The sequence below is a fragment of the Benincasa hispida genome, chromosome 7 (assembly GCF_027475165.1).
Source record: "Benincasa hispida cultivar pf3 chromosome 7, pf3_genome.v1.1, whole genome shotgun sequence".
Lineage (NCBI taxonomy): Eukaryota > Viridiplantae > Streptophyta > Magnoliopsida > Cucurbitales > Cucurbitaceae > Benincasa > Benincasa hispida.
In genome coordinates this window covers 35,241,271-35,313,359 of record NC_143484.1, presented here as the reverse complement: position 1 = coordinate 35,313,359, position 72,089 = coordinate 35,241,271, and the positions used below count along the sequence as shown (strand labels likewise).

The following is a 72,089-nucleotide window of genomic DNA, read 5'->3' as shown; positions in this document are numbered from 1 at the left end:
AATGAAATATTAAAAAAAAAAAAAAAAACAAAAAACAAAATAAAATTGTACTCCTTAGGAATAGAATCCAAGAACTTAAGAAGAAGCTTCAGCACGTCTCACTACCAACCAGTTAAGCTAACATTTTGTATTATAATAGGAACGAAATTTAAAAAACTATTTTCGGTAGTTCCTCAAATTTGATCCCATTTTTTTTAAAAAAATTCAAATTTTAGAAACAATAAATGTAAAAAATTATCGAATATATCAGTTCTTAAAAAAAATGAGAAATAAAAATAGGAAACAAGAAATGGAAATGTGATCAAATGGGTCCTAAACCATTGTTGTTTTCGTAAGAGTGCGAGTGGCTTCTAAAAAATCATTTCTCAAAAAGCATCTTTATTAAGTCATGCAAAGTACTTAACCAATGTTTCTATTAAATTGTCGATTGGTTCGATTGACAAATTACATTTTTTTTTCTTGGTCAGCTAGTCGACATTGGTTCAATTTATTTCGATCATTATTATTCGATTTTTCAGATTGTTTTGTTCACTCCTAAATATAGAGATTATTTCTTTTTATAAGAAAGAATGAAATTTACAAGTTTTTTTTTTTTCTTGAATCATCTCAAATTTGAGAATTCAGAAATTAATTTTCATCGATAAAGAGGTAGTACTTTTACCTTAAAATCTAAATCTTTGTCCTTTTTTTAAAAAAAAATTAAATTTTAGTCGAGGAACTGTATTGTTGGGTTTGCATAAATTTGGTTCAATCTTTCATCTTTATATATTCCTTTCTAAATTTTAGATATGAATCCGTAATTTGGTTTTCTATCTACGTTTTTTTTTTGTGCCTCCAGAGATCGAAAATAAAAGACGGTCATGTTCAACGAAGTTATAGAGAATATTTGAAATGATGTTAAAAAAATAATAATAATCAATCTATTTAATAAAAAATGGAAATGTGAAAAAAATTGAAATTACTCTCTCTTCATATACTATTATCCAAGAAATTGAGGAACCATCTTCTCTTCATAAATTGAAGTAGTATAATATCATCGAATTTTCTGAGATTGGATCAGCGATGAAAGGAAAAATGATAAATATTATGCTATTATGTCACTCTTGTACTAATTTTATTTCACAAACTTTATTCCAATTGTATCATATCTGCATTATAATTTGATCCGTCCTTCTAATTTTATATTTTTATTTCTTTCTTTACTTTGGATTTCATGTCAATTATTAAAAATTTAAACTCAATTAGAAGTATAATCAGTAAAAAAATTTATGTCCCTCTAAAAATTATGTCTCAAACATTTTCAACCACATCCTACATTGAAAATTAACTTGAAACGGTAAATATATTGTTTTAAACACTATTTTTTAAATTCATTTCTCAACACATATACTAACTATACTAAATAAATATTCAATCAAAATTTAAATCTCACCATACAAAAATTGTCATAAAAATTTTAAGCCACATGCATTGCATGTTTATTTCATCTAATATATAAAGATCTTAAAGGAAAATGAAATTTATTGTCTTATTTGACAATTATTTGATTTTTTTAGCTAAAATGAATATGTTCTAAAGCTTGTACTATCTACTCGATTTTCAATTTTCTCACTTGCATATTGTCAATAAAAAAGGATGGCAATTTAATTTTTTATTTTTTATTTTAAACATTATTGTTTTCTTACCATTTATGTATAATCGTTTTCACTTTAAACATTTGAAATCCTAATCAAATTCCAAACAATCAAACAAGTTTTAAAAAATTTCACTTTGATTTTGAAAATATTATCAAAAAGTAGATATTAAAAACAAAGTGTTGTTAAGTAAGCCAAATCCTTTTTAAAATGTGATGGTAGATTTTAGTTTTTTTTAAAAAAAGAACAAAAATTGGCTATAAATTTAAATGTTTCTTAAAAATCTATAAAAATAATAAAAAAAAAAAACAGTGAGAAAACAAAATGCAATTTTCAAACACAAAAAACTAAAAAGCAAATAGTTATAGAAAAGGAAAAAAAAAAAAAAAAAAAACCCAAGACACTTTAATTTGAAGATCGAAGACCAAAGCACCCTAAAATAACTGTAGACTTTGAAAACCGTTTTTCTTTTAAGATTTGAAGACTTTAGAACAATTGGTTATATATATATTTGAAATGCACAATAATTAAGAACTATGAGTGTTTCGTCAAAAATATCAATAAACCATGGGTTAGTCCAAAAATATTAACAAGTCAAGTGTTGTTTCAATAGGATCAACAAGTCAAAATTGTTCCAACAAAGATTTTTTTTTAAAAAAAAGTCAAAGGATTTTTTGGAACGGCTACCTGGCGAAAAGAGCGGAAGTTCAGAAATTAGCAGCAGCGAACAAAACTTGCAAAACAGAAACTTGTAAAAGGCTGAGTTGTGGATCACGCTCTCCTTAAGACGTTTTGTGGCCTTGCCCTCTGTGCAAGTAGTTCAGAAAAAATGTCATGTTGTCTTCAAGATAAAATGGCCCAGATTAAATCTGTCTCGATCGAAACTGCATCGAAAATCGATCAGAAATGCTCACATCCTTCTAGATTGTGCTCAAAAAATATAGGAAAAAAACATGCGATTGAGAAAGAAAACACAGAAGAACTGCGATTATTTTCAAAATATGTATTTTCGAAGAACTGAAATACAATTTATGAAAAAACCTTGAAGCAAAACGGAGTAACATGCATGTGTTAACAGGCAAACAAAAGGATGATTGCTAAACGGAAAAAAACGGATGATTTGCCTATAGGAATTTAAAAACTTAATTAAAGGAAAGCGTTTTTTATAATGGTAAAAAATTATTATCCCTCACACCACGCCCGATCGGGAGACAACAACATACCGTGTGGAAAAACCATCAAAACCTCATTTACCTACCTCCTCACCCCAAACTCATAAGAAAAGGTAGGGGTATATAAGGAGACATCTTCTGTTATCCCAACCAATATGGGATTCTACACTTTTCTTTTTCTTTCATTTAAAAAATAAGAAATTTTCACCAACAATCCTCCACTTGAAAATTTTAAAAATACAAAAAACATTTTTCATCGAGCAATATTAGTCTGTACAATGCTGTGCATAAACAAATGTGTCTTAGGACTTGAACCTTTACATAATGAAGATAATTTAGAATATACTAGAGTAACTCTTGGTTTTGAACTCTATCTCTAATAACATTATTAGGGAGTAGTTCGAAAGTCTGTGCTTTAAGGCTTAGTACGTGTATCCCAGTTTAGTGAACGTTCTAGAGAATTTGCCTAAAATTCTATAGGAAGTAGCCCCCACTTCCACATTCACATATGTGAATCTATCAAAAGTACTCCTGTAGCCAAGTACTCCACTTGACATCAAGTATAGATCTCATTAAGAACTGAGTTCAACCTTTCATACACTTCAAGATATCATGCTAAGACTTTGGGTCATAGGAAATGAAGTTTGTATTATTTTTAGCATGATTCACTTCATATCACTTGTGATCAGTTATTTCCCTTCGAACCCGTTTCTTGGTATCTTCAGTTGTAGGTTGGGCTTTCCTCACAAGTGATTCATCTTTCTATAGGCATGAGTCCCATTCTTTCTAAGATTTTAAAAATTTTCTCTCTGGCTAGTCCTTTCGTCAAATGATCTACCAAGTTTTCATCAATCTAATCTGATCCACTCTAATTACAAAGTAGTGAAGAACTCTCTAATGGTACTGTGCTTACGACGTAATTGTCGTCTCTTTCCATTATAATAACGTTCTAAACTTTTGTGATTGCTGCAATATTATCGCAATGGATGAATATGGCTAATATCGATTTTTTCCATAAGAGGATCTCTGAAAGCAGACTTTTAAGTCAATCTGCTTCTTCATTAGTTGTTATTAGAGTTGTCATTTCTGACTCCATCGTTGACTGGACTACAATAGTTTGTTTCTTAGACTTCTAAGAGACAACTCCACCTGCTATATTAAAAATATAGCCACATGTGGCCTTTGAGTCATCCGAGAGGGAGTTTCAATCTGCCGATGTGTCCTTCTAGGTCAACGAAAAACTTTTGATAATGTGATCCTGTGTTTTGGGATTTCTTCAAGTACCTTAAAACCCTTTCTACAGCATTCCAGTTCTCTATACTGGGTTTGTTTGTAAACTTACATAGTAATCCTACAACATAAACCATTTCAGGCCTAGTGCAGTCAGTAACATATATGATACTGCCTATGATACTCACATACTCAGATTGATTGACACCATCACTGTTGTTCTTAAACAACTTAATACTAGGATCATAAGGAGTAGATGCTAGTTTACATTTAAAATAATTGTATTTCTTTATATTTTTTCTATATAATGAGATTGATCCAAAGAAATTTCCTTTTCAGACTTAGTCACTTTTATGCCTAATATTATATTTGCTTTTCATAAGTCTTTCATATCAACGTTTGCATTCAACATGGATTTCACATCATTTAAAACATACAAGTTTGATCCAAAAATTAACAAATCATCTGCATACAAATATATGATAGTGCATAAATTATTTTCAAACATATAGTTGTTGGGTTTTATGCCCTAAAACTCATAGATAGTAAGTGTTATTAATTGATCGTCATTAATAAAGAGTTATGGATGTTAATTCAATAAATGTTATTGTTTGTATTGTTCGTCTATTTTGTCTTAATTGTAGGAGTATATCAACATGCAATGGAAGCAACAAGAATCAATAAGCATTCTAATTCATTAATTTTAGCTACAAATAAAGCATGTTCATATAATAATAAGAGGGTTTCAAGTCATACCTTTGTAAAACCTCTTAAATCTCGAATTCTGCTACAAATCTTCTCCAAATCTTCTTGTGAACCACCTCAAGGCCTTCCCTATTATTCTCTTGGAGTTTTAGATTGAGTTGTGAGACTCAAAATAAGCTTGAATGAAGGAAATTTGGAGAAGCAACTTGAAGAACTCATTCTTCAACCTCTCAAGTTTTTCAGTAAAGGCATTAGTTTGCATGCCCGATTTCCACTTCAATCTTCTCTATTTATTGCAGGACAATCATGCAATGAAGGTTGTTGCATGAGGAGCACCTCATGCTTGGAAGATTGAATCAAGAAGAAGTCGTCTTTAAGTGATTTTCTTGGTGAAGGTGAGTGGAGAAATCCAACTTTTCTCATTTTGTGTTTTTCCAATTTTGACCAATTTCAAATTGATTTCCAAAATCAATTTTAATTTCAAAATTGAAAACATTTTATTAATCTTACAAAATTAATTTCATAAATTAATTTTCTAATAAAATTAATAATAAATAATTAATTAAACAATTTAATTAATTCTGATTAATTTAATATCAAATGTTAAATTAAATTTATACAGATTCCACCTTCATGAATCCTTATTCATGAATTTAATATTTAAATCATATTTAAATATTAATTAAATTCTCCAATTTCGTTTAATTCTAAAATTAAACGCGTAATTATGTCACATATAATTATTAATTCTCTTAATTCTAATTTGAACGTTTCAAATTAACTTATCACGCTACTCTAAGGCTAATCCATTTACGAGCTAGTAGGGGGATCTCGTAGACCTACAGATCATGGGCTCCAATGATCCAAAATTAATTGGCTAAACTATCTACACTAAATTAACCCCTATTCGTTAACTAATGGGTCACTCCACTAAAACCTATAGTTGTACTCCCCTCATTGTAGATATATTATGTCCATTCGATATAACCATGATTAGTAAGTTAACTCTTTATAGGTTGTTCGTAATAATGGTTGGATCAAATGTCTGTTTTACCTCCGAGATTATCTCTTGTTTCTTAAGTTCCTACTGATACTCTAATGAACAATTGGTTTATGATCTAATCACTAAACCAGATCCCTCTCGGGCCAGTGAGAGAGTGAGATCCCTTGTTCAAGACCTGAATTTAGTATTTAAAAGAATAACCTTTCTCTTATCCCTAAATCAGGTAGGCTTGAATTCCGTCTTGAACCCTATGTCCCCAGCTATCTACCCGGTCTTACCTCAGAAATGAGAGGCTTATTGAGCCGATTCTCTTGAGCCAACCCTCAGCCATGCAAATCTAAGGATAATCCCGAATAGGCAGGAGTTCATAATTAGCTCAGGATTAAGATCGAGTTACTTGGTCATTTAAGCGAAATAGTCAGTCTTAAACAATAAACAACGCTATAAAGTAAAAGTGAATTATTTCTTGGTCCGATCTTATGCAAAGCCATTGCATAGGATGCCCCCCATTCCTCATGTCAATACATGAAAGAATCTGAATCACTTCATTTGTAGTATCATTACAACAAGAATCTAAATCACTTCATTTGTAGTATCATTACAATAACTTGTAACAGCTACAGAGTAGGCCACATCCAATATTGTTACCAGAATAAGGTACTACCCAACCTTAATCATATACTATAGACCATGTTGGCTATTTACTCGAATTTGATCCATATCTATGTCTCTACATAAAGTTCAAGTATTTATATAATAGCTATCGATTTTAGTTTATTAGATTTAGACCTTATGAATGCAATTAATGGATTCAATACCTTTATCGAAGAAATGTTGAATAATATCTTTATTGATAATAGAATATGTTTAATTTTTACAAATTACAAGTTTTAGAACATAAAACCCAATATTAATAACCCTAAATCCAATAAACTAACATCTAACGTTGCCTTACGAGTCTTGGTCTGTATGTGAAGACATATAGGAATCAATGTTCAAGATACAACCTAAAGGGTCTATGGTATTGGGATATGGATGAGTACCTTATCTTGGTAATACTATGGATATGACCCATTTTGTCTTTGATACAAATGTAATGATCTAACACGTTTGTGTAATTGACATACGAGTGGGAGTATCTTATGCAATGAGTTTGCATAAGACTGGACCACGAAATAGTAACCATTAGATGTAACACCGTTAACTAGTTAGGTTTCTATTTCAATAAGATGACCTAGGCAACTTAGTTTTATTCCTGAGTATATTATGAACTTCTGCTCACGAGAAATTGTTCTTTTATTTGTATGGATGATGGTGGCCAGTTTGTTGACCCGATATGCCTACCATTTTGGGGACAAGATCGAGTGGAGAGCTGGAAACATAATAATACAAGATGGAGTCCACTCATTCCCATCTTAAGGGTAAGTATATGAGTGTTCCCTTAAATAATGTCTCCGAGAATTGAACAAAGGATCCTACCCTCTCATTGGTCGAAGAGGGGTTTCTGTTTATTGCTTGGACCATAAACAAGTTGTTCATTAGAGGAGCACTGGTACTTAAGGAGTTAGAGGTAACTCAAGAGTAAGACAGTAATTTGACCCAGTTGGAGTTATGAACACTTGTGAAAGACTAACTTGCTATTATTAGTCTATATTCGTGGATACATAAATATATATGTAGTGAGAAGAGTGCAGTTATGGGTCTTTAATAGAGTGTATCCACAGTTAATGAATATTGATTAACTTGGTTTATGAGGTTAGCCAATTAATTTCATATTGTTGGAGCTTGTGATCTACATGTTCATCAGGTTCTCTTGTTAGCTCACTAGAGGATATTTAAGAGGTATGATTTGAATTGTTCAAATTAATTTGAAGAAACCATATATTAATGTGATTAATATATAATTGATTTTGGATATGATCTATAATTCAAATTAAATTAGAAAATAATATTTGAATAAGATTCAATTAATTAATTCAGGTGAATTATATTCACAAAGAACTAATTAATAGAGAATTATTGCACATATATATAGATGTTTATGATAATTAAATATACATACATTAAATTAGATTTAATGTATAAATAGTTATTTAATTAATGTGCAAATTAAATTAAATAAGTGTTATTTTGAGCTAATTAAATAAGTGCTATTTAATTAATTGGGCTAATTAATTAAATAAGTGTTATTTAATTAGTTAATTGTGGAAAAGGAAACTAGGAAAAGGATTAGAAAAAGTACTTGACCCTTCTCCATATAAAGATCTCCCTATGGTCTCTTTGGAACTAACAGACACTGACAATACACAACATAGAAGTGTTATTTGTGCAAAAAATTTTCCTAAGCCACAAAGAAAATCCTCTCTACTTTTCAAAAGCCTTTTCTCTTCTTCCTCTCACAATAGTTGGATGCCACTCCTCCCTCTATTGGAATCCTAGAGAATAGCGAGGTTACTCTCATGGTAGTGTTCGAGATTATTCAAGACATCATTCGTGTTCAAGATCATTGGAGGAGCCATTCGTTGGAACTTCAACAGGATTCTTTTTGAAGCTTGGGAATTTACAAAGGTAAGAATGATTTTAATCTTTTCCCAAAGCATTCTAATTTACATGTTTATATCCTATTTTAGTATAATAAATTTATTTATGTAAAAATTGAATTGCGAGATGCAAGGCGTCTCACACAAACACTTTCGCTGCGGGATTCAATCCCTTCAATAGTAGATGCATTTTTCACTTTCATTAACTTTGAATCTTTTAGATAATCCTTTCATTAACTTTGGATCTTTTAGATATGATTAGATTATCAAACTTTCCATGTCATTGCTTAGGAGCTTGTTTTAAGCTATAAAGAGATTTATCTAACATGCATACCTTGTTCTTTTGACCATAGACTATGAAGCCTTTAGGTTGTTCCATGTAAATTTCTTCTTCAAGTTCACCATTCAGGAATGCAGTCTTTACATCCATCTGATGTACTACAAGGTTGTTTAGGGCAGTAAGTGAAAACGACACACGGATTGAGGTGATTCTAATTACAAGGACGAAGGTGTCAAAGAAGTCTATGTTTTCTCTTTATCTGAAACCCTTAGCTACAAGTCTGGCTTTGTACTTATCAATTGTTCCATTAGGGTTGAATTTCTTCCTCAAGATTCATTGGCATCCTATTATCTTGCAACCAGGGATAGGTCTACCAAGCGTCAAGTCCTATTTAACTCAAGAGAGTCTATTTCATCATTTGTTGCTCCTTGCCATAAATTGGTATCTACTGAGTGAAGGAACCGTGAGATCCGTAACGGAAGCAAGATCGTTCCCAATTTTAAATATTTCACATAATCAAAATTACCAGAACAAGAATTTTGCATCAATACAATATTTATAGCATGCTTATTAGAAATGAGGGAGAAGGGAATAAGAATAAACTTACCCTTGAATCCAATAATTTGTATGTAATTGTTCCCAATTGATCACAAACAGTTCAAAATCTTGATCTTCCAAAAACCGCAGCAAGACACCACTACAAGTCGAACCTTTTGTATTTTCTTTCAAGGGTTGAGAATTTGAAGAGGTGTGGGCTCTGAAATCTTTTGGTTAGAGGGAAAGAGATTTTAGAGAGAGGAATTTTTTCTTAGGAGTGTGTATTATAGGGAAAACAACAAAGTGTATATCCTATGTAAATCTTCTGTGAAAAAGATAAAGTTTTCGTGGAAAAGAAACTGCTTCACTCACGTCTTCCACTAGAGAGAAAAAAATTCCCTCCTAAAATTAATTTTTAAAAAAATAATTTATTTTAATAAATTTAATATATATATATATATACACACAAAATAATACATGGTATCTAATATAAATCACATTTATACTAAATATAATTATATGAATCTCATCCATATAATTAATATATTAATCATATTTAAATACTTAATTCCTCTCAAAATAAACTTTATATTATAATGTATCAAATATATTATATTAATTAAATTAAATATAATTAATTTAAATTAATTATATCATATATAATAAATCCTCTCAATTAATTTGAACAATTTAAATTAATCCAAAATTAATTCTCAATAATGTCTATTGAGCTACAGAGGGAACTTATGGACCTGTAGATTGAAGCTCCAATGGTACTTGAATAATTAATTATACCCTTTTAATTAAATTATTCAACATTCATTAATGGTCTGTCACTCCACTAAAGACTGACAGTTGCATTCTTCACACTACAGATATATTTTTGTGTCAATTGGATATAACTAGCCAACAGTGTGATGACCCTTCACAAATTGCTCGTAAGTACAGCTGGACCAAAATTTGCTTTACCTCTATAGTTACATCTAGCTCCTTAAGTACCACTGATCCCTTTAATGAACAATAAGTCATAGTCCAACTATGACCAAACCTCTCTCAGGCCAAGAGAGGGTGTGGCACCATATTGTTCAAGTCTCGGAATCAGCTCTTAAGGGAGCAATTTATCTACTTACCTCGACATTAGAAAAAGAGTGAATTTCGTCTTGTGTAACTGTGTTCCCAAATCTCCGATTAGAAGAATCCCCAAAATGGTAGGTTTATGGAGTCAGCGATCTGGCCACTCTCACCCACACAAATCAAAGGACTACCTTCATATGTAGAAGTTCACAATTCATTCAGAATTCAGGTCATGTCACCTATGATCATCTTGGTGAAATATAAGTCTCTATTATTAATGACATTATATAAAGAGACTATTCATTTTGTGGTCCAATCTTATACAAACCCTTTTGTATAGAACTCCCCCGCTCACATGTCTCTATATGGATTATCAGGATCAGATTATTTGTAGCACTTTACAATAATTGTAACATCTACAAAGTGGGTCGTATTCGTAGTGTCACCAGGATAAGGTATGCAACATTATCCATATACTATAGACCATTTAAGTTATCACTTAAACATGATCCATCTATATGTCTCTACATACATGTTTAAGCTATAGAAGATAACCTTGGATATTAGTTTATTAGTTTTATGGGTTAATGATGTGTGGTTAATGCGATGAAATAATGGTGTATAATGCGATGATGATGTATGTATTGTGCATGCAAGTTTTCTTAGCAAGATTCAAGTATAAACCCTACTAAGTTGCCTGGTAAGCCCAAAGTCGAACATAGGGACTATGGAAACAATATGCGATGGTAATTTCAGATCTCTTTGTGGTGACAAATAAAACAATGTGTTGGTTGGTATGTTGTTTAAGTATAAAGTCTATGCGGCGGAATTGAGAAAAGAGTCAATAACAACGAAAGTACAATGAGTATGCGGGAGAACGGGTTGAGAAGGTATTTAACTAGCGCTTCCTGAGATTGCATTCAAGCTATGCGATCACACTACATACATACAATCAGCAATTCATCTTCCAATGCAAATGTTATAGTTCCTAGTTTTAGAACGCATGCGATGTATGCGATGATGTCTATAGGACTTATTCCTGAGTCTCTATTTCTTGCCTATGCGATGATGAATGATGCACACAGGTACAAGGTGACCACATACCATCATATCCTATCTCTAGGGTGCATGCGATGCGTTAATAGCAAACAGAACTTATTCCTAAGTTTCTATCTCTTGATTATGCAGTTCTAATCTGACTCTCTCGAGCCTAGATTCTAATCTGACTTTTCCAAGCCTAGATTCTATCCTTAGATCACCCTCGTGAGCATCTCTAAAGGACGAATGATGCATACATAATACAAGATGATCGCATAAAATAAAGATCTCAGGTTATGCTAACTAAGTGCTTCTCAACCCATTCGACAGTTTAGTTACTCATGCGTAATATAAAGAGAGTGGACAGATATAGAGATGAAATTTCCATTTTATAAATAAGATCAGAATACAAAATGACAATGGAAAATAAGGATAGAGAGCCGGGTAGCAATATCTTGCTTCCCAAGGGTTTTACACTAAGTTTTTTCTATTCTGCCCAAAAGATGTTCTTGCTTCCGCAAGAGTCGGCCCTCTCTCTGTTCTCAACGCTCCCCAACACTCTTCCGATTTAACCATGATGATCTTTCGGCGTCTTCTCTCTTCACTCGCCTCCGCCTTCTAAGTATAAGAAAACTATGAACAAAGGCTAACTATATTCTGTATGGTGAACCCTCTATATGGCTCAACTGGAATGGAACCGAACTTCCCTTCCTTAATGAAGGTGGCCTTCGGTATTTATAGAGCTTCAGGGTGAAGAGCTTTTTCTCTCGAATAATTGCACTGATGGGTCATTAATTCTCTGTTTGATGCGTCGAATAATTGTCATCGAAAAGTCGAGTGTACTTGTTACAGTATGTCGTTAACGGCTTATCAACTAAATTCATATCGACCGTCATCAACTTTCTATTCCATCGTGATTTATTAAGCTTTCATCTTGATGCGTCGGCTCTATGCAGCCACTTTCTTGAGCATATTTTCGCGAATGCATATGATCGCATGGCCTTGCGGTCGCAATCTCTTAATGCGATTGGACTCTAAATTCTTTGGATCACAATTTTGCCTTGCGCCAACGCATTTTTCTGCACAAAATACATAAGTTAGCTGCTTTAATGCGATGGACGCATGCGATCGCAATATTCTAAACTTAATGCTTTTGGACGCGATTTTATATATTTTTACCGTCGCAATCCTTCATTGTTTTATATCTTTATGCTGTAATAACGTGCATTTATGCCCGTTATCAGTTAACACTACTAAATGTTGAATAAAATATATCATATTTTATTAAATAAATAAATTATTTGTACATTACAATTACAAACTACAGGACCCATGAGATTTAGGGCATCAACCCCAACATTAAGGACATGGTATCTTTTAGGTTCTTAGGATCTTCTTCTATATTGAAAGTTTCAAAATCATCCCCCAAATCCTTGACGGTACGAGTTCTTTTGCTTCTTCTGAGCTCTAGGTCTGCTTCCTCATTCAAAGTTTGATTTCTAATTAATTGTAGATTACTAGAACTCGAGCTCCCACTATTCCTTGATTTAAAGGAAAATCTATCCTCAAAGAAGTCGACATCATTTGATTCTGTAATTACTTGTTTTATTAGATCATAGAACCTATAGGTTGTACTATTTACTGCATATCCTATAAAGATACATTCATAGGTTCTACTAGTAAGTTTCCTTCTTTTAGGATATGGTATTCCTATATAGGCTAGACACCCCCATGTTTTGAAATATGACAAGTTTGGTTTCTTATTCTTAAGGACTTCATGGAGTGAAGTTGTGTTTTTAGACTTTCGTATTCTATTAAGTACATAACACACAGTTAGGATAATTTCACTCCACCAATAAAATGCAGCTCCTGAATCAAGTAAAATAGAAACTATTAGTTCAGATAGAGCTCTATTTTCCTTTTAATTTTTCCATTCATTTCAAGAGAATAAGGTGCAATTTTTTCGTGAATTATTCCATATGAGTTATAGAATTTGCTAAATTCATCTGAGTCATATTTAGTTCCTCTATCACTATGAAGTCTCTTAACGTTTCTGTTAAATTGGTTTTCTATTTAAGTCATAAAAAATTTGAACTTGTTAACAGTATGATAGCTCACCAAAAGACCTATTTATTCCCGCTTAAAACCTGTTAGTTACTAGGTATTTAATGTTTTATTTAGTGTTTTAGTAGATAAAATAGCAAAGGAGACTATCGGGACCATTTGGATGCATTTAGGGCAAAAAATGGAGTAAAAAACAGCAAAAGAGGCAAAATGACCAAATAACCCCTAGAGGGAGCGCCGCTGCATTAACTAGGCGCTAAGCGTGGCGCTGGAGGGTAGTAGCACGCGTTGGCGAGAGCGTGGCAGTACTAACCTAAAATTCCACGGCGCTACGAATTTTGACGGAGAAGTGCAAGGTGTGCGCACGGATTATGAATCATAAGGGGCAGCGACACTGGGTGTGACTCTCAACAGCAGAAGGCTAGAGCATAGCTGCACTCTGCTGAAGCGTTGCTACGCTACCCCAATTTTTTTCTATAAATGTACCCTTTTATTTAGGATTTTAGGGCCGCAAAAAGATGGAGAAAAAGGGGAGATTGTCAACCAGCCTTATTTTCATGGTTCTTGCATTTTGTTTTAGTTTAGATTTTATTATTTTTTGGGTTGTTTTCCATGGATGAGATCGATTCATCTCTTCTCCTTTGTCTATGAAGTTGTTAAGTTTAGTTTCTTGGTTATAAATCTTGGGATGTAAATATATGTAATAACTTTGAGGATTGTTTTGTATGCATCCTTTAATGTGTTTTTATTCTTCAATGTATGCATATTGGTTTGACTGACGATTGTTCCTTTGAATATATTTCGATTGCTAAAGAAATTTAGGTTTTCACGATGTATTTCTCTTCGTCTAGCCTATGCCATTGAGTAGCAAAAATTGAGTTTTGCTTGTAGGATTTTTAAGTTTAGTCTTTGATCCTAAATTGTTCGATTCGATTTAATTCAAAGAAACCAAGTTAATCAAGTTGGTTATCCAATTATAGAAATCTAGGACTTAAAGCAAGTGTTAAATGGTTCTTCTCGATCACTATCGAATTTGGTTGAATTAATTGCACTTAGTTAATAAGGGCTTCAGTAGAAGTTTTAATTTAATTTAAGTCGCTTGTATGATTTAGTCTTAATTACTTGTCTGCCTTTGTAGATGTTCGTTAGGGTTAATCAAACAAATGTTATGTTAAGTATAATCAATATGAGTTAATAAAAACAATCCGGTGATGGGAAATTATAAAGGAATTCATTTACTCCCAAGAGCTAGAATATCTAATCCTTGATACATTTATCTACTTATTTTACTTTCCTGCATATTTATTCTCATTCCCATCAAACCTTCCATTTATTGCTCTAGTTAGAAAATTGACTTCACGCTTCCTTGTGGATCAACTGGGACTTACTACTATTGCTACATCTTTGTAGTGATAGGAGTCGATATTATAAATTTTCTTTGATTAGTAGAGGTTTGCAAGCGACAGTAAATCTTCTCAGTCAAAGCGTCTTTGTAGTGATATGAGTAGTTCGGTATTCTAAATTTTCTTTGATTAGTAGAGGTCTGCAGGCGTCAATAAACCTTCTCAGTCAAAGCATCACTTTTATTTTTTTAGCAGATATACAAATGTGAAGTTAGAGCAATCACCAATAAAAGTAATAAAGTATCTTTTACTATTTCTAGTCAAGACACCATCAAATTCACATAAGTATGAATGAATCAAATCTAAAGACTTAGATTTCCCAAGTACAGATGTATGCTAAGTCTTAGTTATTTTAGCATGACTACAATATTCGCATTTATCAAAGTCATTCATGGATAATTTAGAAATCATTTCCAACCTATTCATGTTACTAATTATTCGTTTATCAACACGACAAAACCTAACATGCCAAACATTAAAAGAACACAACATATAAGCAGAAGATTGAGCTTTATTCATATCAAAGTTTAGTTTGAACATCCCATCAATTGCATATCATTCCCTATGGAGACATAATTTTTAGTGAAGGTATATAAGTCAGCCCTAAGCTTTGAGTAAAGCCTAAGCTAACACTTGTAATTCTAAACAATAAAGGAAAAAAAAACTCAAGGACTTGTTAGTTAGGTCAAAGTATAAAATGTCGATATCAATGGAAATTTTAATGTCTCAATTTTATAGAAATGTCAATAAAAAAAAATTCAATGTAATGTTGACCTTGATAGATATTTATGGAAAATTATAAAAACAAAAAATTCAAAAAAATATTTAAATTAATAAATAAATATTTTTACACTTCTTAAACAAGCTAAAAATTATTGCTTATATTGGCCTTTTATATTTCAGGAATGTTTTCTCTAATGATATATGAAAATATTGATTCACCTTTCTTTTCAAAATATCGATAAAGATTTAATATTATTATAATTATGACGAAATCATAAATATATTTTGGCGCGATAATCATAGAGTAAACTTTCAATTAACCCAAATATGTAAAGAAAAAAACAATAAATTTCATTTACAACAGAAAACAGAAAACAATATTCCAGAAATGGAGGGAAAAAAACGTTATAGAAACAGAAAGAAAATATCTCTACGAATTAATGCTCGTAATGGACCCGGGTCAGCTGGCCAACTGTTTTTTTCTTTCTTCTTACTATTCGCGCCAACAAAGCCCATTGATGCTACCTCGTTTTTTTTTTTCTTTTCATTTTCGCTCTCTTTTCCTCCATTTTTCTACTCTAAAAATTTCTTCTCCGGGCCCCATAAACAGCCGGAATCTCGAGCTTTCCCACTGGAAACGCCTCGATTTCTTTATTTCAACACGATTCCCATCTTTATTCGCTAATCAGCATTTTAATATTCAAGTTTTGAGCTATAAAGGGTCGCTTTGAAATCGCTTCAATGATGTATCTCTTGAATTGTACCAAAGGTCTGCAGATGATGGCGGCCGAAGACAAGAAGAGGGTGGTGGTAGTAGGCGGAGGAATTGGCGGCGCTTTTGTTGCTCATTCTCTTCAATTTGTCGCCGATGTCGTGCTAATCGATAAGTAAGCTTCTCCTACTTTTGTTTGACGTTGCTATATATATATATACATTCTGATCTTTAGATTAAATCATATGAGTTGTAATTGAAAACTGAAAAGTTTAGGAACTGTTTAACCGTTTTGTTGGAGGGGATCCGCGTTAAGGAATGTCATTAGTGATTCGTGACATTAGTTTATGTTAGAGTTAAAATTGAGCAATTGTGACAGTAATTCATTGAATGAAATTTTCTTTCGTTACACAGATTGTTATAATACCAGATTACTAATGGTTTTCCTTGACAATTTGAACTGGAGAAAGCGTAATTTAATTAGATTGTTGAAAGTAATATGACGATTTGGTGATTATGTTCATAGATTGATGGATTTGTGAAATAGGGGAGTGATTCATGGAAGAATATAAGAAAAATTGGAGTTATTATAATAGCTTGGTGGACTTGTAGCAGTTTTGGGAGCCTCCAGCAGAGAATTGCGAGGGCTGATGAACCTTGCCTCTGCATTGAGTTAGAGGCAAACCAAATAAACTTATGTTAGAGATCATAAAATCAGATAATGTAAGGGTGAATGTTGTGAACACCTATTTCAGGCTTACTTAATTATGAGCAAGAGAATATTTGGATGATTGAGGTGAATGCTTAAGCTATTTATAGGCAATAAAAAGTAGCTGATCCGAGGCCTGCAAGAGCTTATCTCATTTGTAAGAGGATGATGTACTATGAAATTATTGTAGAAATATATTTTGACAATGAAGAAGATACGTAATTACTGAATTTTTTATTACATTTTTTCTGAGTTCAAGTATGGATGAGGTAAGTTTACAAATATCTTATATGTTGTGTAGCATGTTAGATAATCTAGATATTGTAATGCCAAGCGGTATTCAAGCTGTCGTTACCTGGCATCCCGTTTGATTGTTTGATTGTTATTTGGATAAGAGTAAATTGCTAAATTTAAATTATAAACAATCATAAACAAAAAGAAAGAAAAAGAAGGACAATTCATTTCTAATTAATGGGCTTATTTTCATGAATCAGGCTAGATTTTGTTAATTTTCTTAGAAGTTTTCTATAATAGCGTTGGATAAATATACTTATCCTTTTTTAACCAACAATATGCCAAGTGTTTTAACCAACAATATGCCAAGTGTTCTTATCCTTCATTTTCTAATATTTAATTTCATCCCATTCTTGGCTAAAGGAACAACTTGAGTTATGCCCTTTTTCTTTTGCTGCAGAAATTATTTTTCAGAATGGTCATAATCATAATAAATTATTTAATTGGATTCAGGAAGGAGTATTTCGAGATCTCATGGGCAGGCTTGAGGTCAATGGTGGAGCCATCATTTGCTGAAAGATCCGTGATTAATCATACAGATTACCTTCCCAATGCAAGAATTATTGCATCTTCAGCCACAAATATTACAGACAAGGAAGTTTTCGTGTCAGATGGCTCGTCAGTTCCTTATGATTATCTTGTTGTTGCCACCGGTCACGAGGAAACCATTCCAAAAAGTAGAACTGAAAGGCTCAGTCAATACCAAGCAGGTGAGTAAAGTTGATTCAATGAATTTTTTATGTTTGTTATTGAAGGAACTGGCCATGCTAATATTTCAGTTGTAGGATCTGCATGGACTTGCAATTTTCTTTTTCTCTGGAGAAATTCCATATCTGATGCGCAACTTTCACCACAAAATTTCGTTTATATGTAATCTCATAAAGTAGCAGAGAGATGAGGCATTCTTGATTGATAAAAAACTGGTTCCTTCCTAAGTCCCAAGGGATTTGTACAAAAGCTAGATAGAAGCCCTCTTGTTTTGCAGCTTCAACTTTTGGAGTTGCCAGGTTCTAATTTTGCGTATGTCTTTATCCAATTTTAGTAAGCGTTGGGATAAAGATAAAATTAGAAAGAGAATAATGGTCTCTGATATTTGGCTCGAGCTCCTAGGTTGAGAACTTATAACTTAAAGTTGTCTCTTGGACTAAGTTTCGGGTGGCGAAGTCTTTCAAGAACTGGGCCATAAGCATAATCCTGAATACTCTAGTTACTATAAAAAAGGATATGCAGTAGCTGAAACTGAAAGTCGGCATAAGTTTCTGTTTAGCTGTTTCCGGATATGCTAGGGGCATCAATCCTTACTGAAAGTCATGTGGGGGAAGCCCAACTACCTTATCTTACCATCACATCAATTTTCTTCATTCAAACATATTGGTTGGATTAACTAGCTAACTTGCTCTTTTTGGTTACAGAATGTGAAAAGATAAAATCTGCCAATACGATTTTAATAATTGGAGGAGGTCCTACTGGTGTAGAACTCGCTGCTGAAATTGCGGTTGATTTTCCAGAGAAAAATTTGAAATTAATTCACCGGGGGTCGAGATTAATGGAATTTGTTGGGCCTAAAGCTTCTCAAAAGGCATTGGATTGGTTAACATCAAAGAAAGTTGAAGTAATCCTAGAACAATCTATTTCAATGGAATCTTTAACAGATGGAGTATATCAAACTTCGGGTGGCGAGACTATTGCAGCCGATTGCCACTTTATGTGCATAGGAAAACCAATTGGATCTCAGTGGCTGAAAGGGAACATCTTGAAAAATAGCTTGGACGTCCTTGGAAGACTGATGGTTGACAAGCACATGAGGGTCAGGGGTTTTAAGAATGTCTTCGCAGTGGGAGATATCACAGACCTTAAGGCAAGTCTTTTATTTGAAAGATTGGACGTTTTCTTAATTAGCCATAATTGCATCTAGTTAATTTATATAAAATAGATAATATTTATCCTAGTTTATTGAACAAATACCTTTAAAAAAAGTGGCAAAGAGTAGAAGAGTTAGTTGTAATCTTATAAATGACTCCCCATCCTTCATGACACTCAATGATACATGTATATTTGAACGCACATGTCATATCATTTGATACATGCATATTTGAACGCACATGTCACGTCGTTGGATTGTGACACTTCTATTGTGTTAGGATTTGTTAGGATACCTCCTAACCAGAACTCTCAAGAACAATAAAGAACACTAAATGATAGAAATATATATTGCAATATCACTAAAAAAAACTACAATGTATTATAGCCTTTCTAGAGAGGTACTCGAAATGGAAATTCCTACCAAAATGATCCACCCTTGCTTCCAATCCACTCCCTCTATTTATAACTAAAAGCCCTAACAAACTTGTTAGCTATATACTAATATGTCCCTTCTAATAACTATACTAATTATCCTAATATTTCCCTCACTAGGGGTTTTACGTATTGCTTCTGGATTTTATCACTAAGTTAATTTCAAAGATAATCCTAATTCTTTTTTTAGGTCAATGACAGGATAATCATCCTTTGTTGTCCTTTGTAATTCAGCTTGTGCTTAAATGTCCTTACAAGAGAAAGAAGTAGAAGTAGCCTCCAATGATTTGAACTAAGAGCAGATCATTTCTATAAGAGAGTTCAAGAGAAACTAGTAAAAATTGATAAAAAGGTCAAAAGTAGAGAAGAGCTGTAAAAATGTGAACATAGGCACCCCAACTCGGTGTCGACTTGGATGCGTTTATTAACATACTTACATATCTCTGTTCAGATACACAAGCATCATCTCTGCATAATATTGTGAGTTTGGATTCATTGAACAGGAAATCAAGCAAGGTTATTTAGCAGAAAGACATGCACATGTAACATCCAAGAACCTGAAACTGATACTAACGGGTGCAAATGAGAGCAGGTTGGCTACATACAAACCCGGTTCTCAGCTTGCAATCGTTTCGCTCGGAAGGAAAGAGGGAATTGCGCAACTTCCTTTCATTACAATTAGTGGATGCATCCCTGGGTTGATTAAATCTGGAGACTTGTTTGTGGGAAAGACGAGAAAGGAACTTGGATTAGCACCTTGATGTTTCATCGAGCACGCCCTCAAGCTGAACCATCCAGTCTTTGCTGTACTTGGCTGCCATTTTTGTCTTAGTTTCTTCCTTGGCCTGGTTCTACAAAACCAGCTGATGTATATATGGTCACCAGAGTTGCTGCATAATATTGCACATTCTCTGATCTTTTCAATGTGAGTGGCCATTGTTCATCATTGTATTGTATCCTTCTCATAAAAATGGCTTCCAAAACATTCTCTGATGTGTGATTTGAGATGTCTTAGAAGATTATGAAAGGGGAATTCTTTGAAGTTATATCTTATTACAGATCAGAATAGTAACATGTGTAGTGAGTTTGAGAGAAGCATTGTGTTTGTGAAACTATATATATGTAATATTCATTTTAATTTTTTCAGATTTTCAATTTTGTTCCTCTTGTATCAACCTTTTTTTTCCCAATTAAAGTGCTTATTGTCTCAAAATGGCAAATTTTATTGACAAAACGAGAATATGATGTGAAAATAATTTAGTAGAAAGTATCTGTGTTTTAATTCAATAAAAGCTAAATGTGTTTATTTACCAAATGGTGGATAATGTTCCCTTTGATCTTTAATTCTTTTTACTATATCAGTAAAGTTTTAAAATAATTTCAAGGACAAATTGTAAAAATCACCCTTAAAATATGGTGGTAATTGTGAAATATCTAAAATTTGTTAATGAATATTTTATTATTAATGCATGTGTAACTTACATATAGATGTGTTACCACTAAGAGATTTGTGATTCAAAATCTCCCCACTCCTATTTTACTAAAGAAACACAAGTAGATATGTTATTCAGTGCATAAAGCTCGATTTGTCAATCATCAAAATCTAATCCACCTAAATACACAATCCATTTTTTCGTGGCATGTCCAATGTGGTATACCCACATGTCTATACATATTGATTAAGTAATAATTTAATGATAAAAAAAAACTATTAAGAGAGTGTTTGTGACACTAATATGAGTTGAGTTTTTAACTCAAATCAATGTTAAGTTTTTTGTACGAATGACTCATTCACAAGCGCATTTATGATTGATGACTCACCCTTCACAAATGCACTGATTCTAACCTTCTGCTTACGTCATAGCGCACTACCACATTTTATAATGTATCACATTAAGGATGACAAAGTTTATCACAACCCTAATGCGATGCATCCCTACCGCGATAAAATCTTTATGTTATGTTTTCACTATTTTTCTCGCTTTTGTAGCATTTTTTATTGAGAAAAGGGAGATCGCGATAGAGACAATCATCGCGTTAGGGCTACACATGACCATCCCTAATGCGATACATTATAAAATGCACAAGTTTGTTGTATTTTTCCATTTTTCTCACAATTTTTTGTGGATTTTTTTGGGGTTACGGTACGCTATGATGTAGGCGAAATATTTGAATTCATACATCTTTGACTGACGGGTCATTAATCATAAAGGACTCTAGGAATAGGTCATCCGTGTTATAAAACAAGAGAATATGAACAAAGTAGGGAGAAGAGAAAGTAAAGAATGAATGTATTTTTTATTCAATTATGTTTTCAAAGTCTTCCAAGTCGTCTTCTGAAGAAATTTGATGAATAATGATGTCGTCTATTTTTTATGTTTTATCATCTTCAAATAAGACCACTATTGGTTTGCCTCATAAAGTATCAAGATTTCAGCATGATTTAAAGTAGTTGTTGTTATGATCTGTTTCATAGGCTGCCATAAAATATAAAATTCTTCTCTATATATTAAGTAACCTATTGAAGATCTAGGTCATATGTGTTAGATAATAACCTGCATCTTCACAAACAACTAGGTCACAATTAGATTTATTAGGATAAAATGAATCCATGTAAGCTAATTCTGAAATAGAAACACAACATATATTTAACTCTACTCCAATATTTTTCTTTTGAGGAATATTATGTGACGCCCCAAAGATTTATACATATATTTATTTTTTAAAAAAATAGAGAGTTAATAGTTAACTAAGGAAAAGAGAAGGGGAATTAGGGTTATAAATGAGGGTTTAGGGAACCTCGATTTGTATGCAAGGAAAAAAATTTCCTTTTTTCTTTTTCTTTTCTTCTTCCTCCTTCCAGTCCTCACGAAGCTCCCCTTCACCGAACTTTTCCGCCTCCTCACGCCTTAGCCCAGCTCACCTCAGCTTCGTTCGTCGTCCGCCGCTTGACCGTAGGTCTTGGTCATTCTAGCCGCGCAAAGTTGCCTTCGCTTCCAGTCGCGCCGCTTGACCGCTGCTCCCAAGAATGTTGCCTTCAGTTCTTCCAACATCTCGGTCATTCAAGCTGTACAAAGTTGCCTTCGGTTCTGCCAAGAACGTGGTTTTGGTGAGATTTAAGTTTTTTTGGTTTTTAGTTAATGGGTTTTGAATGGCTACCGATTTTTTGGTCTGATTTAAGTTTATTCAAAGTGCGTTGTTGCTCAATTCAGGATTTCAAGACATTTTTTTTTGGTACTGTCCAGCAACATCAAGGTTTGCTTGGGGACCTTTTGGTAAGTTATATTGGTTGTTCTAATTTAAATCTCGTTTCCCCAGTTGTTTGGTGAATGTTGGTGTTTATTGGATTTTAGAGTTTAGTTTTGAAACATTTCAGCTTGGCTTAGGACTATTTTGGATTCTGTCCTTGGAGCTCAGTGTAGTTCTTGTTACGTCGGCATTCTTTTTGGTGAGTGGTTTGGAGTTTTTTTTTGGTGCAATTTGGGTGAATAGGTTGTGTTTATAAGGTTTAACATTAAATTGGTTTATTCTAGGGCAATTCGAGCGTCTGACTCGAGTCAAAGAGGGGTTTGGTTGATAATTGGAGTTTGGTTGCCAATTGTTCGACATAATTTCGAGGTAAGTGGTTTACTATCGGTTTGCGCTCAATCCTAAGCATGTGTTACGTATTGGTTCCTTAGTTGGAATAAACTATTTTGGTATGCATACTGGTCTGATGAGAATTTTGAAAGCTTATGGTTATGCTACTGTATGTCAGTATTGTATGTTATTGCAAAATTTGATTGGGTGGGTAAATTATGAACTGTTGGATGGTCTTGGCATGGTTTGTGACCTTATAATCTATGACCTTGTTTGCATGCTTATGTCTGTTTGAGATTCTAGTGACTGTTAATGTTACCATTGGGCTATGTACATCGCATATTGTGAGCCTTCGAGCCACACCCTATGCTTATTTACGGTGTCCCTTTTTGGGATCCCCACCTATGCTTATGATTGTGATCCTTCGCTATCACTACTTATGGAAGTGTGCCTTCGGGTTCGCCCCTTATGCCTATGCCTATGCCTACGCCTATAATGCCCTTGTGTACTTTGGCCCAATGGAAAGACTAACAGATCACTGAATGGGCCCAGTAGTGGGCCGCTTACTGAGTATATTTATATACTCATCCTTTTTTTTTCATGCTTTTCAAGTAGGGGTAACGGTAGACTGACGCATGACAAGAGGGATCCGTGACCTGACCATTTGGACATTTTACTGCTTCCGCATTTAGGATTTAAGTATTGGAGTCTGGTTTTGAAGTTAGGCGTTTTTAGAATTTTTTGAAATATTCATTGATTTTATTTATTGATTATTTACTTATTATTCATTTTAAAGTTAGGTTAGGGGTACACCGACGGTAAATTTTTTTTTTTTTTTTTTTTTATGATTTCTCACCTTTTCTTATTGGAGTATTATTTAAATTAAATAATTTTTTTTTCTTATTCTTTTATATTGTTATTCTTTGAGAAAATGTATTGTCAAGTCTATGCATGCATAAAGTAGCGTCCTAGAAACATATTAGAAATTTGAGTCGTTACAGTTGGTATCAGAACCTAAGTTTTAGGGTCTGTAGACTGACTTACATTGCGAGTCCAATCTGTTTCTTATGGCCACAAATGGATCTTTCGTCATAGCCAGGTATGTTGTTAAAGTCCTTTAGGAAAATATATATGAAATCTTACCTGTTGTGCAGTCGTTTGATGGTTTACCCTACTAGGGGGTATTAAAGTGTTGTGTGTGGTCACCAGGTATGGTGCCACGAACTAGAGGAAGGGGCATCGAGGTAAGAAAGTAGTTGGGGAGTGGGACCCTGACTTTCAAGAAACCCAGGTGCAGAGCCAAGAGGTGCGGGACCCGCCACCTTGTGACCCTTCTAGGTCAACTTGGCAGAAGGTCAGACCAAGAAGAGGGCCTCGAACTTCGACTGTGCCCCTGTCAGAACCGTCATCTTCAAAAATTCCAGTAGAATATACGACTATGGCTGCAGCTATTGGGAACGTCGTCACGCAGGCCGTGGTAGGACAGCTAAGGGGCATGGTGGCTGAGTAGATAGCTCAGCACGCACAGTCACAGCAGACACCATCCTCGTCAGTCCCATTACCATCAGTTCAGAATCAAGATAGGGCCACAAATCAGACCGTGGTAGGCCCTTCTTTGGAAGTCGGATACCTATGAGACTTCAAAAAGTATGATCCCCTGACGATTAACGGGCCCCTAAAAGATCCCACAAATGCAGAATTGTGGTTGTCCACTATGGAGGGAATTTTTCAGTACATGAGGTGTCTAGAGGAGCAGAAACTGCAGTGTGCCGCCTTCGTTCTCATCAATAATGCCAAGTGCTGGTGGTGCTTAACTGAGAGAATGATAGAAGCCAGTGGAGGCCAAGCCACGTGGGATCAGTTCAAGGAGCGATTTTACGAGAAGTACTTCCTACTCATGTGAGGTATAACAAGCAAGCTGAGTTCATGAATCTGAAGCAGGGGACCATGTCAGTAGAGGAGAATGAGGAGGAGTTTAACAAGTCGTCTTACTTCGCCTCTGATCTGGTGTCTACTGAAGCAAAGAGGGTTGAAAGGTTTGTGCAAGGACTCCGAGACGGGGTGCGAGGTATTGTGCAAGCTCTAGAACCTCTCACCTACGCTGCAGCTTTCCGAGCGGTAGCACGAGTGGGCTGTCTTTCAGGGATAGAGTTCCTGAAGTCTTTGATAAAGGAACTGGCCTCGGCTAGAAGAGGAAAGCTGAGCAGAAAGCTTCGAGACCTCCGCAGAAGGTTTAGAGTACAAATAGGTCAGTAGGGCATGCCCAATGACAAGCTACTACTTTAAGAGGATTTTGGAGGGAAAGACCAATGTGCAAGTCATGCGAGAAGCGTCATTGAGGATGCTGTCTGACTGGCACAGGGACTTGTTTCAAATGTAAGCAGATAGGGCATACGGCGAACCAATGCCCTAGTAGTGGTTCCGGAAGTGTGAGGGGTTAGCACCTGCGTTCGCATCAAGGTAGTTCAAATCGACAGCAACAACAAGATCGAGTCTATGCCTCCAGTCGTCAGGAAGCTGAGCATTCAGGAAGAGTGGTGACATGTACGCTCCCAATCTTGGGGCACTATGCCTTGGCATTGTTTGACTCTGGCTCGGCTCACTCTTTTATTTCATTATTGTTCATAAAGCATGCTATGTTAGTTCTAGAACCCTTGGGTTATGTTTTATCAGTATCTACACCGTCAGGAGAAATTATGATAGCAAGTGAAAAGATAAAAGCGTGCCAGTTAGATAGTGAATCGCACCCTTGATGTGACTCTGATAGTGTTAGACATGCGTGACTTCGACGTAATTCTAGGCATGGATTGGTTGGTTGCCAACCATGCTAGCATAGACTGTTCTCGTAAGGAGGTGATTTTTAACCCCCCTTGGGAAGCCACTTTTAAGTTCAAGGAGGTCGGGACGATAGTTTTGCCCAAGGTGATTTCAGCGGTAAAGGCCAAGAGGTTGATTAACCAAGGTGTCTAGAGTATCTTGGCTAGAATAATTGACACAAGAGAAACTGAGATTGCACTAACCTCTGAGCCAGTTATGAGAGATTATCCCGATGTGTTTCTGGAAGAACTTCTAGGATTGTCTCCGCCAAGAGAGATTGATTTTGTGATCGAACTGGAGCCGAGCACTATCCCCATATCCAAAACCCCGTACAGAATGGCTCAGCAGAATTGAAAGAACTGAAGGTCCAACTACAGGAACTGCTTGATAAAAGGTTCATACGACCCAGTGTTTCTCCGTGAGGTGCACCGGTGTTGTTTATGAAGAAAAAGGATGGATCGTTACGTTTATGCATAGACTATCGGGAGTTGAATAAGGTGACCATCAAGAATAAGTACCCACTTCCTAGGATCGATGACCTGTTTGACCAGCTACAGGGTGTATTTTCAAGATTGACCTACGATCAAGTTACCATCAGCTGAGGATTAGAGAGAGTGATATCCCGAAGACTGCGTTCCAATCCAGATACAGGCATTACGAGTTCATTGTGATGTCTTTTGGTCTGACAAATGCTCCAGCGGTATTCATGGATTTGATGAACTAGGTGTTCAAGGACTTCCTGGACATCTTTGTAATCGTTTTCATTGATGACATTTTGGTTTACTCCAAGACAGAGGCGGAACACGAGGAACATCTTAGGAAGGTCCTAGAAAGACTGAGGGAAAACAAGCTGTATGTAAAGTTTTCTAAGTGCGAGTTCTGGCTATGGAAGGTGTCCTTCCTTGGGCATGTGGTGTCGAAGGATGGGGTTTCAGTGGATCTAGCTAAGATTGAGGCCGTTACCAATTGGCCCCGCCCTACAACGGTCAGCGAGGTGCGTAGTTTCCTGGGATTGGTTGGGTACTATCGTAGGTTTGTAGAGAATTTCTCTAGCATAGCCACACCGTTGACTCAGCTAACCAGGAAGGGAGCTTCGTTTTTTTGGAGAAAAGCTTGTGATGACAGTTTTCAAGACCTCAAGTAGAGGTTGGTTCAGCACTGGTTCTCACCGTACCAGACGACTCCGAGAATTTCGTGATCTACAATGATACTTCTAAGAAGGGTTTGGGTTGTGTGCTTATGCAACATGGTAGGGTGGTCGCCTATGCCTCCCGCCAGTTGAAAAACCATGAGCAAAACTATCCTACCCACGACTTGGAATTGGCAATAGTGGTGTTTGCCCTGAAGATTTGGAGGCACTACTTGTATAAGGAAAAGATCCAAGTTTTCACCGACCACAAGAGTCTGAAATACTTCTTCACCCAGAAAGAGTTAAACATGAGGCAGCACAGGTGGCTCGAGTTAATAAAGGATTACGACTGCGAGATCCGCTACCACCCAGATAAGGTGAATATGGTAGCCGATGCCCTTAGTCGAAAGGTCGTTCATTCGGACGCCTTAATCACTAAGCAGGTTCAGTTGTATAAGGATCTGGAGCGAGCAAAGATTGCGATGGCAGTGGGGGAAGTCACTTTGCAGCTAGCTCAGTTGATAGTACAACCAACCTTGAGGCAGAGGATTATTGTTGCACAGTAAGGTGATCCAGACCTGGTTCAGAAATGTTGTCAAGTAGGGTCGAGTCAGGCAAGTGAATTTTTCTTGTCGATGGACAAGGGTCTTTTGTATCAGGGACGGTTGTGCGTCCCAGCAGATGATGACCTGAAAGGGGAACTATTGGCAGAAGCTCACAACTCTCCATTCTCGATGCACCCAGGTAGTACCAAAATGTATCAAGATGTGAAACGGTATTACTGGTGGCCCAATATGAAAAGGGAGATAGTTTATGTCAGCAGATGTTTAATTTGTTCAGCAGATGAAGGCCCCGAGGCAGAAGATAGCAGGCTTGCTACAACCATTGAATGTGCCAGAATGGAAATGGGAGAGCATGGCTATAGATTTTATTATGGGTTTGCCTAAGACAGCGAAAGGTTTCTCGGTGATTTGGGTTGTGATAGACAGACTCACCAAGGTGGCACATTTTATTTCAGGAAAGCCCACGTACGCGGTGAGTAAGTAGGCTCAACTATATATGAAGGAGATAGTAAGAATACATGGTGTGCAAGTATCAATTGTGTCCGACAGGGACACTCGTTTCACCTCCAGTTTTTGAAAGAGCCTCCAGGTAGCTTTAGGGTCGTGGTTGAACTTTAGTACAACTTTTCACCCCCAAACGGATGGGCAAACAGAACGTTTAAATCAGACGTTGGAGGACATGTTGCATGCTTGTGTGTTAGAATTCTCAAAAGGTTGGGACTCCCACTTGCATTTGGCAGAGTTTGCTTATAATAATAGCCATCAGGCTACTATTGGCATGTCATCGTTTGAAGCTCTTACGGCAGAGGTTGCAGGTCTTCTGTTTGCTGGGGTGAGATTGGGGAGAGGAAACTGGTAAGAACTGAGTTAGTGGAGTTGACGAATGAAGCCATGTAGAAGATCAGGGCTAGAATGCTAGCAGCGCAAAGTAGACAGAAAAGTTACGCGAATGTTAGGCGTAAAGATCTGGAATTCAAGGCAGGTGACAAAGTGTTCCTGAAAGTGGCAACGATGAAGGGTGACCTGAGATTCGGGAAGAAAGGTAAGTTAAGTCCGCGTTTTGTAGGGCCATTCGAGATCTTGGAGCGAGTCGGCTCTATGGCTTACCATTTGGCCTTGCCACCGTCTCTCTCCATGGTCCATAATGTCTTTCATGTCTCCATACTAAAGAAGTATTTAACAGATCCGTTTCATGTGGTGGACTTTGAGCCCTTGTAGCTGAATGAAAACTTGAGTTATGAGGAGAAGCCTACGCAAATTGTGGCCAGAGAGGTGAAAGTTTTGCGCAGTAAAGAGGTGCCACTAGTGAAGGTTCTGTGGTAGAACCATCAATTTGAGGAAGCAACTTGGGAGCGAAAGGACAAGATGAGAGCACTGCATCCAGAGCTCTTCCAGGATTAGAACTTTCAAGGATGAAAGTTTATTAAGGGGGGAAAGAGTGTAACGCCTCAAAGATTTATACATATATTTATTTTTTAAAAAAAGAGAGATAGAGAGTTAATAGTTAATTAAGGAAAATAGAAGGCGAATTAGGATTATAAATGAGGGTTTAGGGAACTTCGGTTTGCGTGCAAGGAAAAAAATTCCTTTTTTCTTTTTCTTTTCTTCTTCCTCCTTCCAGCCACGAAGCACCCCTTCACCCAACTTCTTTGCCGCCGCCTTCTCACACCTCAGTCCAGTGCACCACAGCTTCGTCCATCATCCACTGCTCGACCTTAGGTCTCAGTCGTTCCAGCTGCGCGAAGTTGCATTCGCTTCCAGTTGCGCCACTCGACCGTCACTTCTAACCGCGCTGCTCGACCATCGCTTCCAACCGCACTGCTCCCCGCCAGCTGAGCTTCTTCGATTTTTTTCCGTTCCGTTCTTGCATCCGCCAATCGTCAACCATTTCGGTTCTGCCAAGAACCTGGGTTTAGTGAGATTTAAGTTTTTTTGGTTTTTAGTTAATGGGTTTTGAATGACTACCGATCTTTTGGTATGATTTTTTGTTTATTCAGGGTGCGTTGTTGCTCAATTCAGGATTTCAAGACATTTTTTTTTCGATACTGTCCAACAGCATCAAGGTTTGCTTGGGTGCCTTTTGGTAAGCTATATTGGTCGTTCTGATTTAAATCTCGTTTCCCCAGTTGTTTGGTGAATGTTGGTGTTTATTGGATTTTAGAGTTTAGCTTTGAAACATTTCAGCTTGGCTTAGGACTGTTTTGGATTTCGTCCTTGGAGCTCATGTAGTTCTAGTTACGTCGGCATTCTTTTGGGTTTGTGGTTTGGAGTTTTTTTTGTGCAGTTTGGGTGAATAGGTTGTATTTATAAAGATTTAACATTAAATTGGTTTAATCTAGGGCAATTCGAGCATCTGACTCGAGTCAAAGAGGGGTTTCGCTGATAATTGGAGTTTGGTTGCTAATTGTTCGACATAATTTTGAGGTAAGTGGTTTACTATCGGTTTGCCTTCAATCCTAAGCATGTGTTACGTATTGGTTCCTTGGTTGGAATAAACTATTTTGGTATGCATACTGGTCCGTTGAGAATTTTGAAAGCTTACGCTTATGCCATTGTATGTTATTGTAAAATTTGATTGGGTGTGTAAATTGTGAACTGTTGGATGGTCTTGGAATGTTTTATGACCTTATGATCTATGACCTTGTTTGCATGCTTATGTCTATTTGAGATTCTAGTTACTGTTAGTGTTACCATTGGGCTATGCACATCGCATATTGTGAGCTTTCGGGCCACACCTTATGCTTATGTACGGTGTCCCTTTTTGGGATTCCCACCAATGCTTATGATTGTGATCCCCCGCGATCACTACTTATGAAATCGTGCCTTCGGGTTCGCCCCCTTATGCCTATGCCTATGCCTACGCCTATGATGCCCTTATGCACTTTGGCCTAATGGGAAGACTAACAGATCACTGAGTGGGCCCAGTAGTGGGTCGCTTACTGAGTATATTTATATACTTATCCTTTTCTTTTTATGCTTTTCAGGTAGGGGTAATGATAGACCGGCACATGACAAGAGGGATCTGTGACCTGGCCATTTGGACGTTTTATTGCTTTCGCATTTAGGATTTAAGTATTGGAGTATGGTTTTGAAGTTAGGGTTTTTTAGAATTTTCTGAAATATTCATTGATTTTATTTATTGATTATTTACTTGTTATTCATTTTAAAGTTAGGTTAGGGGTACCCTGAACGGTAATTTTTTTTTTTTTTTTAATGATTTCTCACCTTTGCTTATTGAAGTACTATTTAAATTAAATAATTTTTTTCTTATTTTTTTATATTGTTATTCTTTGAAAAAAAATGTATTGTCAAGCCTATGCATGCATAAAGTAGCATCCTAGAAACATATTAGAAATTTGGGTCGTTACAGTTGGTACCAGAGCCTAAGTTTTAGGTTTTGTAGACTGACTTACATCGTGAGTCCAATCTGTTCCTTATGGCCATAAATGGATCTTTCGTCATCGCTAGGTTTGTTGTTTAAGGTCCTTTAGGGAAATATATATGAAATCTTACTTGTTGTGCAGTCGTTTGATGGTTTACTGTACTAGCGTGTATTAAAGTGTTGTGTGTGGTCACCAAGTATGGCGCTACGAACTAGAGGAAGGGGCAGTCGAGGTAAGAAAGTAATTAGGGAGCAGGACCTGACCTGCAAAACCTAAGGTGCAGAGCCAAGATGTGCGGGACCCGCCACCTCATGACCCTTCTAGGTCAACTTAGCAGAAGGTTAGACCAAGAAGCGTGCCTCGAGCTTTGACTGTGCCTCTGCCAGGACCGTCATCCTCAGAAATTCCAGTAGAATATGCGGCTATGGCTGCAGCTATTGGGAACATCGTCACGCAGGCCATGGTAGGACAGCTAAGGGGCATGGTGGCCGAGCAGATAGCTCAGCACGCACAGTCACAGTAGGCATCATCCTCATCAGACCCGTTACCACCAGTTCAGAATCCAAATAGGGCCATGAATCGAACCGTGGCAGGCCCTTCTTTGGAAGTTGGATACCTATGGGACTTCAAGAAGTATGATCCCCCGACATTTAACAGGTTCCTGAAAGTTCCCACAAATGCAGAATTGTGGTTGTCCAATGTGGAAGGGATTTTTTAGTACATGAGGTGTCCATATCAAAACTAAAAATTTTGTCATACTTGCAAAACCTCAAACATAAAAAGCATTGTTGAACAATCATATTCTTAAATTGCTATCTATTGAAATTTTGCATTGAAATTTTCTTATTTCTATACCATCATATATATTTAATAAGATGATTATATCACATTCGTTAGAAATATTCTACAAGAATCTCTATGTTATATATACTATTCACTAATATTTGAATTATAAGATTTTTGTACCTTTAATCCTTCAGGGATATAATTATTAGAAGATGTATATTAAGTTTTTCATAAACAGTCAGATATATTATATATCACATGGTATCGTATCTACCATAGGAGAATATGTCTTCACATATAACCAATATCAATTCTTTGCAAGATTTATTGTGGAACTTGTCTCACTTTATATAATGTGACCTCATTCTATTTATTTTTTATAATTACTCACTTTGTATCCTTGTACATTCTCTAATGTCTGAACTAATAATTCTCACAATTTGAAAAATTAATGTATTTCTATTGTTTCTTTTCACATAAGTCAATCCTTTGTATGTTGTGACATTTTTTTTCCAATATATATGAGTATATAATACTCATAATATCGTGAGAAACATCGTATGTATATATATATATATATATATATATATTGTCAACTTATACAAGTATGGCTCCATATTTTTTTTTCTATCATGACATATAATTTATCAAGAACTCTTTATCATCCTCTTTTACTTCAAAATTTCCTAGTGAGTACTCATATTCAGGATTTGTTCTGGAATATCCATATAAAACCGAGTCATTTTGATTATTGATTACTTTTTTTAGGATCTTTATCTTTGGAACTCATTTGTCTATCATGCTTCAGGTGTGTTGCAAACTAATTAATAGTGACAACTTGTTGCACTGGGATATCAATCTTAGATGGTGTATTTGCAATAGTATCTATCATTTAGTCACTTTTTTGTAATTGTAAATACTCTATAAATACATCTAGCATTTGATTTACAATCTTTTTCAAATGAAGTATCTTTTGAACTTCTAGTTCGAAGTAATTTATATGGTGATCAAAATGAAGCAATACTTATGCATTTCATTCAATTTCTTTTTCCAACTTTTTCTTAATTCCTTATCTAATGTTGAAAAACTTGATTCATTAATGAAAATTAGCATATTATGCAATAAATTCATCACTTGTCAGGGGTTCAGAGTATTTATTAATTAATGTGTAATCAATTTCACCTAGATTTATAACATCTTTTGAGGACTCATTTTAATTGCTTCATCTTCTTAATTGTTGTTGTGGAACAATTTAAAAATTTAGTGCACATGAAATATATTTGATTGGTCATCAACGTATATGCCATTGGCTTAAAGCATATATAATAACATGAACCCATTCAAATTTAGAAGCTATGCTATTTGAATATAAGCTACATAAGTTTCAATACTTATCTCAATCAATTATCAAATGTTTGGGATGCAAACTCACTAGCATTACTAAACAAAATTAATAATTTCAAAATCATGAAATTGTACTATTAACTATTTGAGCAACTAACCTTGCAAATGTAAGTTTTTGAAATGACAATAAATATATATGTGATCATCGACTGGATGCGCCAACAAAAACCATAAAATATTTAAATGCTTCACTTGGTAGATTAATAAATCCAGATATACAACCATGAATCTGTTCCAAAAGCACAAAGGTTCAATTTCAATTTTAGCTAGTGAGAGTTTGATAATAAATCTTTTAAGAACAAGAAGCACTGATAATTTATTAGATAGAAGAATCTTTTAGTTCTTCAATGGAGGTTAAAGTATATTTCGAATAATTATTTTTACTATTGACCCAAAATGGCTCGTGTCAAATAAAAAATATATTTGGATCAATAAACTTCAGGTTTATTGGTTACATATACTTCAATTGCATGAATATGTATGTAATACAATATAGAAAAGAAAAAAAAAAAAGCAAACAACTTTTCTATATACATTTCCCTTAGGAGACAATAGGTATAGTATATTGTTGGGATTGATGTCTTAAATCTCAATGGTTCTCGTAGTTTGTAAATTCGTATGAACAAATTGTTATTAATAAAATAAGAGTTATTTTATTTATGCATTAACTCTATCCAATAAACTAAGATCCAAAGTTATTTTATATAACTTAAACATGTATGTAGTTGACATATAGGTGGATCATGTTTAAGTAATAACCTAAATAGTTAAAAGAATAAGATTGGGTGTCTTATCCTTGTGACACTACAGATACAACACACTTTGTAATTGTTACAAGAGTTATATAAAGTGTTACAAATGATTTAATTCTTATCATTGATGTAAGGATACGTGAGTGGGAGTATCCTATACAAATAGTTTGTATAAGACCGGACCGCGAAATGATTAGTCTATCTTTATAGCACCGTTACTTGAAGAGATTAGCATTTCAATAGGATGACCATAAGTGACTTGACCTTAATCCTGAGTGAGTTGTGAACTTCTGTCTATGAGGGCAGTCTTTTGATTTGTATGGGTGAGAGTGGCTAGATTTGTCAACTCAATAAGCCTACCATTTTGAGGATTTATCTGAGTAGGGAGTTGAGAATATAGTTACACAAAATGAAACTCACTCCTTCGAAGTTCTATGATAAGTAGACGAATTGTTCCCTAAAGAGCTGATTTCGGGTCTTGAACAATAAGGGTCCTTACCCTCTCACTGACCAGAGAGGGGTTTTAATTTATAATTGGACTATAACTAATTTTTCATTAGAGGGATTTGTGGTACTTAAGAAATAGATGTAACTACTGAAGGAACGGTGAAGTTCTGCAAAAATAGAGGTCGTCTCAGTTTTTAATTTTCACAGAACAGAAACTTACTGAACCAAAATATGCATAAAATCAACTAATTTACAGCATGCTGAGAGAAGGGAAAAGAAATTAGGGTTTAAAAATCACTTACCCTTGAAGAACTCACAACCTTCACAAAATCCCCTCTCCAATAATGATCAACCACGAACAATTACAACCATGAACGGTAAAACAAAGGGGCATCACCACAATAATTACCTCTGTATTCTCCGTAGGGTCTGACGATCACATGAGGTGTGAGTTCTGTGATTTTGGAATAGGGAGATAGATTGATAGGAGAAGAAAGAGTGTTTGGGATTTTCTTGAGATCTTAAAAAAAAAAAAAAATAGAGAGTGCCTTTATCACAAGTCTTCTGATGAAGAAGATTATCATTAGTCCAACTGCCCCACACACTACGTGAGATTAAGAGAGAATTAAGTGGAGGAAAGTTATTTCCCTCCCTTTAATTTTAAAATTAAAATTAAAATTAATTAATTTTAATTTAAATAAATATTAACAAAATTTTTATAAATAAAAATATCCCAAAAATATTTACATTCTATAGCAAAAAGTTTCAAAGGTGCTTTGTACTTTTGGAAATTTTTGCTATAAAATGTAAATATTTTTACATTTAATATTATATCAAATATAATATAACCTATTGTTTTAATTCTCTCATTAATGCATGGTATTTAATATAAATCCATTTATACTAAATTTAATTATATGAATCCAATTCACATCATTAATATTTGAATTGTATTCAAATATTTATTTCCTCTCAAATAAACTTTATATAATGTATCAAATACATTATATTAATTATATCATATATAATTAAGAGTTAAATTAATTATATCACATATAATTAATTCCCTCAATTAATTTGAACGATTCAAATTAATTCAAAATTGATTCTCATAAATCCCTGTTGAGCTATAGAGTGAACCTCATGGACCTGTAGATTGAAACTCCAATGGTATTTGAATAATTAATTAAACTCCTTTAATTAAATTATTCAACATCCATTAACTATCACTCCACTAAAGACCGACAACTACACTCTTCGTACTACAGATATATTTCTATGTCTATTTGATATAACCAGTTAACAACGTAATGACCCTTCACAAATTGCTAGTAAGTACATATGAGTCAAAATTACTGTTTTGTCCCTGTAGTTACATCTAACTCCTTAAGTACTACTGATCCCTTTAATGAACAATAGGTCATAGTCCAACTGTGACCAAACTTCTCTCAAGCCAAGAGAGGGTATGATGCCACATTGTTCAAGCCTCAGAATCAGCCCTTAAGAGAGCAATTATATACTTACTCCGACATCAGGGAATGAGTGAATTCTGTCTTGTGTAGTTGTGCTCCCAACTCCCTAATCAGACGAATCCTTAAAATGGTAGGCTTATTGAGTCGGCGATCTGGCCGGCCACTCTCACCCATACAAATCAAAGGACCGCCTTCATAGGTAGAAGTTCACAACTCACTCAGGATTCAGGTCATGTCACCTATGATCATTGTGGAGAAATGTAGGTTTCTATTATTAATGGTGTTATATAACGAGACTAGTCATTTTGTAGTCCGGTTTTATACAAACTTCTTTGTATAGAATACCCCCGCTCACATGTCTCCATGCAAATAATCAAGATCAGATCATTTGTAGCACTTTACAATAATTGTAATTCTACAAAGCGAGTCGTATTCGTAGTGTCACCAGGATAAGGTACCCAGCCTTATCCATCTACTACAAACCATTTAGGTTATTACTTAAATATGATCTACCTATATGTCTCTATATACATGATTAATCTACAAAAGATAACATTGGTTGTTAGTTTATTGGTTTGTAGGTTAATGCTACTAAATATTGAATAAAACATCTCATATTTTATTAAAATGTTTGTACATTACAATTACAAACTACAAGACCCACGAGATTTAAGGCATCAACCCAACAACTACATGGGTAAAACGGTAATTTGACCCAACTATAGCTATGAACGATTCGTGAAAGGTCAACTTGTTGTTGATTGGTTATATTTGTGGACATAGATATATATTTAAAGTGCGAAGAGTACAGCTGTCGGTCTTTAATAGAGTGATCGACAGTTAATGAATATTGGTTAATTAATTAAAGAGTTTAATTAATTAATCTCGTACCACTGGAGTTTCTAATATTTAGGTCCATAAGATCTTTTTGCTAGCTCATAAAGGGTTAAATAAGAATCAATTAGTTTTGGATTAATTTGATTTGTTCAAATTAAATAAGAGAATTAATTGTATATGATACAATTAATATAATGTTTATAAATACATCATAATATAAAGTTAATTTTGAATAAGAATCAAAATTATACTTTATAATATGTGAGAGATAAATATTTGGATAAGATTCAAATATTATTCATGTTAATGAGACTCATATAAAATTATAGGTTATAATTAATGTGGATGAGATTCATATTAAAACTGTAGGTTAAAACTAATATGGATGGGATTCGTATTAAAACTATAGGTTATGTGAGAGAATATTATTTGAATATGATTCAAATGAAATTAAATATATGATATTTAATTAGTTAACTAATTAACGGCTCAATAATTAATATTATTTAAATATATTTATATATTAAATTAGATTTAGTATATATATATATGTTGTGAAAATAAGAACAATGCATAAACAAAACAAGAACAAAAGAAGCAAAGTAGAAAAAAGATTGAAGAGAACAAATATTGAACTCAATTGTGTTTTGTCTTATAAAGACACCTTGCACCAGAATGATGTTGTATGTTACAACATAGAATTCAATGGAGGGTGCATATTACAACATGAAATTCAATGGGAGGTTTGTGATATTTGAACCTATGTAGGTTATGGATATCTATACTAAATAGTATATTACAATATATATTATATTTGTAATACTTAATGCTCCCCCCTTAGATGTCCATATTATATAACATAATAACGTCTCGTTAAAATCTTACTAGGAAAATCGAGTGGGAAAATCCTAGTGAAGGGAAAAGAATACATTATTTTATATACTTTAGTGACTGCCTCATTAAAAATCTTTCTAGGAAAACCGAGTGGGAAAAACCATAGTCAAGGGAAAAAGAGTGCAATATTTCTACTCCCGCTCGTGAATACATCACTTGAGTTCTCTGAGTTGTCACATTCCAATGTTGTGCACTAATTTTTCGAATGTTGGTATGGGTAGTGCCTTCGTAAGTAAGTCCACCAAGTTGTCTTTTGAAGAAATTTGTTGAAACTAATGTCGTCATTTTCTTCAAGGTCATGCATTCAGAAGAGTTTTAGTGAGATATGCTTTGTTTTATCTTTTTTTATATACCCATCTTTGATTTGAGCTATAAATGCAGTATTGTCTTTGATAACGAGCAGAAATGCACATTATTACAGTGACAAGTTATTAAACCATACAGGTTTGCGTTAATAAAATATATAAGGTTGCGTCCAAAAAGCATTAAGTTTGTAACATTGCGGTCGCATGCGTTCATCGCATAAAAACAGTTAACTTTTGTATTTTTGTGCAAAATATGCGTTGACACAAAGCAAAAAGTACGATCACAAGAAAGCAATGGTCGAGCACAGCGTTACCGCAAGGCTTTGTGGTGATTTGTGCTCGCAAACATTTGCTCAAGAAGGATTGCCACATAGAGTTGACGCAACTTAGTGGGCGCATCTGGGTGAAAAGCATAATTAATCACGATGGGACAAAAAGCTGATGACGGTCGAGTTCAAATTAAGTTGACAAGCCGCTAACAATAGCAAGTACACTCAGCTTTTCAGTGACAAATATTCGGCGCATCAGACAGGGAATTAAAGCCATCTCATTAGTGCAATCATAAGAGAGAAGACGTCTTTCCCCCCGAAGCTTTATAAATACCAAAGGCAACCTTCAGAAGATGAGTTCAGATAGTTAGAGAATTTCCCTTAGATAGAATAGCCTTGTTCATAGTTTTTCTTTTTATTTAGAAGGCGGAGCGAGAGAAGGGAAGAAACGCCGGAAGATCGCTCAGGGCAACTCGAGAGAGAACTCAGAGGCGTGGAAAAGCAGAGAGCGGGTCGACTCTCGCGAGAGCAAGACTATCTTTTGAACAGAGTAGAAAAGACAATGTAAAAGCCTTGGGAAGCAAGAGATTGCCACCAGGTTCTTTATTCTCATCTTGGATTGTTATTTTGTATTTCGACTCTATATCTATACAATGAAACTTCTTTATCTACATCTGTTCACTCTCTTAAAAGCATGCATGAGTTGAGAATAACTAAGCTAACATGACCTAGGATCTTCATCGTATGCGATTATCTTGTTTATGTTGTGCCCAACATCCCTTTAGAGCTACTCGAGAGAGAGTCTAAAGAAAGAACCTAAGACGTGAGAGAGCTAGGTTGGAATCTAGACTCGAGAGAGCAAGATTAGATCTGCATAAGCAAGAGATAGGGACTTAGAGATAAGCTCTGTTTGCCAACCTGCATCGTGTGCACCCTAGAGATAGGTTATGACATTATGTGGTCACCTTATTTGTGTTTATGTCATTTTGTCATCGCATAGATAAGAATAGAGGGTTATGTGTAGGTCCTATAGACTCATCGCATGTGTTCTAGTATTAGAAGCTGTAGCATTTGCATCGAGAGATGATTTACTATTGTATGTGTATTGCATGATCGCATAATATAAACGCACCCTAGAAAGTGTTAGCTGAAATCCTTCTCAACCCGTTCTCCGCATATTCATCGCATCTTTCGTATTATCTACTCTTTTCGTAACTCCACGACATATATTTATTTTACACCGCAAATAACAACCCAAAACAACTATTTGAATTATTTGGTTACCGCAAAGTTTTCTTGAAAATCATCACTGCATACTGTTTTCCCTAGTCTCTGAGTTCGACCCTGAACTTACCAGGAAACTCAATAGGGTTTATACTTGGATTCCGCTGAGAAAACTTGTTGCTCAACTCATTTCCATTACCGCATTTCATTCCATAATTTCACCTCATAAAATAACGCATCAAGTTTTTGAAATAATAACATTGGTAAATTTTTATTGGAAGACAAGTTGATGAGTCATTAACCTCAACCACACACATTCCCTACCAACTTCATGAATTGCAAGAATTTCTACATGATTTGAGGAAGTGGTTGTGATGATTTACTTTACGGATCGTCAAGATATAACAGTTCCTCCACATGTAAACAGATAACCTATTTGAGATCTTGCTTTGTGTGAATCAGATAAATATTCAACATCTTCATAACCAGATAGATCAAAGTTTGATTTGTTTGAATAAAAAAAACTCATATCAATCGTTCCTCAAAGATAACGGGGTATATGCTTAACTTTGTTCCAATGTCTTTTTGTTGGAGAACTGTATCTTACTAATAAATCTACTGAGAATGCTATATACGATCTTGTGTTGTTAGCAAGATACATTAATGTACCTATTGCATTAAAATATGGTACTTTAGGACCAAGTAGTTCTTCATTATCTTCTCAAGGTTAAAAAATATCATTTTTCACATCTAGTGATTGAACTATTATTGGAATGTTCAGTGGGTATGCTTTGTCCATGTAAAATCTTTTTAAAATCTCTTTTGTATATGTTAATTGATGAATAAAAATACCATCGGCTAAATACTCAATTTGCAAGCCAAGGAAAAATTTTGTTTTACCAAGATCTTTCATCGCAAATTCTTTTTTGAGATATCCTGTTGCCTTTGAAAGCTCTTTATAAGTACCAACTATATTTAAATCATTAATATATACAACTATATTAGCAAATCCTGACTGTGATTTGTTAATAAAGACACATGGACAAATTGGATTATTTTGATAACCTTCTTTTAATAAAGAATCACTTAGATGGTTGTACTACATTCGTCATGATTGTTTCAATCTATATAATGATCTCTGTAATTCGATCTAATATAATTATCTAGAATTTGAATTACATGATTCAGGTATTTTAAATCCTTCAAGAATTTTCATGTAGATTTCATTTTCCAGATATCCATATAGATATGTTGTGACAATATCCATAAGATGTATGTCAAGCTTTTCATATACAGTTAGAGGCTAATTAAATATCTTAATATAATAGCATCCACCATAGGAGAATATGTTTCCTCATAATCAATGTCTGGTCTTTGAGAAAATCTTTGTGCAACATGTCGTGCTTTATATCTTGTGTTCTCATTATTTTCATTTCTTTTACGTACAAATACCTATTTGTATCCCACGGATTTTACACCTTCAGGTGTATGGACTGCAGATCCAAAAATCTCACGTTTCGAAAGTGGTTTTAATTATGCTTGGATGGCTTCTTTCCACTTGACCCAATCCTTTTGTTGATGACATACTTCAACAGATCTAGGTTCAGAATCCTTATTCTCATGAGTGATATCATGGGCAACAATATAAGCAAAAATGTTGTATATAACTACATTAGTTCTATTCCATCTTTTTCTTGTCACGACATAATTTGTCGAGATCTCATTGTTATCTTCATATATTTCAGTCTTTTCAACATTTTTATCATTAGTCACGTACAGGGTTTCTTTTTTAATGTTCTCATTTTCAATTGAGTGATTTCAACTATTGATTACTTTTCTTTTTCAAGGATTTTTATCCTTTGAACCTATTGATCTACCATGCTTCTAGCGTACCGCTGACTCATTAGTTGTAACAACTTGTTAAGTTGGGATTTCAATTTTAGATGGAATATTTGTAGCTGGAATATGTGAATTAGTCACTTTCTTAGTATCTGTAAATGCATTTGGCATTTGGTTTTCTATGCTTTGTAAATTAATTATCTTTCGAACTTTCAGTTCGTATTGATCTATACAAGGATCTAAATGGGACAATAATGATGCATTTCAGGCAATTTTATTTTCCAACTTCTTAATTCCTCCCCCTAATAATGTTGGAAAAGTTTCTCATCATAATGACAATCAGTAAATCGTGCAGTAAATACATCACCCGTCAGAAGGTTCAAGATATCCAATAATTGATGGGGAATCAAATTCGACATATATTCCTAACCTCCTTTGAAGTCTCATTTTAATATGTTATGGTGGGCCAATTGGAACATATACTGCACAACAAAAAAATCACATATGAGAAATATTTGGCTTATGGCCATAAGCTAATTGTACTGAGGAGTACTTATAATAAGATGTCGATCTTATGCGTATAAGTGACGTTGCATGCAAAATAGCATGACCCCATATAGATATTGGAAGTTTTGTTCTTATAAGTAATGATCTAGCAATTAATTTTAAATGTTTGATAAATGATTTTGCTAATCATTTTGTATATGAACATGAGCTACAAGATATTCAACACTTATCCCAATTGACATACAATAATCATTAAATACTTGAGATGTAAATTCACCAGCGTTATCAAGTCAATTGCTTTTGATTGTATAATCAGGAAACTATGCTCTTAATTTGATTATTTGAGCAAGTAATCTTGTAAATGCAAGGTTTCGGCTTGATATGTGACCATTTACTGGATGTGTCAATTAAAACCTAAATGGTCCGCTTGGTAGATTAATAGGTCCACATATGTCACAATGAATTCGTTCTAAAAATGTTAGTGGCTCAATTCTCACTTTAGCTGGTGATGGTCTAATAATCAATTTTCCTTGAGAGCAAGCAACACATGATAATTCATTAGATTGAATAATCTTCTGGTTCATAATAGATGTCCATGAGAATTTTCAATAATTCTTTTCATCATTATTCACGTGGGATGACCCGATTGATCATGCCAAACATTGAACATATCTAGATTCATGAACTTCGGGTTCATGGTTGCATATATTTCAATTACTTATATATGAGTATAATATAATCTAGAAGAAAAAGCAGGCAGTGTTTCCAATATACGTTTTCCATGTGAAACAATAGATGTAATATAGAGATATTCTATATTATTCTTATTGTTGGTTTCAACATGATTACCATTTTCATGTATATCTTTGAAACTCAATAGATTTCTTTTTGACTTACTATAGAACTAAGCACTATTAATTGTGAATTTTGTTCCTCTACGCAAAATAAGGTTTGCTCTTCCAAAACCTTCAATCAAGTTTGTATTGTATTAATATTTGCTTCAAGCATTGTCAATTTAGAAAAATATTTTTCTACTTTTAAGTATGGTGTGCGTAGTTGCCCTATGTGCCAAGCATCGTCTTCATTTTTCATTTTTGAGTCAACCAAAATATGAGAAATGTCCATGATTCTTCATTATAAATAAAACGATTACAATAAATCTCAAATCAAAATTAACTTGTAAATGTAAAAAAAGAACAAACTAAAGCATAAATTAATATTAGTTTTGGACATTATCAAAATTAAAAGAAATTATTTGCTACTCTTTAAATGTCATCATTTTTTTCTGCAGGAGACTCAAAGAAGTCCGCAACATCCAAATGTGTCATGTTTGAAGGGTCAAATACATCATCTTGATACGCAAAGTTTCCTTCCACATTTTTCCCTTTCTCCTTCAATGAGGCTTGATAGAGATCAACTAAGTATTTGGACGTACGACAGGTACGAGATAATGCCTCTTCGTACGACATTGAAAGCATTGATTTTCAACACTTTTAGAGCTCTTATTTTGTGGAACTTTTCCTCTATGATCATCAATATTTGTGGTTTTCTTGAAATCTGAATGATTATTACCATGGAAAGAATAATTATTTCTTCCTCTACCGCGATCACCACCTCGACCATGATTATTTGAAATTACAGCATTTACTTCAGGGAATGGTGCTACTCCAGTTGGTTGAGATTCATGGTTTTTCATTAATAGCTCATTGTTTTGTTCAGTCATGAGAAGACATGATATAAGTTCATAATACTTTTTAAAACCTCTTTCTTGATATTGTTGTTGTAGAAGCATATTCGAGATATGAAATGTTGAAAATGTCTTCTCTAACATATCTTCATCAACAAATTTTTCTCCGCATAACAACAATTTTGAACTAATTTTAAATAATGCGGAATTGTAATAACTTACTGGTTTAAAATCTTCCAACCTTCGATGCATCCAATCATAAGGAGTTTTGGGAAGAATTACTTTTTTTTTTTAATGATTGTACCTTTCTTTTAAACTTTGCCTTAGGACATAGAGATCTTTTACCATAAGATATTCAATCTTTAGTCCTTCATGAAGATGATGTCGAAGGAGAATCATGGTTGTTGCTTTTTCTTTTTCTTTTTTTTAGAAGTCTTATTTCCTTCTTTAATCGTTTCTCCAAGATTCATGACATCCAAATGAATTTCAACATCAAGCACCCATGATAAATAATTATTACCATTGATATCAAGAGATAGAAACTCTAATTTGGTAAGACTTGTCATGGCAAAACTATAACAAAGAAATGTAACTTATATTAAAAATTTAATAAACATATCAATCATGCATTCCAAACAATGTAGATAATTATTACAACATGTTGTATTATGTTTTTAAAGTATATATCCAATATAAATAACATGCTCAATATATATATATATATATGTATGTATGTTTCATAAACATGATATTCGAACGACACAATACAAAATCATTCAAAACATACATATTAATGGACCATTAAAGTTATAAACATATCATAATACATAGCAATATACCAATCCTTTTAATTAAATTATCAAGTAATGAAAATTCACATATGCACATTTAATCCACATATTGATGATACTTCAAATAAATAAATTGCAATATATGCTCATAGAAAAAAAAATATTGACAATATGCTTAGACAAAAGTGGTATAACTATTTAGATCAATGTTATGAATGACACAAATAGTAAGTTTAGATAAAATAAGAAAAAGATCTCATAGAAAATGAACAACACAACATATTATTCACATACAAGAGCAAAAACATAAATAAAAAGAAAGATAAATCCAACCATGGAATTATTGTAAACAAATTATAATTTTGCAAGTATATTATATCAATAAGAAGAACATGTTGCCAACTTTTAAACTATACACAGTGTATATATGAGGTATTGGATACATATACACAATATACATGAAACGTTCATAACTCAAAACACATAAACAAAAGCGAAAACGAAATTAACCTACTTTTTGCAAATGAAAGTGGTAGAGTCGTGCTGATAACGTGTTGTGAAAATAAGAACAATGCATAAACAAAACAAGAACAAAAGAAGCAAAGTAGAAAAGAGATTGGAGAGAATAAATATTGTACTCAATCGTGTTGTGTCTTACAAAGGCACCATACACCACTATTTATAGGACATGAAATGTTGTATTCTACTTCATCTTCTTCCCAATATCTCTCTCACACAAAAAACTCTCTCTGCCAAAACAAAGAAGACCACACATCCTATATCTCTTGTCCTAAGAATAGTGAGGACTCCGAGTGGTAGTGTCCAGAGAAGTTCATCTTTCATGTGTTCGTGTTTGTTCAATTTCAAGAGAGGACTTTTTTATTCGTGCAAAGAAGATCCTGAAGGAACTGTGAGGTTCACTGTGGAAGCGCAAATCGTTCCAAATTCCCAATTTTCACAAAATATAAAATTAAAAAGAAATAATTATGAATTATATACATATTTTACAACATCCAAATAAGAGAAGAATGAAGGGTTAAAATTACATATCCTTGAAGAATCTATTCTTAGTGAAACTCCTCCTAGATTCGGTCACGAACCCTCCTCTTGGAATCTCGAGCTCCAAAAATTGCAACAACCCAATTTGGTTACCACTACAAGTGAATCTCCTGTATTCTCCTTTGGGATTGAGAATTAGCAGGAGTGTATGGGCTCTGCTATGATTTTGGAAGAGACGGGAAGAAATTGAGAGAAAAGGAATTTTGTTTTGGGAGAGTTCTATTGGGAAAACACACATAGATCTCTACTGTAATCTCATCTTCTGTGAAGAATAAAATGAAAATGTAAAACCAAAAAACCACTCGTTTTCCACGATTGATCCTGAGAGTATTAAGAGGAGGGAAGTTGTAACTCATTCCCTTTAATTTAAAATTATAAATTCAAATTAATTAATTATATATATATATATATATATATATATCAAATATAACACATAGGCTGTAGTTTACATTATATCGAATATAACATAATTTATAGTTTTAAAACTCTCATTAAATCATGGTATTTAATATAAATCAAATTTATATTAAATTTAATTATATGAATCTTATCCATATAATTAGTATTTGAATCATATTCGAATATTTAATTCCTCTCAAAATAAACATTAAATATATCACATAAAATTAATTCACTCAATTAATTTGAACAATTCAAATTAATCCAAAATTAATTCTAAATGAACCCAGTTTAGCTACATAAGGGACCTTATGGACCTGCAGATTGAAGCTCCAATGGTACTCGGATAATTAATTAAACTTCGGATATCTAAAATTAATTAATTATCCAACATCCATTAACTATCAGTCTCTCCACTAAAAACTTACAGTTGTACTATTTGTACCATAAATATATTTTTGTGTCCATCGAATATAACCAGTCAACATTGCGATGACCCTTCACAAATTGCTCATAAGTATAGCTGGGCCAAAATTACCGTTTTGCCCCTATAGTTACATCTAACTCCTTAAGTACCACTAATCCCTCTAATGAATAATAAGTCATAGTCCAACCATGACCAAACCTTTTTCAGGCCAATAGAGGGTGTGGCGTCATATTGTTCAAGCCCTGAAATCAACCCTTAAGGGAGTAACTTATCTACTTACCCCGACATTAAGGAAGAAGTGAATTTTGTCTTGTGTAGTTGTGTTCCCTGCTCCCCAATCAGATGAATCCCCAAAATGGTAGGCTTATCGAGTCAACAATTTTGCCACTCTCACCCATACAAACCAAAGGACAGGTAGGAGTTCACAACTCATTCAAGATTCAGGTCATGTCATCTATGGTCATCCTTGTGAAATATAAGTCTCTACTATTGATGATGTTATATAACGAGACTATTCATTTCATGGTCCAGTCTTATACAAACCCTTTTGTATAGAACACCTCGCTCACATTTTCCCACATGAATGATCAGGATCAAATCATTTGTAGTATTTTACAATAATTGTAACATCTATAAAGTGGGTCATACTCGTAGTGTCAACCCAAACAATCTCTCACTTGTCTTAAAGCTAGTGGGATGTACAATATAAAAGTCACACTAATATACAAGTACAAAAAATAATAAATTAGGGCATAAAATGCACCCGGTACAAAATCTCCCACTTGCCCTAAACGAAATGTGACCTATCCCATAGACCCATACTCTGTAGGTGACCCTCAAACACCTTAGTCATGAAGGTCTTTATAAATGGATCAGCAACGTTGTGCACCAAAGCTATCTGCGTGACGATCACGTCCCCTTGATGCACAATCTTTCGAATTAGATGATACTTTTATGTATTTCCTGCGGTTGTGACTCCTAGGCTCTCAGGAATTAGCCATAACATCACTTTTATCACAATAAAGAGTGATGGACTTTTCTGGGACCACTTCCAAATCAGTCAAGAACTTTCTGAGCCACATAGCTTCCTTAGTAGCTTCACAAACCGCTACATACTCAACCTTCATGGTGGAGTTAGCAATGCACCTCTACTTGGTGCTCCTCTAGACTACTACCCATCCATTAAGAGTGAATACTAATTTTGATGTGCATTTTCTAGAATTCTTATTAGTCTGGAAATCAAAGTCCATGTATCCTGTAACGGTCAAATCCTTAAAACCATACACGAGCATTGTAGGTTTTTAAAGGATACATATTTTCTATGTTAATTTTCCCAAGATTGTATTGATTATTTGCTTTAAATGCTAATTTTATAGGTAAACGGTTCTCGAGGCGTTTAGGAGTCAATAAGAGAAAATTTTGCCAAAAGGATTAAAATGTTGGGATTGGTGTCCTAATTCTCCCGGTGGTCTCGTAGTTTGTAAACATTTTGTACACATATTGTTATTAATAAAATAAATGTTATTTTATAAGCATTTACTCAAATCCAATAAACTAAGATCCGAGGTTATTTCATGTAACTTAAGCATGTATGTGGAGACATACAAGTGGATCATGCCTTAAGTAATAACCTAAATGGTCTATAGTAGATGGATAAATGAGGGATACCTTATCCTGATGACACTACGGATACGGCCCACTTTGTAGATGTTACAAGTATTGTAAAGTGCTACAAATGGTTTGATCCTGACCATTCATGTGGAGAGATGCGAGCGGGGGTATCCTATACAAAGAGCTTGTACAAGATTGGACCACGAAATGATTAGTCTCTTTATATAACGTTGTTGATAATTGAGACTTACATTTCACTATAATGACCATAGATAACATGACCTTAATCCTAAGTGAGTTGGGAACTTCTGCCTATGGGGGCGGTCCTTTGATTTGTATGGGTGAGAGTAGCCAGATTGCCAATTCAACAAGCCTACCATTTTAGGGATTCATCTGATTTGGGAGCTGGGAACTCAGCTACACAAGATAGAATTCACTTCTTCCCCAAAGCAGGGGTAAGTAGATAAATTGCTCCCTTAAGGGCTGATTTCGGGTCTTGAACATAGTGGTCATACCCTCTCCTAGCTCGAGAGGACTTAGTCATAGTAGGACTATGACTTATTGTTCATTAGAGGAATCAGTGGTACTTACGGAATTAGATGTAACTACACAAGGCAAAACGGTGAATTGGCCCAGTTGTACTTACGAGCAATTTGTGAAAGGTTATAGCATTGTTGATTGGTCATATGGACACAGAAATATATTTGTAGTGTGAAGAGTGTAGTTGTCGGTATTTAGTGGAGTGACCAACAGTTAACAGATGGTAGATCTCGTGATTAAAGAGTTTAATCAGTTATTCAAGTATCATCGGAGCTTCAAGCTATAGGTCTATGAGGTCCCTTTGGTAGCTCAATGGGTTCAAGTTAAGAATCAGATTTTGAGTTAATTTGAAGTGTTCAAATTAACAAGAGAAAATTCAATTATATGTGATATAATTGATATGATATATTAGATACATTCATTGGAGGAATTAATATAAATATGATTTATATTAAATACCATAAAATAGAAGAAAAAAAAACTATGGTTTATATGTTTCATATGATGAAATATTAAAACTATAGGTTATAAATATAATATGATAAGTTGGTTATTATATTTATTTATAACATATTAATCATATGATAATTAATTATTCTTTTTCTCAAATAACCGATTTGAGTGGGAGGTTATTGGAAATTTTATGATAACTGTGAGATAAAAGAAAAATGGTTTTCCAAATGAATCAGAGTTGATTGTTTCACTCGGATTAATCTCAGAAAAGGTTATCAAGTAAAAGTGTTATACTAAACGATAGCATAGAGAGCATACACGATCGAGTTATGAGTTTACTATACGATAGTTACTCGTTTACTCGTTGCTACACGATCGAGTAGTAAACTCTATACGATAGGCTTAATCTTTCTAAACGATCGAGTATTTCGTCTATATGATAGACAACATTCATCTCCCACTTACTCGATCGTCTACCTCATGCTTTCCTCAATCCAAAATCATATAGAGCCCACAACTCCTGGATTCTCACACCGAGAATACCAAGGTAACTATTGTGGTGGTGTTTTAATTTCGTTTGAGGATCGACTTGGACTTGATTGAGATCGAGGTTCATTCAGACATTCATTGAGATCGAGTTTTGATCGTTGCGTTCGAGTTCGTGCTATTGAATGAGTTGCTGAACGATCACGGGATACTTGAAGAAGAGTTTTTCAAAGGTTTGCATACTCTATCCCTTGTATCTTCATTTATAAGTAGCATGTTGTAATTTCAGTTTATGCATAATCGTTTCCAATTAGATTGTAATTTTTTGTGTTAATTCTGAATGGGATTTGGAACAATCTACTTTTGCTCATAGGATCTCTTGTTTAGATTTCCTTCAATTGGTATCAGAGCAAGGTTGTTCTGATATTCCAAATTCCATTACTATATTGAACTTCTTTTTATAGTCATGGTGGGTTTTAAGTTTTTCTACAATGTATTTAAGAGTTAAATGTGTTTGTAGATGATGGATGTTTAAGGGATGATTGCCTTTGTTTAAAGCTTTCTTTAAGTTTACAAAGTGCTAATTTGTAAGGGCCCCTGTGTTTTGGGCACAGTGAACAAGCAATCGAGTCTGTATTCAAAGTGTTAGAACTTTTTTGAGCCATTCATGATGAAGTTTCAAATAAGCATGAAGATGTTGTTCTCATCGAGGAAGAAAACCAAAGTTTGGTCGCATCGTGTAGCCCAGGCTAAATGATCGTTAAGATTTGGCTAAACGATCGTGTAGAAAAGTTCTACCTAATCATATAGCATTTATTAAACGATCGCATGGCTGATGCTAAACGATTGAGTAAAGCATTTACTCTATCGTTTGCGTTGGTTGCTCGATCGCATGGACGCTTGGGGTAAACGATAGCATAGAGTTTATAATACTCGTCGCATGGTAGGCGCGCGCACTAAACGATCATGTAGTCCAGCATGCTTCATCGCATAGTCACTGGCTACGCGATCACCCAGAATACGATACTTGACGCTTGCTCCGCAATCGTTTAGACAATCATGCTTCATTGCATAGTAGTCGTCTACTTGATTGTTTAGGCATGCGTTACACGATGTGCGTTGCACGATCGCGTGACCTTCATGCTTCATCACATAGTCATAGGCACTGGATCCATGCTAAACGATCATTTACACTCGTACAACATTGTTAGACGATCACAAAAAGTTGTTACATGATCAACTAGATGTGCTTCACCAGATGGTTCAAGACTCGGTTTACCTGTTTGAACTGGTGGACTCAATACTCTTTGTAATAGTTAGTTTTATTCTTCCGGATTTGAGGTTAATTATCCCGATTCATCAACTTTTATCTAATGTACATGAGATGTATGTTTGTTTATATGTCATAATGTATGACATATAGATTTAAAACTCACCTTAGGTTATGCATTTGTCCATGCATCATTTTTATATTATAAGTGTTATAATATAATAGATTGCATGATTAAATTACATTAAAGCATGCTCATGCATCATATAATATATGAGTTATATTTATGCATGCATTAAGCATATTCAGCATCATCTTTATATTATAAGTGTTACAGTATAAGGGTGTATGAGAGCATGTATGCTTGGTTTATTACTTTGTTATATAAGAATTATATAAAAGTAGTAATGAATGAACAATGCATGGAGCATGACACTTAGATTTATTTATAAAAGTTATAAATGCCTCGAGAATGTGTTGTTTCGCATTGTGGATGGTTTTAGTGTTTCTTTTTATAAGAGTTATAATGGAAATTAGAACTAAAATCAATAAGAAAGAGTTGCATGCGAACTTAGGTGGTATCATGTTTTAAAAGGGTTTTAAAATTTGATTGAGATAGACCTAAGTTCATGATTCTAATGAGATTAGAAACCTAAGTTTAATCTTTTAAATCGGTTTAAGGATTAAATTGATTTGAATGAAAGATTAAATTTCTATTAAATCTATATATAAGGGACCTTTTGTCTAAGGTGGGTTCTGGCAAGGTTGGGGTATTTAAGCTAACGAAAATAGAACACCCCTACCTGGGAACCTACCTGGAAAGGTGAATTAGATAGATTTGCGACAAGCATGCAACAGTTGATCAAATATTTCGTTAAAGTGTTTAATGAATGATGATCAAAGGTTGTTTAACTTTCCAAAGTAAGAGTTACTTTTGGGCAAACCTAAAAAGTCACTTAGTAAAAATAATTAGTCGTGTTTTTCTAAGTAAACTAAACCCTAGGTTTTAAAATACTCAGTGGGAGAAAAAGATATATATGATATGTCAATTCCACTCTCATTTCTCCCTTAATGTTCACACCGTGAGATTTATGCTTGGTCTCATGGTGCCCTGGGAGCATCCTCTTCGGATGGTGTTTGCATGAGTCAATATCAAGGTGAACGAAGAGAGTATTTATAGTAAGTGGGAGAAGATGTGTGTCAACATGTCCTACGGTCTCCTTCATTGGTTTGCATCGTGATATCTTCTTGCATGGCCTCGTGGCACCCTGGGAGCATTCCCCTTTGGATGGTTTGTGTGGTTGGTCAATATCAAGGTGAACTCCAGAAATGGATAGGGTCGCTTTAGTTTTTGTCCCAATCGGACTTTTTCCCTTTGGATTGATTGCTTGGGATGAAACTCTAGGATCTAAAATGAAGGGTCACACAAATTGTTAAGCAAGTTAATGATTTCTTGACCAAATCAATGAGAGCTAGTCGTTATAGAAACAAGATTTGTTTTAGTGTAATGATTGGTTGAGAGTGTCTCAATTCATAGGAGGGATAAATTGACTACTCTTCGGTGGCTTTTGTCCTAAACCACTAAAGTGTCATTGCAAAACTAGATGTCACATGGGGTTTATTTAGATTTTATTATACCAGATTGGATTTTTTTTAAAGAGTATTTGCTAAAATCTGATGTAGATCAATATGTTTGTTTTTTCACAACATGTCATTGTATGATTTTCCATTAATTACCTTTTCTAATTTGACCGATTACATACATTGGAAATAGTCTATTAAAACGTATTTCATGGTAAACAACTTCGAGTTTGTCATGGTTGAGTGTCCTCAAGTCCCAAACCCTGATGCACCGTGAAATGTTCGTAATGCATATGAGGTGTGGATGAAGGCTAATTCGATGGCCCAACTTCACATTTTTTCCAGCATACCTGATGCATTGGCCAAAAGGGTTGAGAACATGATCATTGCACATGAGATCATGTACTCATTGGAAGAATTGTTTGAACTTAAGTTCTCACTTTTTAAACAAAAAGGGATGGATGACAAAGAAACCATTAATATAAGTTCCCAAGATAACCTCCAGTCTTTCTTGAATGTCAAGGGACTAAAAGAGAAAGCAATTGTTGCTGACTTTGATGAAGTTCATTGACGAGAATTATTCTTTGAAATGGAACTTGGAGCTTATATAGGTTTTTATACTCAAAAAAGGAAGAATTCCAAAGACGATAAATGTGATCTATTTGTCTTGGAGACGTGTTTGGTAGAGAATGATGATTCTGCATGGATACTTGATTCAAGTGCTACTAATCACTTAAGTTCTTCCTACCAAGAATTTAGTTTCGGGAAAAATTTGGAAGATGGAGAGTTGACTCTTCAAGTCGGTACTGGTGAGGTTGTTCCAGCTGTTGCTTTAGGCAGACTAAAGTTATTTTTTGGACAAGAAACATTATCTATTACTGAATAATGTTTATGTAATTCCTCATATTAAGAGGAACTTAATTTCAGTTTCTTGTCTGATTGAGCAAGGTTATTCCATCTCCTTTTCTAAGAATAAAGTGTTTATTTTTAAGAATGGCATGGAGATTGGTTTTGGTTCAATGGAAAATAACTTATATGTACTAAGATTGGTTAGTCATCAAAAGCTTGATAAGGAAAACGCCCATCTTTGGCATCTAAGGTTAGGTTACATCAACCTCAATAAGATTAAGAAGTTAGTAAAATGTGGATTTCTAAATGGTTTAAAAGAAAAATCTTTGCCGGTATATGAATCATGCCTTTAAGGAAAAATAACCAAACGACCTTTTACTTGAAAAGATTATAGAGCCAAGGAAACCTTGGAGCTTATATATTCAGACCTCTGTGGTCTGATGAGTGTTATATTTTGAACAATGTTCCCTCGAAGAGTGTGGAGAGATCGTAAAGGTAGTTTACGCCACTTTAGGATTTGGAGATATCCAGCCCATGTGCTTGTGGCTAACCCTAAAAAGTTGGAACCTTGTTTGAAAGTATGCCTATTTCTAGGTTACCCCAGAGAAACAAGAGGTGGATATTTCTATGATCCAAGTGAAAATAAAGTGTTTGTATTGACAAACACTATCTTCTTGGAAGAAGTCCACGTAAGGGATCATAAGTCATGAAGTAAGCTTGTTTTAAATGAGGTTTCTAATGAGACTGTTGAGACTTCAACAAGAGTTGTTGAACAGGCTGATAGATCAACTAGAGTTGTTGATGTCAGTACATCTAGTCAACCACCTCAAGAGTTGAGATTTCCTCGACGTAGTGAGAGGGTTGTGAACCCACCTATACGCTACATGAGTTTAACAGAAGCCCAAGATATCATATCTGATGATGGAGTTGAGGATCTGCTGTCTTATAAGCAAGCAATAGAAGATGTTAACAAAGATGAATGGATTAAAGCCATGAATCAGGAAATGAAGTCTACTTCGATTCTGTCTGGGAGCTTGTCGATCAACCTGATGGGGTAAAACCTATAGGTTGTAAGTGGATCTATAAGAAGAAAAGAGGTGTAGATGGAAAGGTACATACCTTTAAGACTAGACTTGTGGCAAAGGGTTATACCAAGTTGAGGGAGTGGAGTATGAAGAAACCCAGGTTGAGGGAGTAGACTATGAAGAAACTTTCTCACCTATTGTCATGTTAAAGTCTATCCGGATTCTCCTATCCATAGCCACATTTTATGATTATGAGGTATGGCAAATGGATGTCAAGACTGATTTTTTGAATGGTAATCTTGAGGAGACCATCTATATGGCTCAACCAGAAGGATTCATATAATAAGATCAAGAGCAAAAAGTTAACAAGCTTAATCGATCCATAAAATGGACTGAAACAACCATCTAGATCTTGGAATATACGATTTGATACTACGATCAAATCTTATGATTTTGATCAGAATGTTGATGAGCCTTGTGTTTACAAGAAAATCATCAACAGCTCAATAGCTTTCCTTGTGTTGTATGTGTTGGGATTGGTGTCCTAATTCTCCCGGAGTCTCGTAGTTTATAATTTGTACAAATTGTTATGAATAAAATAAGAGTTATTTTATTTGGCATTTACTCATATCCAATAAACAAAGCTCCATGGTTATTATATGTAAACTTAAGCATATATATGTGATATACAAGTGGACCATGCCTTAAGTGATAACCTAAAAAGATCTGTAGTATAAGGATTAAAGAGGGATACCTGATCCTGGTGACATTACGGATACGGCCTGCTTTGTAGAGGTTTGCAAGTGTTGTGAACTACTATAGATGGTAGATCCTGACCATTCATGTGGAGACATGCAAGCGAGAGTGTCCTATACAAAGAGTTTGTATAAGACCGAACCACGAGATGACTAGTCTCTTTATATAACGCCATTGATACTTGAGACTTATATCTCACCTAAACTACCATAGGTGACATGATCTTAATCCTGAGTATTTTAGGAACTTCTGTCTTTTAAAGGCGGTCATTTGATTAGTATGGGTGAGAGTGGTCAAATTTCCAACTCAACATGCCTACCTTTTCTGGGATTTATCTGATTTGGGAGCTGGGAACTCAGTTACACAAGATGAAATTCACTTCTTCTTCGAAGCAGGGGTAAGTAGATAGATTGCTCCCTTAAAGACTAATTTCAAGTCTTGAAAATAGTGGCCATAGCTTCTCTTTGGAAGAGAGGACTCAGTTATAGTAGGACTATGACTTATGTTCATTAGAGAGATCAGTGATACTTAAGAAGTTAGATGTAACTACAGGGGCATAACAGTTATTGGCCGAGCTGTACTTACGAGTGATCTGTGAAAGGTTGTCGCATTCCTGATTGGTTAAGATGGACACATAATATATCTGTGATAAGAAGAGTTCAGCTATCGGTCTTTAGTGGAATGTTTGGCAGTTAATGGATGGTGGATCCCGTGACTAAAGAGTTTAGTTAGTTATTCACGTACTGTTGGAGCTTCAAGCTACAGGTCCATAAGGTCCCCTTGGTAGTTCAATGAATTTAAGTTGAGAATCAGTTCTTGGTGTTGATTTGAAATGTTCAAATTGACAAGAGGAAATTCGATTATATATGATATGATTGGTGTAATGTATGAGATACATCAAGTGGAGGATTAATGTAAATGAGATTTACATTAAGTACCATGAAATAGAAAAAGAACTATGGTTTATATGTTTCATGAGATGAAATATTAAAACTATAGGTTATAAATATAGTATGGTAAGTTGGTTATCATATATATTTATAATAATATTAATTATTGGATAATTATATCTTCTTCTCTAATAACCAATTGAGTGGGAGGTTATTGGTAGTTTCATAGTAACCATGAGATAAAAAGGAAAAATGTTTTCCTAAATTTAGTATGATTAAGTTTTGAGATTTTCTATTCTCAGAAAGAAAACTCATAAAATCGTTGTCAAGTGAATAGGATTCACTAAACGATAGCTGAAGAGAGACTAAACGATCGTGGAGTGACCCTGCACGATAGTTCACTAAACTGGTCATTAGCTAAACGATCGTGGAGCTTTTGCTAAACGGTCGCATAGCATTTGTTAAATGATTGGGAATCGTCTATATGATAGACTTCTGTCATCTCCCACTTGCTTAATTCTTTACACGATTGTTCTTCCTTCGATCTCTACCTCTCACCAAGTCCACACAGAGCCCACACTTCTGGATTCTCATACCGAGAATACCAAGGTAGCCATTGTGGTGGTGTCGTACTCAACTCGACTCCGTCAAGGTTTTTGGAGGTCGTTTGTTGAGTTTGCGGTGTTCGTGTGGTGTCACTATGATCATGCTATGTTGCGGTTGTTGAGTTTGAGCATTCATGTATTGAAGTCTTGGAGATTGAACAAGCGTTAGTAATTTGGAGAGTTTGAAGATGAGTCTTCAATGGTATGTAGAATCTTTCCCTTGATCTTATTGTACAACATGTTGTAACTTCGTATGTTGCATGACCAGTTAGTTTCCGTTTGTGTACTATAATTGTTGTTGTTCAATTTCGAATGAAATTTGGAATGATCGTTCCGCTGCTCATGAAAATCCTCATATCTGATTTCCTACAGTATGTGGATGATATCCTACTCATTGATGATGTAGGTTTTATGGCTGATGTTAAGAAATGGCTAGCTGCCCAATTCCAAATGAAAGGTTTGGGAGAGGCGTAATTTGTTTTAGGGATCGTAAGAACAAAAGGTTGGCCTTGTCTCAGGTACCGTACATTGATAAGATACTTGTCAGTTATTCGATGCAAAATTCCAAGAAGGGTTTATTACCTTTCAGACATGGAATTATTTTGTTTAAGGAACAATTTCCTAAGACACCTCAATAGGTTAAGAAAATGAGACGGGTTCCCTATACATTGACTGTTGGTAGCCTTATATATGCAATGTTATGTACTAGACTTGACATTTGCTATGCAGTAGGGATTGTCAGTCGATATCAGTCAAATCCAGGATTAGATCACTGGACGACGGTCAAAATGATCCTCAAGTATCTTCGGAGAACAAAGGACTATATGCTCATATATGAAGATAAGGATTTGATCCTTATAGGATACACAAACTCTGAATTTCGAACTGATAGAGATTCTTGGAAATCAACATCAAGGTTAGTGTTCACTCTGAATAAAGGAGCTATAATATGGCTAAGTATCAAGCAAGGATGCATTGCATACTCCACTATGGAAGTCGAATACGTAGCTACTTGTGAAGCTGCTAAAGAGGTTATGTGGCTTAGGAAGTTCCTTACTAATTTGGAAGTTGTTCCAAATATGTCTTTACTGATCACACTTTATTGTGATAACAACAGGGTTGTGACAAATTCTAAGGAACCTCGAAGTCATCGAAAAGGCAAGCACATAGAATGGAAATATCATTTGATCCGGGAGATTGTGCATCGCGATGATGTGATTGTCACAAAGATCGCGTCGGAGCAAAACGTTGCTTATCCGTTTACAAAGGCTCTCACGGCTAAAGTGTTTGAGGGTCATCTAGAGAGTCTGAGTCTATGGGATATGCAGCACCTTGTCTAAGGCAAGTGGGAGATGTTATTAGGATATAGTATATGCCCTAGTTTATTGTATTTTTGTACAATCTTTGTATTGTACATTAGTCTCCCAAGGCTTTAGGACAATTGGGAGATTGTTGGGAATGGTGTCCTAAATCTCCTGGTAGTCTCGTAGTTTGTAAACTCTGTAAACATATTGTTATTAATATGATGAGTATTATTTTATAAGCATTTATTCAATCCAATAAACTAAGTTCCGAGGTTATTTTATGTAAATTTAAACAAGTATGTAGAGACGTACAGGTGGATCTTGTTTAAATTAATAACCTAAATGGTCTGTAGCATATGGATAAAGGAGGGATACCTTATCCTAGTGACACTACGGATACGGCCCGTTTTATAGATGTTACAAGTGTTGTAAAGTGCTACAAATGATCTAATCCTGATCATTCATGTGGAGACATGCAAGCGGAGAGTATCCTATACAAAGAGTTTGTATAAGATCGGACCACAAAATGATTAGACTATTTATATAATACTGTTAATAATAGAGACCTACATTTCACTAGGATGACCATAGGTGACATGACCTGGATCCTGAGTGAGTTGGGAACTCATGCCTATGAAAGTAGTCCTTTGATTTGTATGGATGAGAGTGACCAGATTATCAACTCAAGCAGCCTACCATTTTGGAATTCGTCTAATTGGGAAGTTGGGAACTCAGCTACACAAGACGAAATTCACTCCTTCCTAGCTACACAAAACAGAATTCACTCCTTCCCCGAAGCAAGGGTAAGTAGATGAATTGCTCTCTTAAAGGTTGATTCCAGGTCTTGAACATAGTGGTCACGCCCTCTCTTGGGAAGAGAGGACTTAGTCATAGTAGGACTATGATTTATTGTTCATTAGAGGAATCAGTGTACTTAAGGAGTTAGATATAACTATAGGGGCAAAACAGTAAATTGGCCCAGCTGTACTTACATGTGATTTGTGAAGGGTCATCGCACTGTTGATTCGTTATATCCAATGGACACGAAAATATAACTGTAGTACAAAGAGTGCAACTATCGGTCTTTAGTTAAGTGTCCGCCAGTTAATGAATGGTGGATATCGTGATTAAAGAGTTTAGTCAGTCATTCACATACCGTTGGAGCTTCAAGCTACAAGTCCATAAGATCTCCTTGGTAACTCAGGGTTCAAGTTGAGAATTAGATTTTAGGTTAGTTTAAAGTGTTCAAATTAACATGAGGAAATTTGATTATATATGATATAATTAAATTGATTCAATTATATATGATGTATTTGATATATTGTTTGATTGGAGGAATTAATATAAATATGATTTATATTAAATGCCATAAAAATAGAAAAAGAACTATGGTTTATATGTTGCATATGATGCAATATTAAAACTATAGATTATAAATATAATATGAAAAGTTAGTTATTGTATTTATTTATAATTTATTAATTATATGATAATTAATAATTCTTTTTCTCAATAACCGACTTGATTGGGAGGTTATTTGCGGTTTTATGGTAACTGTGAGATAAAAAGGAAAAAAAAAATTCAAATCATTAAGCAAATTCTATCGAAGACATCTCACAGAAAAACTATTGAGTAAAAACTAGTTTTACTAAATGATTGGTTTAGAGCCTAAACGATCAAGTATCAAGTTTACTATACGATAGTTACTCATTACTACACAATCGAGTATCAAGTCTATACGATAGGCTTCTTCTTCTACAGGATCATTTGATCGCATACTCGATCGTCTACTCAATCCTTTACTTCCTCCATTCCTCTATCCAAAATCATATAGAACCCACAACTCTTAGATTCTCACACCGAGAATACCAAGGTAATCTTGTGGTGGTGTCTTGTTTACTCGTTGTGATCGAGGATCGAGTTTTACTCGATGAGGATCGAGGATCGAGTTTCACTTGTTGAGATCGAGGATCTTCCAGTTGCTCGTTGAGATCGAGTTTTGATCGTTGCATTCGAGTTCTTGTTTGGACACATTGAGGAGACTGATCAAGGGAAATAGGTGAAGAAAGAGTTCTTCAAAGGTATTATACTCGATCCCTTTATATTTACTTAATAAGCATGATGTAATTTATTCTTAATGCATAATCTATTTGGAATGACTGTAAATGTATGTGTTCTTTCTCAGTGGAGTTTGGAACGATCCACTTCCGCTTGCTGGTTCTCTAATTTAGAGTTCCTTCACCAACGTTCTAATGACTCCACCCACTGGCCACCACCGACAACCAACTTCGACGAAAATCATCGAAGGTCATATGCTTAAATGATTACTTCGGTGGCCAACTCCGATGATCATCTTCGACAACCACCTTCGAGTGCCAACTCCAGCAACAGCCACTGTCATCAGCACACTTCGATGACCAAACTCTGACAATCACATTCGTGATTATCTTCGACAATCATCTCCAGTGATCACCGTTTTCTCAACGTTGAACTCCATGTAACTACCACCTTCGGCGACCAACTTCAACAATCACTTCCAGTGACCAACTCCAACGACGAACTCAACTAATCATTTACTTTAGAAGGAAAAAAAAAAAAAATTGGTCGATGAAAGTGTCTTTAAATACAAAATTGAAGTTATTAGTTCATCGTGTTTAATAGTCATCTTATGTAATAGTTTATCATTTTCATGACTTTACTTTTGATTTCACCCAAAATGCCTCATACTATTGGTAATAGTTGTTCCCATACTCATGATCATCATTTTATTGCTAATGTGTGGCTTTGATTGCATTCCCATTATCAACATACATGCATAATATACCCTAACCTACAATTTGACAAAAGATGTCATAAAAAGCCATAAACCCTTGACAACCTATTTTTTTGTGCACATTATACTCATACCTTCCACTAATTAGAAACGTTGCATAAACAAATTTGTAATATTGTTAAAAAAAAGTTTGAAATGCATGTTCCAAAAGTAAACTCTAAAACTTATTTTTCAAAAATCTCAACAATATATGCATACATAGATTATTTAGGTCAGAAAAAACAGCATTAAAATTCATAACTCAATTTGGTACCCTAAACACAAACTTCCTAACTCAAACAAAATAACTTCCACCCACAAACATATGAACTTCATCTCGTAGTTTCTAGTACATTCGAATGTCAATTGAATTATGCTCTTTTTGGCATATTTAAACCCTCCTTGACTTGTAATAAATGACGAATCAAAATGGTCATTATACTAACCACCAACAGCTTTGTATAAAAACATTTGTAGGCATATCTCATCGACTAATAGATCCAAAAAAAAAAAAAAAAAAAGTCGTATATTTATTTAGAAAATGAAAAATAAAAATTGACCGATTCTCAACGTGGTGATCTAGGGAACTTAAACAAGAATCGTGCAATCCAATTAGTAAGCAGGGGTAATACCGTAAATTTAATGTTTCCAGCCGAAAAATAATTATATGAAAAAATATTTTAAATGACAAAGGTGAAAATATTTATAAATAATAATCCACCCAATGGGATTGGCGTTGGTTTCTTACTAACATAGGATCAGGTGCAGGGGAATATTTTCTATTGGTCTTCTCCTTTCTTCTGTGAACGATCCAAGAAAAAGAGATGGCAAAGAGATTCTCATCGCGATCTTCCCACTGAAACCAAATTCTCTTTGTGAAGGGTTTTTCTTCCACATTTCGCCGTATTTTCTCGTCTCTGGAAGTTAATCGACGTCGAATTACTCCACTTTTGCGGCCGTGAAGGAATAGGAAGAAGAACAGAAAGATGAAGAGGGTTTTCGGTGTCAAGAAAGACAAAGAACCGCCTCCTTCTATTCAAGATGCCTCCGAAAGGGTAATCGTTACAATTTGTTACACTAGGGTTTTGATTTTCTGTTGGGACGAATTGATTGCTTCTCTTTCGTTGAATTCGTTTGTTTCAGTTGGGGTTGAGCGCTCTGTATTGTTTCTTTTTCAGATTAATAAAAGGGGCGAATCGGTTGATGATAAGATAAAGAAGCTTGATGTTGAACTCAGTAGATATAAGGAGCAGATCAAGAAAACGAGGCCTGGTCCAGTTCAAGAAGCTGTTAAAGCTCGAGCGATGAGGGTTTTAAAGCAAAAACGAATGTATGTTTCCCTCGTGCCACCGTCCCTTTTTGCTACTTTTCTTAAAATTCTTCTGTGCTACATGTGCATATGATTAACCTTCACATTCTTTCAATCAAAGAGTAGTTTGGCTTGGAGATCTGGCAGAAGCCTGTATGTTAAGGTGTTCGTGTTTCAAGGCACATATATTTACTTTAACCATTTCTCCTTGTTGGGGTTTTCTGTCTAACTTTGACCTTTAATCTTATGAGTATGAACTTCTGTTTTTCCCTGTGGTTGTACTTCTTTTACCTGTTTGTAGTTTACTGTTAGGTTCCCAGCAATCCTATCTCTTCTGTTTTCAGAAATCCTCGATTTTATTTAAATACTTTGCTGTTGAACTGATTAGAAGTCCGGAAACTCGTCTGACTAAGATTGGATCAGGATTATTTTGTTCTAAACTTATAATTTTTCACTGCTACGTATGATTCCTTTCTTGTTTACTATCAGAATGGTTATTGAGATATTACTTATGCTTCGATGAACAGGTATGAAGGACAACGTGACATGCTTTACAATCAGACATTTAACCTAGATCAAGTTGCATTTGCCTCGGAGGGCATTAAAGATGCTCAACAAACGGTAACATCTATTGAATATTTTTGTGATCATTAGTTCTTTCATTTTCTCCCCCCCCCCCCCCCCCCCCCAACAAAAGAAGAAAAAAACAACAATAATAAAAATTGAGCCTTCCATGGCAGATTTGGGCTTAAAAGATTTAATTTTAGATCAAGGAAATCATAGGTTTGGAAAGGGGAAATAATTGGCTTACTTGTATGCTTAATAATTGTTTGACCAGATATCCCGCATTTAAGTTTGTGTTTATAACGGGGTCAAATGACTAAGAAATGTGGGTTGAGATAATTTCTATTAATGCCGCAGTTAATTCTTGCCAAAAATTTGTTTTCTTGGTAGCAAGTACAGAGTTCAGGGCAGTTCAGGTGGAGCTTTGTCTGTCTAATTGGAACCTGCTGCCTACCTCGTGAGAGAACGAGGTAGGGGACAAACATCTGTCATTAGGAAAGCATTTCTTGAAGTTCAATAAAACTCTATCTAGATTCTCTTATGGTTCTTCCTAATATCAGTTTAGCTTGGAATGTGGATTGATATCCTGGTTGCATTTATTTAATCAAAAAGGACAGTTGCCTATTTGTCAAGCTAATGTTGTTTTGTATTTTCCAGATGTCAGCCTTGAAATCTGCCAACAAGGAGTTGAAAGGAATGATGAAAACAGTGAGGATACAGGACATAGACGTCAGTAGCAATCAACTCTTGTTAGCATCCTTAGTTTTATTTTGGCATTTCTTGAGAGGTTTTGTGTTGCCTGCAGAACTTACAAGATGAAATGATGGATCTGATGGATGTGAGCAATGAAATCCAAGAGACTCTTGGTAGGAGCTATAATGTACCTGATGACATTGATGAGGATGAACTTTTGGGTGGTAAGATTATTGCATTTAAATGCTCGATTTCGATTAAATATGGCACCCTAGAAATCTTACACCTTTACTACTTTTTTGGATTATAGAGCTCGATGCCTTGGAAGCAGACATGGGATTTGAAACTGAAGCTGATGGGGTTCCATCTTATCTCCAGCCTGATAAAGAATCTGATTTTGAAGGAGAGCTCAACTTGCCTGCAGCTCCTACAGGACATGCAGCAGTTCCTGCTGGTAGAACCAATGCACAGGTAATGATCGTTGAAACACTGGATCCAACTTCTTGGAGTCAATAATCATGTACTTATTCGTTCAAGAGAACAATCATGAAATGAAATCTTGCTTAGATTTACAGGACACGTGCTAATGCAAATGCCATTTTTCTTTCTTCCTTGAGAAAATCATTGTGTAGCATACCATGAATTGCATCCATTAACATGAAGTTACATCTGTCTGTTGAAGAGAACATCAAGATCCTTACACTGTAGATTGTAGTACTATCCGAGCAAGTTTTCTTTCTTTTTCACTTGTTGGCTGCTCAAAATTGCCTAGTGTTGTCCATACTATTTTATTTCACCTTTTGCACGTTTGGCTCTTTTACATGCATCAAGTTTTTTTTTCCTAAATTTGATGCGCAGGCCGAGGATGAATTAGGTTTACCTGCTGTTCCTCGTGCATCCCTTCGAGGCTAAAAGTTGCACTTGTCGTCTCTGACCATCTTTTCTGGAAGCTGTGGAAGTGACCTTTGTATACATGTTGTGCAGAGCTTATATTTTATTCATATATAAATAGATTATCATTCATCTTTTGATTAATCACTCCATGTATTTGAAAAACTGCATTTGGAATTGTTCCTCCAGGCAGTCTGAAATCTTTGGCTCAAACTATATATAGGCACATTCTTGGTATCATTCTTTTCTCTCTTGACATTTCATAATTTATAATTTTTATAGTTTATATGCCAGATGAAACTATACTATATAGGTACATTCTTGTTTGATCTCATTTATGGTCAACTTTTCTTCAATAAACAATTATTATTATATAGCATGGTTTTGTTGAAATTCACTTGAATGTATATTTTGGAACAGGATTAACAGAGCCATGCATACATTTCGAATGATGAATAATAGTTTACCCTCAATTTTTCTAAGCTTAAATTGCAATTTAAATAATTTTAATAGAGATCGAATTTAAATGAGTTCAATTGTTAGTTTATCTCAAAAGATTGTTATTTGAAGTCATTAATACGACAGTTGTTTACAAGACCACTAAAATGTTTTAAAAACTTAAGCCATGTTTCTTGAAGAAAATATATTATAGGATCCATTTAAATACGTTTCAGAAAACTAGTTAATAATAAGCAATAAACATAGAATGAGCATTATCCATCGATCCAAGTAAAAATTCAGAAACAAACCATGTTAAACATTACATTTACAAAGGATCATTTGAAAGATGTTGGAATGTTATCATTTAAAAAACTTAATTTAGCCTTTTTCATTAGAGAAAAGAAAGAAGTTAAATATATTGAGGATTTGCATCATGGTTCGCTAACACGTCACCATATATCTACTCTTTCAAATTCCAAAAAGAAAAAGTATGCATGGATAAAATTTCTTTCAACAATGATGGCAGATTATTGTAGGTCCATATATTGTCTTTCTTTTTCAATCTTCCATTAATTTTTCCTGTGGCTGTTAGCCAGTGAATCCTGCCTTTCGATACCGAATCAAACTCCAATTTTCTGCAAAATCCAACTTCAAGAAACCCTTCTAACACCCAAAGCTACACCAATCCAAAAGGTTCATTTTCAAAGATGAGTAAAGATGGAAGCTTGCCCCTTTCAAGTAAAGATGAGTAAAGATGGAATCAAAGTTTTCTTCCCTTTTTTTTCTTTCATGAAGTCAGATCAGTAGAAACAAATTACAATTTCCGCTTCATTGGCAGAAAATAATTGCCAATGGCAGAAAAAGTGGCAGGAGGCTAACATATCAGTCCCATGTCATCATACCTTCAAGTTTGCTCCTGGATTCTATCGCTGATGGTTCGATGGCGGTCTGGTTCTCCCTCCTACTCCGCCGAATAACGTCTCGGAAGAAGAAGGCTCAAAATGACTTCTTCACTTCCTGTCTTTCTGGAAGTTTTGCTAAAAGAAGCTTCAATTTCTCCACTTCCTTTTTTAGTACCTGGTGTCTACCTGTAGCCAGGTGAGTTTCATTAAAGCAGTAAGCACCAGTATCTGATATTTCTAGGCATTCAGAACTGATATTTCATAGAAATAAATTTATTCCATCGACTAAATAATGAAAATTTTTCTCCCCATGATTATCAGTGAGAACATTATAGGAAAATGGGCAGAAACACTCAGATTCTCCCATTTTAGGGAATTTTAATTGTTAAACAGAGTGGAAATATCAGTAGCAAGTGAAGTCCTGTGAGCTTAATTTTAGTTCCTCACTCTTATTTATAGATATGAGAAAAATTTCTAAGCTACTATCATCGATCACCGTTTGTTAAAAAGAAAAAGGGGCCTCGTTTCAGTTTTTTGTAACCACACCTCAAGGACAAAGTGTGTTGGAGGGGTGGGATATGCTAATTGGGATATTATAAGGATATATTATAATAATTAGTTAGAGAGTTTGTTGGGCTGGTTGGTTATAAAGGAGGAGGGGAATGATGAGGGGTGACCATATTTGGTGAAATGCATTAGCACTTGAGAGTATTCTCAAGATTGTAATCTTGCTTTGAGGATCCGACTACTTCGAACACTTAGTTTATCTTGTAATTCTGTTATCTTTTATAGTTCAATATATTTGGGTTCCATCAAATTTGCCTTAATCTTGCTTTGATTACCTGTTAAACCCTGAAATAACGGATTATTGTAAAACCCATAGGGGGTATTTGGATGGGCTTGGCATGAGATGTTGAACCATGTTTACTCCTTGGGTTGTCAAGCTTAGTGTTTGTTGGGCAAAATCATGGATTTAAATAGTGTCCAAAACTACCCCTCCATTTTTCCAAACGCCCAGCACCTAATGCCTGCATCTCAATACAAGTTTCCTAATTCCAAACTTTCTAAACTTGGCCCACCAAGTAAAGTTTCCTATATCTAAACTTCTTGAATCCTCTCCATTTTAGCCTCAGGATTACCATTTCCATGCTTAAAGTGTCAAACTCGTGCCCCCCAACGCCACCGTAGAGGCACAATCACATAGTCCACACCTTCAAAAATTATATTATTTTTAGAACTTAAATCACTTCTAGGGAGAAACAATGCTTTAGCACATACACATGCTACTCTCCGCTCTAAGAAGGTATCTGCTGCATTGGATAACCACTGATTTATATTGATCTTACTTAAGTCTGTAGTGACGAGACAGTTTGCTTCACCCTCAGGCTTCAAATGTTTTTCAAATTGTTACTTTTAAAGCAATACCTTCTCCTCATTCCTCAAATACAAAAAAAAAAAAATGAGTTCAGCCATTATGTGTGAGCAAATAATACGAGTGTACTGGAACAACAAAATACATATGAAAATTCAAGTTTTTATTCTGATCTGTTTATTGTAATCTCAATAACCTTTTTGTCTCTTCAAAACAGAATCTTCTTGTACAGGAACATCTTTTAAAAAATAATAATAAATTAACAAGGTGCTTCAACAATCCAAAAGAGAAAGAAGCTCAGCATGATAAGACGATGGTCTTTGGGAAGTTTAGTCCTATTTTCATGTACTTTTTTTTTTTATGCGTCAGCTATCAAAGTTGATATTCCTTCTCCCCCAAGTAAAGTTGGTTTAGAAAGTTAGGTAATGGAAGAAGGTATAAATTCTTTCTTCGCCTTCAATTCATAGAAGCATCAACACGATAGAAAGCGTGCTGAAAAAGGTACCCCCATTTCCCCCTTTTCATACTCATTCTAGGGGTACAGATGGTGCAAACCACAATATGAGCACTGACCCACTTCTTTTCGATGTCCTTTCACTTGGTAATACCGGAAGATGTCGGGAGGTTTTGGAGGCAACTTTGTTCTTCCACTTTGGGTTGGGATCTCACTTTTTCAGTAGCTTGCTAAGCACCTTCTAGAAGTAAAGCCATGTTGCTAGAGTGCAATGTGTTCAAGGCAATTTCAAGAACAAAATATTTCTTTGTGGAGTGGGATTAATCTTTTGGGGATGGATATCTTAAAACCCAATCATCAGTCATTAAGAATCTAGAATTGAATTATCACCTTTATTCTCAAATTTGACCAGGTGAATTTTCTATTTCTCAATCCAACATCAGCAAATGGAACATCACTTGTCAGTTGATTGATGCGTCTCATGGTTCCAGTGATTGATTTGCTAGAAAAAAGATTGGAGGCCCAAGACCTTAGAAGTAGGGTCATAACAGCAGCTAATAAAAAAGATTCTTTCCTTTCACTCTTGTTCAAATTGAAGACTGCAATTAACTGGCAGGTGCCCGATTGTTAAAAGCTCCCTCAAACCACATAGCATGGTCCAGGGTTCCCTAAAGAAGTTAATCGCTTTGAGAATACTGATAGCATTCTTAAAGCAACCAGTAAACTAGGCTAAGGATCTATAAGAATAAAATGGAAAGTTGCTTCTAAGATGTAGGAACCTCACCCTGCTGCCTCTATATCTAACATCAAACGTACAGCTGTTTTTCTCAACCATGTACTTACTATGGACAGAATACTTCCAACCGTCCAATCAAAATTAGACAATATCTCAGGAACGAAGGACCAAAAAAAAAAAGCAAAGGAGTGGAGGGAGTATTAGAAAAACAAAGGGGAGGAGGAGTAGGAAGAATAGAGAGGCCATTTTTTAAAACTCGCCTTACCTTATCAATTTCTTCTTTACGAGATTCAATGCATTGAAAGGAATCTCTATTACTAAAGTAACAGATATTATGTCATTTCCTGGACCCTCTTGTAAGTCTCTTTAACTTTATGCTATGTGACAAACACTGAAATGGTACCCCATGCCATGCCTTGTAATTCTAGGCTGCAGGCTTTGGGAGGATAAAAGAAAATCCTCCTTGCCTTTTATATTCTGTTTACATCAACATGATATATGTTAATTGAGAGGTTCCCATGTATGGTACATGTCACGTTAGTAAAAGTATTTGTTATTGTGATCTAGTATCGAATGCATGCTGTTAAACGGTAGCAAATAAATTATACACACATGGAAACACTATTTTTTGACAATTGCTTGCTTGCAAGTTGCGAGTGAACAAAATGTGAGAAGAAAGGTGCAAATGAAGTTACCTTCTGAAGTCAATTTTTCTCGTCGAACTCTTGCAACCTGCTGCTTTAATTGGCTATTCTCCATTGATAAAGCCACCCGTTCCTGAAGCAGTGAGGCAACTCTAATTGCCAGCTGTGATTCTACTGTCTGCAGATGAGATGAAAGCTTTCAATTGTGAGTTATATTCTTCTCAAGAAACGTTATGAAGGTAAAAGAGAACAGCATCAGTATTTCTAAGGAAAATTTTGAAGGCGGCACTGATAAAGAAAGAACAACAAGCTCTCTTATCAAATGAAAATCCTGCAGCTATGAAGATGAAATGTGCGACATCAGCCATTTGGTACATGTGGCCCAAGCTTTCTTATTTATTTGTTATTTTTTGTAAGAAACAAAAACTTCCACTACCAAAAGAGGATGTACAGTAAGGGCAGATGAGATATACCCCACAACAAAGGGATTATAAAAAATTGACAAAAGTTTCCGCACACTATAATTACAAAAATCTTTGGAAGTTGAAAACCAAGAACAAGAAACAAATTTCTAACTAGGTCCCAAGTAATATCCCTAGTTAAAGTTTAGGAATTATCAAAACTATAGTATATGAGATTGTCTTATAGAGCGAAAAATACACTTCTCTAGGTGTTTCTGTAAGTAGCAGTTTTTGATGGAGGGGCATCTCTCTTCCCCGGCCTTTAGGTTCAAAAGGTCTAGGAAAAGCTTCTCACTTATATCTCCAGGTTTCTAATAAATAAAAAAAAATAGTGCAAAGATTGACCATAAATCTGAAAAGGATGAGATATGTGGATCATCAGTCCCACAAGGATTGATTATCATATGCTAGCCCAAATCTTCCAATGAGATTACCTGGAGAACATTAACCTTCCTCTCCAGTTCAGCAATGTACTGAAGCTTACGAACCCTTGACCGCTGCCCATTGTGCCTGCAATGAAATCATTAGACTCATGACCCATCACATTACCTTTTGGAAATAGAAACAGTGACATATAAGGATAGGCAATAATCAAGGTTATACTCATGGATATCAAAATCTATATTTCAAAAAAGTGGATATCAAGAATTAAACTCATGTCCTCATTCATATATACATTAATGAGAAATCACATCCTATTCCTCGTAGTGATCTCTCAATTCTTTTCAGCAAATCACTTCATAAGTAGGTGTTCCGGTATCTAGAAGTTTCCTGAGCAACAACTAATTCAGATTTAGATGAAAAAGGGAACATGTCCTTGTCCTTACTCTCTTCAAGACCTTATTCTACGTACTTCCGTTACTGAGGCAGAACGATAACTAATTTACAAATAAATAGCAAAACTCCTACCCAAAGAACCAACCGTTTTCCTATGTCGTTGAACATTAACTGAAACTGATTTCCACCATGGCCTGGGGGTGTGGGGGAAGAAGAAGAAACGAAGAAAGATACAAGCCCAGATCATTGCAATAGAAAAGCTTCCTTGATTTATTCTTGAAAACAGAAAGCTCAAGAGTTAACTAAAAATAAAGAAGGGGCATCATTTCACCGTCTTAAATTGGTCAATGAATCTCATAACATATTTTAATTTGACAAACAAGCTATTGCAGAAAGAGAAAGAAGAGAACTGAAATTATTGTCATGCATGACAGGCAAAAAAGCAGGAATACTTGGGCCATGTTTCAGATATAAGAAACTAAGAAAAACAAGGCTCTTTTTTTTTTTTTTTTTTGACATGTTGCATGGAGCTTCACAACATATTTTATCTCCTACGTAATATAGTTACACTACATATCAATAACAGATGCAACATGTCAATGTTTCATCAAATATTAACGTTGTTATCATCAGTAACAGCAATATATTTGGAAAGGGATACTAGGGGGCAAATGCCAAAGACAATAATCAGGTTACATGATCAGCAAGAACAATTATGCGGCTATGCCAGAGAAATTTAGAATAAAAATTTTAGAATCTAACCGTTTTGCTGCATTTTCATCTGAGTTGACATCCCTAACTGATTCGCTAATGTTTCCATTTGAATTTGAAGAAGACTTCTCGGCAAGGGAACAAACATCTGCGTGCACTGGAGCAGCATGGTGAAGACGAACAAATTCTGATAATGCTGAAACCATACTGTAGTTTGAAAAGTCTGAACTGCATTTTCTCCTAGGTGAGTTAGGGCCATAAGTGCAAGATGGATCCCATTGTTCACAAGTTTCGTTGCTAACTGAATTCTCCACATCTTTAGCAATACACAGACTCCTCAACGAGTCTGCAAGACCATCCAGAAGGGTGACTGAGTCACTAGCTGAGCGTCGAAGCGGTTGTCCTATGGAATTTGGTTCACGATCGCTTAATAATTCACCGAGCCATACAGGCTCATCCTCCAACATGGAACTTGGTGAAGAATAATTATCATGATGCAGAGAGAATTCATTAACAGTAGGGGTTGGTGCAGTGGAACCATTAATTGGTCCAGCAATTGTTTTCTTTTGAATCGAGCAGCGAGGACGAGGAGGAAGGTGAGTTTGCCTTGCTGACATGGTGAGTTACTGGACTATATCACAAGTTTCCCATCAGCATCAGCCTCTTTCTTAGCTTTTAAAAGTGTAAATTTTTTGTTGGAAACGAAAAAGACAGTATGAAAAGGAAACATCTTCCTGGCAGAAAAATCTTTATTAATTTTTTTCACCGGCTTATAACAGCCGAAATCACGGGGGAAATCAAACAACAATTAAGTTTTAGTGTAGGACAAAGGCAGTTAGAAAAATAAACTTCACGACAAGAGAAGAAAATGACCCAAAACCTGCAGAAGAGATGTATCGAACATTTTCAATTGAAAACTTCATTCACCCTTCTCCAGAGCTAAAACACCAAAGAATTTCATTCTATTTTACAGGACTATTCAGACAATATAAACCCACAAAATAAAAGATTCAGAAAGATCACGAGGTCGTTTCTTAATACGATTAGAGAAAGGGGGGAAACAGCCCTAAAATTTGCAGCCAAAGGACAGGGAACAATGTAAAAGATGTCAAATCCTCCCATCTTTTCGTTTTTTTGTTGATGTTAGAGCCCAATAAACTCTCGAAATAGTGTTTTTCTTTCACTTTCTCGCATTTTCTCAGCCACCAAACATCATTACCTCTAAAATTTACTCTAAATTTAGAACCCCACGAGTTGAAAAGCCACAAGGTCTGCATTCACCAATGCAACTAAGAAAAACAAGCTGCATTAAGTATTTTCAAAGCCCATAAGAGAAATCACAATCCAACAGTAAAACCGCACTGAAAAACGATCCACACTGTAGAAAAAGATAGAAAGTGAAATCGAAAATAAACAGCTAAAAAGACAGAAACCCCAGAGAAAATTAAAAAATAAAATAAAAACACGGTGAACCCAAAAGTCCTTGGCAAGCATTTTCAAGTGGGTAACCAACAAGAAAACGAGGGGGGTTTGAATTTCTCGAAGAATTTGAAAGAACCATGAAGTTTTAATTTGTGTTTTGGCATTTTCTTCCATTTGGGTCGGTTCGGTCGCCTTACCTTGCCTTTTTTGCTGCTGTAATTTGTTCAGAGGGAAAAAGAAGAAGAAGACGCCATTGGCTTCGAAATTCGGTGCTCGATGAGAAGAAGAAGAAGAAGAAGCAGCAGCAGAAATTTCAGATTCCCTCTCTTCCCTTCGAAGCTCAATGGTTCTGTTGAAAAAGCACTCGCTCCAAAAGCACTGCTAAACTCGCGCTTTTGCGCCCACTCCTATATTCACTGAACACCGTACGGACATTGTAGAATCATATTTGCTTCAAAATTAAAATATACCTTATTCATTCTTCAAAAAAAAAAACTACTTTTTATTTAAGAATAAATAAAATACACCTTTTATTCAAAAAAATAAC

General features: G+C 34.9%; 3 protein-coding genes and 1 long non-coding RNA gene across 6 annotated transcripts; 3 read left to right on the top strand and 1 right to left on the bottom strand.

Moving 5' to 3' along the window:
• Positions 1-15,869: 15,869 nt before the first annotated feature.
• On the top strand, positions 15,870-20,568 carry LOC120082148 (uncharacterized). The gene is made up of 4 exons (XM_039037394.2): positions 15,870-16,290; positions 17,572-17,828; positions 18,531-18,976; positions 19,917-20,568. The coding sequence occupies exons 1-4, from the start codon at positions 16,145-16,147 to the stop codon at positions 20,172-20,174; spliced, it is 1,107 nt and encodes a 368-aa protein (XP_038893322.1). The 5' UTR covers positions 15,870-16,144; the 3' UTR covers positions 20,175-20,568.
• Positions 20,569-60,891: 40,323 nt separating this feature from the next.
• On the top strand, positions 60,892-63,862 carry VPS60.2 (SNF7 family protein). Its single transcript, XM_039035532.2, has 7 exons — positions 60,892-61,220; positions 61,344-61,495; positions 62,002-62,095; positions 62,696-62,767; positions 62,844-62,955; positions 63,042-63,202; positions 63,590-63,862. The coding sequence occupies exons 1-7, from the start codon at positions 61,152-61,154 to the stop codon at positions 63,641-63,643; spliced, it is 714 nt and encodes a 237-aa protein (XP_038891460.1). The 5' UTR covers positions 60,892-61,151; the 3' UTR covers positions 63,644-63,862.
• A 772-nt stretch (positions 63,863-64,634) lies between these two features.
• On the bottom strand, positions 64,635-70,737 carry LOC120081447 (bZIP protein). Of its 2 annotated transcripts, none has more exons than XM_039036323.2 (4): positions 70,172-70,737; positions 69,067-69,142; positions 68,223-68,349; positions 64,635-65,151 (listed from the first exon to the last, which is right to left on the bottom strand). In XM_039036323.2, the coding sequence occupies exons 1-4, from the start codon at positions 70,735-70,737 to the stop codon at positions 65,060-65,062; spliced, it is 861 nt and encodes a 286-aa protein (XP_038892251.1). In that variant the 3' UTR covers positions 64,635-65,059. The 2 variants fall into 2 exon arrangements, with proteins under 2 accessions (XP_038892251.1, XP_038892254.1); XM_039036326.2 differs by lacking the exon at positions 64,635-65,151 and adding an exon at positions 67,793-68,004.
• Positions 65,020-70,866, top strand: LOC120081448 (uncharacterized). Of its 2 annotated transcripts, none has more exons than XR_016530860.1 (3): positions 65,020-65,161; positions 70,245-70,364; positions 70,443-70,866. It is a non-coding gene; the product is annotated as an uncharacterized LOC120081448 (long non-coding RNA). The 2 variants fall into 2 exon arrangements; XR_016530859.1 differs by having other exon boundaries at positions 65,021-65,161; positions 70,242-70,364.
• The last annotated feature ends 1,223 nt before the right edge of the window (positions 70,867-72,089 follow it).

Bases quoted from the DNA above. Each gene is read 5' to 3' on its own strand.
- LOC120082148 (XM_039037394.2), top strand. From the start codon at position 16,145: ATGATGTATCTCTTGAATTGTACCAAAGGTCTGCAGATGATGGCGGCC. The intron at 16,291-17,571 runs GTAAGCTTCTCC...AATTGGATTCAG, and splicing joins GATGTCGTGCTAATCGATAA to GAAGGAGTATTTCGAGATCT. The intron at 17,829-18,530 runs GTGAGTAAAGTT...TTTTGGTTACAG, and splicing joins GCTCAGTCAATACCAAGCAG to AATGTGAAAAGATAAAATCT.
- VPS60.2 (XM_039035532.2), top strand. From the start codon at position 61,152: ATGAAGAGGGTTTTCGGTGTCAAGAAAGACAAAGAACCGCCTCCTTCT. The intron at 61,496-62,001 runs GTATGTTTCCCT...TTCGATGAACAG, and splicing joins GTTTTAAAGCAAAAACGAAT to GTATGAAGGACAACGTGACA. The intron at 62,956-63,041 runs GTAAGATTATTG...TTTGGATTATAG, and splicing joins TGAGGATGAACTTTTGGGTG to AGCTCGATGCCTTGGAAGCA.
- LOC120081447 (XM_039036323.2), bottom strand. From the start codon at position 70,737: ATGTCAGCAAGGCAAACTCACCTTCCTCCTCGTCCTCGCTGCTCGATT. The intron at 69,143-70,171 runs GTTAGATTCTAA...ATTTCATTGCAG, and splicing joins GATGAAAATGCAGCAAAACG to GCACAATGGGCAGCGGTCAA. The intron at 68,350-69,066 runs GTAATCTCATTG...TCTCATCTGCAG, and splicing joins GGAAGGTTAATGTTCTCCAG to ACAGTAGAATCACAGCTGGC.